Genomic DNA, 72089 nt, shown 5'->3' on the forward strand with positions numbered 1-72089 from the left:
TTCAAACAGCTGCTCCACCCTATAATAACTAGCCATCACAGGCTGTAAAAGATTTTAAGAAGGCTTCTTTTTTATTTTTTTATTTATTTAAGCCGACAGAGAGGCTTGGCTGGCAGATAGGTTTAGCATACTATTCTGCTATACCCATATGGAACATGAACATGAAGTGTTTCTGCTGTGAGGATTAATTTCTCCACAGTGCCTGCAGCTACAGAGGTCAATAACGACTTGTTTTCAATCTCATGCAATGCTTCTTAAGAATATATAAACTCTTGAATATTCAAACCACAGTTTTACTTTAAGGATAGGAATTCTTAATTAAATAAAGCTATCTATTCATAAATTAAGTCAATTCTCTCTACTTCTGCCATGGAGTTCTATATAAAGCTTATCTAAATATATTATCCAGTCGGTGTTGCCTCACCATCTCTCCTATTAGGTTTCCATTTCTTACTGTGCATCTGGCTTATACACTGCTGGGTGTGTGAAATGGAAGTTACTGTGGGATAGTTTAGTTCCACTTAACAATCCTACTAGACCAAGAGGTTACTTGGGGAGGGAGGTGGATGGGAGCTTGGTAAACCAAAAACTGTAGTTTGTTCAGAATCAATCCCCCACCTAACTGAGTTTGATAAGAAGGGCTTTCTCTAGACCCAAGAAGGCAAAGAGGATAAATCTATATCTATAAAGGTAAAATTAAAGTATACAAATGAATGTAAATATTTACCAAGAAGAAAATATTTTTGTTATGCAGCATTTTTAAAACATACTCAGCATTCTGGAATTATGCTTTAAGCATAATAATACAATTTTTTTTGAAGAATTGAAATACACCTACGGACTCATAGTTTCTTCCCTATCATGTTACCTACAGTAGGTCAATATGTGAAACTGCCTTTGGCCATGAGAAACAAAATCAAATGTACTTTACTGAATGTTTACCTTACATTTTATGAACCCCTTTCTAGTTCAACTTATATCTGTAAAGAAGGTTGTATATAAAAACTGTAAGTGTAGATCTAGGGAAGGCAATGAGATAAACAAGTTACCTATTTGAACGATTTAAAATGGAGCTCCGGTCAAACAGTTTTTTTGAAGCAAACATCAATGTTTCCCATCCAGGGAAAAAAATACAGGTTTGTTAGATACAAGATAGGTTGGCTTCTGCACTGCTGAGGGCGGATTTACACTTTTGCCATCCATTGTGGTGGATTAGCATATATTACTTTATGCATTTAAGCCCATACATAGTAGTAGTATGTTGTGCAATAAAAAAAAACATGCATTACTATTTTTAAAGCATGGTATGTGAATTATGGAGCAGGGCACTGTACTGTACAATTTGTCAAGGATTAATTCATAATGAATGGCACCACAGTACACCACACATGCAGCAGGTACTTTTTCATGGGTTGCAGGAACGCATGGTAGCATGTTCACACACAAATGTGAATTGGCCATTATATTCACTCTGCCTTCTCTCCCCTCCAATCTTCCCCCTCTAAAATCTCTGTTTAAGTTCTAGATCTGTTCTGTCTTATAGCTCCCTCAACCCCTTCCCCTGTTTGAATATACTTTGGACTGCTAATTGGCCACATGGTACCCAGCTCTACAATGTGGGAGAAAGAGAAGGAAGCCACATATTCCCTCATACCTAGAAGTGCTGAGTATGTCACAGGGCTCCAGAAGGTGAACTGAGTGGCATATAACCATGGGGGTCTTTCAGCAGAGTGAGAAGCAAATTACCCAGTACACATAATACTGGTCAATGAACAGGTTCACCCTGAATTGTGGCTAGACCAAGGAAGGGTTCTTGTTGGGGAGATTTACTTTCACTTCCTGTGAGACCTTCAGGTCAGTAAGTTTGGGGAAATGTACTTATCAAGCACATAGCAAGAGTGATGTCAATAGCCTTTGTACAGGATCGTAAGAAAGTTCCCAAAAAGATTTGGATCCTCAGCCTTCCCAGGATCTCACTGAGAGCCCTGCCCATGGCACCTAGGGGAGGATGATGTCAATATCTAAACCCTACATCTTTGGTCACACCAAATCTGACTTCGATATCACTCGACTTCGCACGATTTCAAAGCCAGATGTCAGTCCGATTTCAATTGCGACATGGAAGATGTCTGTGCGACTTCATGCACAGATATCTATGCAAGTTGCACCCGAACTTGCAAAAAGTAGTGCATGAAGTACTTTCAAAATTGGTGCAACTCCGACGGAGTTGGAGTCGCACCAATATGACCGTTTCCATTGCGGACAATAGGGTGTGACTTGTCATGCGATTTGAAACTATTGAATGGCATGTCAATTTGCACCAGTGTGACCGGGGACTAAACAAATATGGAATAAATTACAGCTAACCAGTCCTTAGGTATGATGGCGTTATCCTTTTTTAGCACTTTTTTAAGTACATTTCCTGCAAGTACAGAAAAATACTTGTTGATACTGTCAGAAATTGTGTGTTCCTTCCTAAATACTGAACTGAAGTCTCAAACAATATTAAAAAGCTTTTTCAGTTATCTTCTGTGAACTACAGGACACATCCTTAAGATGATGAGCGATGAAGGTGTTTGTAGTTTAAAGCAATACTAAAGGTTTGTTGCTGTAAAATAACAAACTTGTCTATACTTACCTGCTCTGTGTAGTGGTTTTGCACAGAGCAGCCTGGATCCTCCTCCTCTCCTGTCTCCTGCAAGCTCTCCTGGCTCTTCCTTTTGGTCAGGTGCCCCCATAGCAAGCAGCTTGCTATGGGGGCACCCGCTACTCCGTGTGTCCATTTAAACATGGAGCCACTTTGGCCCTGTCCCCTTTCTCTCCTCATTGACTGACTGGCTGTGATTGACAGCCAATGAGGAGGTAGAGACCTGGGACAGCCGAGGCTATCATGTACATCGCTGGATCTCGATGGGGTTCAATTAAGTATTGAGTGGACTAGGAGGCACTGCTGCACACAGAAAGTTTTTCACGCTTAGAATGCATGAAGGTAAAGTCCTTGAGCCTTTAGAACCGCTTTAAGCCAGACCATACATGATTCATTTCCTTTTGTCCAACCTGCTGGTTGAACAGAAGAAAATAAATTGATTCCCCCATCCACACATTTGAGGTGGATGGGGGAATCCCTCATGGAAGAAAGGAGGCTTCCCTAGCATCATAATACACTATAGGCAGTGGCACTGATTGTGCACAACTTTTCCAAGAGACTGGTTGTACAGAAGTCAATCAAAAGATCGACTTCTAAACAACCAGCCTGCCTGTAGATGGATTGAAATTTGTTTGGTCTCTGCTGAACTGGTCAAATTTTGATTTATTTGTGGCCAGCTTAAATCAGGAGAGCAGCCAAGGTAATAATTGCTCTCACATAGATACAGTATGGTGAGTGAGTGTTGTCACCCAAGAACAGGAAGCGTGTTACTGAAAGGAGCTCCAGGAGAATAACCTGAAAAAAGTAAACTAATGAAGCCGTTACATCCAAGAACTGGTAAGCTGCAATGTATTACATTTTTGTTTTTGGTTTTATATATGCTAGAAGTGGTAACATTTACATTTTCGGGTGACAATCTCACCACATCCCACCCAGATGTGTGAACTCTGCTATACAATGCAAGGTTAAAACTCCCACAATGTCATTAGCAATTTAATTGTTATTTCTCAAGCTGGGAGGTGGAGGGAAGGCAAAAAGAAAGGCTGAAACAATAAAAGCAATAGTTCATTGTTTGATGTCTGCTAGATTCCTTGCTGAAAGCCAGGTGTTTGGTGATGAACAAATACAAAACCAGAGATTATTTTAAACTCTAATTTCCTGAAAAAGTGTCTGTCATAATAAACTGACAACATTTAAAAAGCATAAAAAGCATATAGCATAACATACAACTAATTCATTTTTAAAAAAATATATAATTGATTCAGTGTACTCCTTTGTTTTAGAACACAGATGCGCTAAAAGGGTCAATCAACCTAAAACTGATATTTAATGTGAACTTGTATTTACTTTAAATCTCCTATAGCTCCAGCAGATATGTATAGCAGATATAAATGGCCTGCGTGTATGGTCATAGAACTTGTAGAGTTCCCGAGGAGCCCAGAAGCCCATTTAGCTCTAATACATAAATAAGCCTTCCACACCTCACTAATAGTCCACCCTTGCGATCAAGCACCTTCAAATGGAACTTCACTGCATAAACCACAAATGCTATTTAATTCATTTTTAATATTCAAAGCAAACTCCCCCATCCATCCATGTCTCCGTGCTTTATTTTGTTGAGAAATCACATTGAAAAACACCCCAATAGCATTTCTGGCACGGCCATCTTGAGTAAGGCAGACAATTCACATAGCATTTACTTCCTGTAATCCATCTGCCCTTAGCCATGCAGGAGGGTGTGCTTAGCTATGATAAACTCCCTCTCCCCTCTTGAAAACTCCTGGGATGTATGACATAATTTACCTAGGCATGAAAACCAGGACATAATTGAAAAAAATTTCAAAAAAAAAAATTAAACAAGTAAATATGATATGCTTTCTAATCTATTTACTAATACTAGCAGCCTAAGGCTTAAATATAGTCAATGTTGATTGAGAGAGTGCAGTTCAGCTTTAATAACCGGTGACATCACTGGTCCTATTCATTTACATGAGGAGGGTACCCCCACAATCACTAGGCTAGGGTTGTAGGGAAGAGGCCCTTGTCCTCAATAACATGCCCCTGCCCAAGTTGAGGGCATGTTGCCTGATGTGGTTCAGCAGTTTTTTTGTGTGTGCCCCCCAGCCTAAAATCCATACCAGATTCGAATTGCAAAGTTTAAAACATAAAGGAAGTTTGCAAAGAAATGTGAATTAGCAGCATTTTAAAGAACATTCTTTGTAAATATCAATTTTCCTATAGTACTTTGTCTATACGATAGCAATGCGCCACTTCACAGGCAGCTTTAGAGCCCCCCAGCAGTTTTTTTTTTTTTAAAGCATTATTGTATTTTTAATATTGTACTTTCAGCTTTATTAAATTCACTGCCCCCTGAAAAACAGTTTAGTTTTTTCTTGCATTGGTACATGTACCCTGAGGTAGTGCCCAGCCCCCATGCACGTTTTTCTCAATCCTTTGGCTATAAGCCTTAAAATTGAGAAAACTGATTTGATAGTTTCAGCTCCCATTGACTTTAATAGAGTTTGGATTCAGGATCTGAAATTGTGATGTGTTTGACCTAAGCTCCGCAAACCAAAACTACATGTGTCAAGCTCATTCCTGGTTAGGAGGGTCTGACTCATGAGAACTTACAATCTAGAAGGACAACCAGCTGATACAAAAGGTAATAACTGTAAACAATGATCTTATGGAGAAAGTAAAAGTTCACCTTTCAAAATCGGAATGCGCTAAAAATATATAAGAAAATCCATATACTGTGCAAAAAAGTCCAAAAAGTTTGGACTTTTTTGTACAGTATATGGATTTTCTTATATATTTTTAGCGCATTCCGATTTTGATTTTTGTTTTGCACCAAATTTGGGTTAGAGGTTTGCTGCTTTATAATATTGATATTATTGATTGGCGCTTTCTTTTCTTTTTTTGTAAAAGTTCACCTTTAGCTGGATGCTGCATAGGCTTTCCTAGAAAGAGATTTTTCAGGGAACGCCTAACGGTGGACAGGATAAGAGATAGCCAGACAGATGGGGTAAGAGGTTGCAGAGGATGGGAGAGGCCCTGGAGAAGTCCTGGAGTTGAACATGGAAGGAGGTGATGAGGGGACTAGAGAGCAGGAGGTCTTGGGAGGAGCAAAAAAGATGGCTGGAGTGATAATTCAAGATCAGATTGGTGATATAGCTCAAAAAACAGAGTCATGGATGGCTTTGTATGTTCTTAGCAGGGCTTTTTTTCAGCTGGAACTTGGTGGAGCTCAGTTCCACCGCCTCTGGCTCAGGCCCCCTGCTCGCTTCTCACCATTGCCACTTGTAAATACAGAGGTCCAGCTTCTGTGTATACAAGTGACAGCTTGTCTCCCAACGGCTCCCAGAGATTTGATCTCCTGAGCAGCTCCCATTGAGTGCAGGATGAGGACAAAGGAGATGCAGATGCCCGGGGTGCAGTGTGAATTTCATATTGGATGATCTCCCTGCAAGAAAGATGTTGAGCCACTTATGGTGTGTGGGGAGGTACTAGAGCCAGCTGGGTGTTTCAGCTTAATACAGCAACAAAAGTAAGACATGTGGAAGATGGTGAAGCTTGTATGGGGGGGGGGGGGGGACATGTTTGAGTTCCTGCACCTATTTTCTGAGCAAAAAAGCTCTGGTTGTTAGTATTTGAATTTTATTAGATGGGCAAGGGGAAATTCATGAAGGGATTGGCAAAGAGTGGTGGTGTGCACTTAGCGGATGGTAATACTTCTGTTATATATGTTTGATAAGTACAAAAAAAGTACCTTTTGAGCATGCCAGAAATTCAGAGCTGTCCAGTGTTCTGCTGTACACTTTCTGTGTTATCTCATCACCCTTTCCATTTCTTATCTTGGACTGCAGAACAATTACTCTCTATGTCAGTAGTTTGGCAAAAGACAACTGGGCAGGGCTGACACCTTTTCTTGTGATTTCAGTGTGTTCTCAGCGCACAACAAACTATTTCTGTACCTACAGGTCTTTTAATGGATAAACACCCAGGCAAATGTGGGTATATTGCAGAGCTGTGCTGCATTTTATTTCAATTTCTCTCTTATATACTTTAATAAGTGACTCAGCTGTTTTTTAAACATCTTATTTCATATTATTCCTTTGTTCAGTGTAAGGTAAATGGATGTTTTCCGTACACTTTCAGTACATTTTAAGCTTACTGAAAAGCCAATAAAGCCTACTAGTATATTGTGTAAAATGACAGTCAGTACTCCTACTAAACCTAAACTATACTCACCTCTAGCAATGCAATGTCCCCAAGCTCCCTTTTCTTCTCTTTGGTTAGAGTGATGTAACTCCAAAGCATCAATGTGGGAGTTAATTTATTCTGGCACCAAGGAATACCAAGAATGCACACTGATCAGCATAAAATAGTTTTATTGGCTTTCTGTATGTGTATGCAAATGCCCTGGTTCAAGTATATATTGATGACGTACTTCACCTCTAGCAGCTGCCTTTCCCTTATGTCCAGTGTGGCAATTAGTGATGGCTTTGATGACCTTGATGAACATCGGCTGTTCGTGTGTTTGGCGCTCTGACAGTGCATTGTGATTGGCCAAAGCAATGCACCTGACCATAGGTCAGGTGTAATGCTTTTGCCCATCACAGCACAATTGGGCAGAGCTAGCGGTGACATCACCGCTAGCTCCGCCCAATTGTTTGCATCTGACCAGCAAATATCAGACAGCAAGTGCTCGGAAGGTGGAAACGGGTCAGTAGGCATCAGGGTTTTTTTTTATTTTGGCGAGCATTCGTCATAATGACAATGTTGGATGCCGTGATTTATGCTGGATTACAACGACGGAACCATTTTTTTGGATTTATTTTTTTTTTTTAAATAAAGGACTTGTCAAAAACTGTTGTGTTTTTATTGAAATTTTACACTTTATTGGTGAATGGGTAGGGGTACTATGTACTCATTCACAAGGAGGGGCAGGATTTGGGGGCCCCCTTTAAAGGGGGCTTCCAGATTCCGATAAATCACCCCCTGCAGACCCCCACAACCACAACCCAGGGTTGTGGGGAAGAGGCCCTTAACCACATCGACATGGGGACAAGGTGCTTTTGGGGCATGTGTTGAAGACATGTGGCCTGGTATGGTTCAGGGGGGGGATGCTCATCTCTCCCCTTTCCTGGCTTGCCAGGCCTGTGCTAGGGTCTGGTAGGAGTTTTAGGGGGAACCCCATGCTTTTTTACCCCCATTTTTTGGGGGGTGGGATTCCCCTTAAAAGGGAACTATAGACCAATTCCAGGGATGTACCCCACAGCTGATTATGACAGGGAGGCAGCAGCGACACAGGCTGTGTAACATTTACACAGGCTGCCTAAATGTGGTCATAGATGGATCAAAATTCGGCCAGTTCAGCAGGGATCGGGCAAATTTTGACCAATATGTGACCACTGCAGTTGAACAGATGTTTTTGACACTATGTTACCAAATAAAAGATGGTCAATGCATTTCGCACAAATATATGTTAATCTATTAATATATGTTTTATGTGATGATATATGTAATTTATATATAATCTTGTATCAATAAATTATATATTTTTTACATTTTGGATATGTTTCATATGTCACTGAGTTCTGTAGCTGAACGTCCCATTAAAAAAAACATTACTTTTAATGGTAGAGGGAATAGGGCTCAAAATGCAGAACCACCTACTCACTGATTGAATCCCCTTAGGATCATGTAAACAATTCAATTAGATCCGCGGCAACAAAAGCTAAGCCGAAAGAGCAAGATCAACTTGCCACAGTAATGTCAAGGGTGAGGAGCTGTAACTACTGTGGTTCTGAGCAGCACTAATGACACCACAGGGGACCAAGCACTACCTCACTCCACTATTTAGCATACAAGACAGTTATCACTTCCAACTGCTAGAATTAATGAGAAAGATCTGTCACATTAATCCTCTTCAATTTTATTATGGCCAGGTTGAGATGTAGATATGGCTTGCTCTGGATAGAAAGGTTTGATCCTAAACTAACTCATTCTGTATATCTAAAAAAAATCAAACACGCCGAACAATTATGCACCAACAATTTATATATTTCTACAGTTTTCAGCTGCTTAACCGCTCAGTTTTTAAAAAAAGTTTCCAGCTGCGTTAATATTTGAATGTGTGCGCTACAGGGGCGGACTGACCATTTGGAAACTCAGGCACTGCCCGAGGGCCCGGGGTCAGTAGGGGGCCCCATGAGATGCCCCTCGTACCTTTTTCATAGGCTTTTTTGAGTTTCAGCAAGGACACAGGGGCCCCATGATCCTCTATTACCCGGGGGCCCCATGAGTTGTCAGTCCGCCCCTGGTGCACTATCTCTAGAAATGCAGCTATTCCTTGTTTTATTTGAAAAATTAAGTAGCATATGAAAATGTGCAATTTCATTTTTATCAAAATGTGTTCATTTGTATCAATAAATTCAGTAATAACAGCCATTATATTCCCATTCATCTAAAGCATTAGAACTATTGTTTGTATGCACAAGTTTATGTTTGGGCAGGGAAATATTCCTCAATGTACTATATTGATGAAGATACATTCAATTAGAAAGCATTTGAAGAGAAATAAGATTAAATAAGGCTTAATAATAAATTAAATAAAGTTAAATGTTAAAACTAGTAGCTACTGGGCAGTCGCCATATTGTGCCAGATATGGGTAATATCACTTGGAGGAAGAGTACAAGATAGCTGTTTCAATTGAAACATTTGTCAAAAAAGGTCATTTCCAAAGAGAGGCACACAGCTTAGTTTCTCCCCATCACATTCACAAAATGAGCTTTATGATGAGCTGAGCATTATCACTTAGGCCCCATTCACACCTGCACGTCTCACTTACGCATTTTTGTGGGTTTTTCTTGTGCATTTGTCACGTGACAGAATAAGGCATCCAATTCAAGTGACAAATGTGCCAAAGTAGCTCTTGCACTTTTTTTTGGCAGTTTTGGAGTGTCTGCTAGCCACGCTTGCAGTACCATTAATAAATAAATGCACTGCAAGTGTGATGTGTGTGGTATTGGCAAATTTTTTGATGCGTTTCCAAGAACATGCTCAAAAAAGTGAATTTCTGCATGCATTCCTGGAATGTGCCGGTGTGAATGATGTCTTAGTGTTAGAAATTATGCACAGAATTATTCAGCAACACTAGGTTAACCCAACAATAAGGAGGACCTAATTTCTAATGAGAAAGCATATCCGCTCATTGAATTATTTTATAAAGTTACAAAGAGATGGTGTGAAGAAGAGAAATTCCCTGTTTATGTCTGTAACACCCTGCTATTGTTCAGACTGCAGGATATTAAAAGAGATGCAAGGTGGTAGTGTCCTGCATCTCTGGTGAAAAGCTTTATGGATTTTGTAGGCTGAAACACAGGACTTTGATGGAAGGCAGCTAATTAGGGGACTACATTTCCCAGAGGAGATGGCGTGTGGGTGGAGGCGTATAAATGCAGAAGCCTGGGAGCGGACGAAGTGAGCTGGCAGAGATCTGGAAGGAAGGAGTGAGGAGAGGGCTGTGCGGAACGCTGGAGGACCAGCCAGGCCGCAAAGCGAGAGAGAGAGAGAGAAAGAGAGGGAGTGGAGAAAGAAGAAGGAGCAACTGACTGCTGACATTGCCCAAGCATCTGGAGAACTGTCAGCTAGTGACCCGGAGTGCTGCAGCCACTAGTTAACTCTGCAGGAGGAACCGCAGGACCGCTGGGGCTCCCATCTACAGTGAGACCACCAGTGACTGAGATGACGCCACAGATTGGACGCACGAGTCCCATTCTCCAGCCAATTGAGTTGTCACTGACATTCTATTGACTTCAGCATTGTCTATTTAGCTACTGACATTGTTCACAAGATATACAAATTGAGGCCTAGTTCACCCTGCCTATTGGCAAATAAATTTCCAGCATAATTCAGTCATCAGAGCCCACTGCAGTGTCCGCCCAATCCAGGCCAAGCCACACCACTGTTTCCTCTGCAATGGGTTTACATCCATCAAGGGACACTTGTCATTGTTGCCATTTGCTATTGCGACCTAGTGAGGAATAAACTCCTCGTCAATAAGTGCTTCTACCCAGCCTTGAAACTCTTTGCTTAAAACCTGCATCTTATCTTATCTTAAAGGGGTACTGCACAAGTAGAATACCACTGAGAGGGATAGTGCCTGTGTTTGCATAAATTCTTTTATGGGACTTCCACCTGTTGCAACCAAGGAGATCTGAATTCTTGTAGTGTACCAACTGTGCCCCAACAAGCACGCAGACGATCTTCCACTGCAGTTAAAGGGACATAAGTCTTCCTAATTAAAGAGCTCTTTCCTTATCCCAGACTTGAACTTTGGTGTCAGCTTCTGAGGGCCCAGAGTGAGCTAGCCTTACTATTTAATAGTTTTATTTTGCTCTCTAGGGACAGAAGCATCTCAGAGTTGAGGCCTTTGATTAATTGCAGGATGTCCAAAACTGACTGAGATTTTTGCTATATGCGCGCTGACCCTTGCTTAAAGTTATCAAGAGTGAAAACTGTTATTATTTGCACGACTATAAGTTTGTGCTGCTTTACTGTGCTCATACTCAACTCTAATATAAACAAAGTATCAGTTCACTTTAACTTGTCTATGAGTCTATTTCCTGATAGTATTAAGAGAGTTTACTTTGGCCAGAAGTGTACTCATTAATACCTTCACCTGAGCTGCTACATGACAAGACTTGCAAATGCTTTCCATAAGAGGACAGAGCTTGTAGATCCATCAAAAATAAATTTAATTCCTGCAACATCCCCAAACACTTCATAGTGCTACATTGGATAATAATTCTTTTAAGGTACATGCTAGTTTCTTTAATACTTTCTGGGAATGCCCTTGCTATACAGTTATTTTGGAAAGAGATCCTGGCTTGCATCACCTTGGTCACCACTCTACCCATAAAAACTTCCATTGAGGTTTGCCTCCTGAGTTTGGTAGACTTTCTAGCTCCTACAAATGCCATTCACACCCTCCTCACCCTGTTATTATTCTATGCAAGGAAGCTGATTTTCCTGTCTTGGAAAAAGACTTTAACACAATTGTTAGCTGCCTAGAAATCATTTGTGAACAAGGCTCTTCCATTCTATGAGGCCACCTATTCCAACAGGGGTGCATCTCCTAAATTTCATAAGGTTTGGGGTGGATGGGTTTCCTCTACATCAACTGCCTCTGATTAAAGTCAATCACATGCTCCTTTCATTCTAGTTATTTTATTTTAATGCCCATTAGTCTATGTAACAGCGTTAACGTTTGACCTTCATGCTGTACATGATGTTTGGTACATGTAACTCTGGTATCTAATTCCCTGTAGATGGCCTCAGATTGGCTATTTTTTCTGCTTCACCTAATTTGAATTTATATGGTTGAGGTCTTTGGTGTGCAGTAGAATCATCTGGCATTTTGATTTGTAACTTTGCATGAGGGTTGTACTGTACTAGTCATAGACGTTTGGTTTGTTGTGTGCTTTATTGTAGACCTTTCCTTTGTCTTTTTTTTCTGTACTACGTTTATTTTGTATGCACAATACTTCTCACAATACTTCTTAAATTGAAAAAAAAGAATTTGACAAAAAATATAAATTTTCATGAGGAAAGTGCTGTCTATATTGCTGAAAAGTACTACTTAGAACTAATAAGATAACAGATGAAGAGAGAAAGTATGGAAAGAAATTAATAACAAAAACAGTGTAAATGAGGTCACTGAACAAGGCAATGGAGAACACAATCATCATATTATATAAAAGATGTTACAACAGGATATGAAGGGCAACTTTATGAACAATATGAAGGGCATAATAAATGCAAAGTGGTATAGCGCTAAAAATTAAACCAAAATAAATATGTGACAATAAGTGCTCAAAAACCACATAAGGTCTGTAGGACCTAATAAGTGACCTATGAATGCAGTGAGCCCAATCCCAATAAGAGATACAAATCAAGTGACCCCTAGTACCCACAGATTGGACTTCAAAACAGTATGCAAGTGTATCCCTGTGGAGGGATAAAGACACACTAAGTGCTCAAAATGACAATGACCATATAAACAGCAATGGTGTAACACAGTCCAGCAAGTGTGAACACAACAGAGGTGCTTCAATCTTCTTGGTCATGCAAACAGCACACTGTGAATACACAACACACCAGTTGGTGTTCCCAAAAATGGCTGCAATGGACTCTCACCAACACTCAGCGACACCTAAGGGCCACAGAGCCTTGCGGACCACCCCTTAATCCTTCCTGTATGAATACTCCTGATGGTCTGATAACCTGGGCTGCAAAGGACCCTCTGATGTCCTGTAACTTCACTGGAAAACCCCTCTGGGTCAATTGGTAGGCAGGCAGATGGATACCTTCAAATGCTTATTCAATGGCCCATACAACAGAAGAAAAGCACATCCTCCATAGTGTAAAACCGCTGTATTATAGTGATAAAATAAGCCAAAAAGTAATGCACTCACATTTCAGTAGATAATACAGGCATTTCCCATGTGTTTGGGTGTATTAGGTGAAACAAGGTGTTCAAAGATGGCACCACGCCGGAAGTACGTCATGCCGGAAATACGTCACCATGCTGTGCCGTATGTCAGTATACTGTATGCTCCAGGTCCTCTCTCTACCTTACTATTTCACATGTGAGGAATAAAAGATTCAATTTTAGAGATTGAAATTTTGGTATAGCTAAATCCATATACCATTAAGTATAAATCATCAATGCGTGTGCAGCAACTCACATTTCGCATAGACTATGAACCATTTTATATCTGCTCTTACAGTAAAGAGCAGCTATGGATTGAATGAACACAATTGAGTCTACCAGATCAGGTTTTATCCATTGATGTTGCCTTTTACGTAACAAACCTGGAAATCTGAGAAAAATAATAACATAGAAATTGCATAATATGCGGGTCTACCTTCTCCTAACTCCCAGCATTCCAACAGTCCCCCTCCTCATATTTATCCTCGGCCTCATGACAGATATCTATGGAGTAGCAGTACAAAACATTCCATTGAGTTCAAATACTCATGTAGCACTACCCTCTCAGGGGCCGCTGAGTAATTTTTGGGTTCTCTGTCTTGCCTGACCCCCCTCTGAAAACCCAACCCCTATTGACCCTACTTTATACCTCACGTCAGAGGAACCCTCTGGCTGAAACAAAAAATTAGACTCACAGACAATATAGAGTGAACTGATATCTTGGCTGTATTGAGATCAAATCTAATCACTTAAAACAACAGATACGTTTGTGCATGAAACAATACATGGAGTTATTTCAAGCAAAAGTCAAACAAAGCAAAATCTCTATCAGTTATGGACATCCTGCAATTCAGAATTTATCTAGTAACCACAGCCCTGAGATTTTTTTTCCCCCAGTGAAAAGAAAAAAATTACCAAGCAGAGAGACTAGCTCACTTTGGGCTCTCAGAAGCAGGTGACAAGGTTCAATTCTAAGAGTAAGAAAAAAACTCTTGAACTAAATAGGTTACTGTCCCTCTAAACTGCAGTATAAGATCTTCTGCCCGCTCAATGGGGCCCAAGTTGTGCACTTTAGGAATTCAAATCCCTTGGGAAGAAAATGAGTCATCCCTTTAATTGGTAGATAGCCTGGACAGTACCCCTTTAACACACACAGGGCGAGATGTAAGTTTATGCAGGGATTAAAGAATGAGCAGAAGCCCCTTCTATAGGGATTCATTTCTCTTGCAACCCCAATAGCAAACTTCAGCAATGCAGGAGCTCTTTGGTGAATTTGAGCAAACTGCAATGGAAGCAACAATGTGGCTTAACTTGCAGAGGGGAAGACACAGCAGTGGGCTCTTGTGATTGGATTATGCTGAAAGTGTAGTAAGCCGGGTGAATTAGGCCTTGAAGTTGTGAACAGTGTCAGTTAAACTAGTCAGAAAGCAGCAGATTTAAATAATGTAATTTGCAACATGAATAGTTTGAGAATGGAACTCTCTCACCCGATCTGTGGCATCAATCAGGTAGCTTATGGTCTCTCTGTAGATGGGGGCTCCCATTGTTCCTGCGGTTCTTCCTTCAGTGATCACTCCGGACAGCAGCACTCTGTACCACTGGCCTACAGGACAGTTCACCAGACTCGTCAGCGGCGTCAGTGGTCAGCAATTCCTCATTTCTCCTCCACTCTTGGTTGCCTGTCCCGGCCCAGACCTCCAGTGTCCCACGTATCCTTCTCTTCACACCTACTCTCCAGCTCTCCTCCGTTCACTTCCTGTTCTTTAGTTCCTGGGCTTCTGTATTTATCTGCCCCCGCCCATTAGACAACTCTTCTGGGAAATGTAGTTTGTTAGCTCATTACTAAACAAGGAAGTCCTGCTATCAGCCTACAAGTCCAATAAAGCTTTTCTTCAACAGAGTCTGCATGACTGAGCTGCAGAACACTGCCATCTTGTGTTCATTTAACATCCTGCAGGGTATTACACTTGGAATATGGAGGGATTAGCTAGAGAAAAGGTGCAGGTAGAGGGTGCAGAAAGCAAAGTTTCCAGAACTGATTAGCAAGATCTGATTCCCACCCTAACACATGACAGCACAGCATGGACAGTTTTCTAGTTGTGCTGAGATCTCAGGGTGCTCTCTTCCAATGATTAGATCCACCCCGCCCCGCAGTGAAATTTACTGGGAAGACCAGTGTCCTGCTGTTTCACCTCCCCTAGCTCTCTAAGATCATTATGCAGCTGAGAACAGAGGGTATGTGATCATTTATAAAAAGGAGGAAAAAAGGTATTTCTAACACTTTTATATTGATACAAAAATGTTTTGCCTTTCATTTCTATTTTAAGCTGGTTGTTTTACCAAGTAAGGGTTCACATATACATTTTCAGGTGATAGCTGAGCCTATCCAGAACCTCCAACTGGGTTGCCTACTTAAACTTTTATTAAGCCCTTGCTATTGCTAACTAGCCCCCATTAACTAATTTTCTATCTGCTCCCCTGAACTATATTTTTGATAAAATAAAACTAATTATACTGTTTTTGCATTTTGTGTAATTTTGCTCATTTTGTCAGTTTTTTTTTTTTTTGAATCGGCTATTTTAGATTTCTGTTTATATGGGTAAAATGTTTGTTACCCCTTTAATATATACCTTGACCCCTTGAAGGCATTAAAGGATCTTGGTATCTGAATGTTTTGTTCATGTATTTATTTTACTGTTAAGTTTACTTTTTGGGCTACTGTGCTCCATCCCATGGCTCTGGCACTTAACTGGTTAAAGAGCAATTCCAGGAAACTAGTAAAATTAGTCAGTGACCTTCTAATGTTATCCAAGAAACTATGCAATTGTGCTAGGGTGGGACTGTCTACTCACTTTATGTAAATGTATGCCATTTTGATGGTACTGCAGCCTCTTGTTACATGTTCAGTCTCTCATTTTCTTAATGGAGTAAGCATGAGTAAGCTCAGTCAAAAGGCATTGTTGGGGGCCGTAGCTCCACATTCCCCTAGCTTATATTAAGAGTTCTTCAGTAGAAGATAGTTCAGCCAGCTATGCAGATTTAAATGGGGTGCAGTCAGGTGCAGGAAATGCAGTATATACATAGTAGACTGGAGCGCAATTTTAACACTAATTTTAGTTTAGCTTATAAATTACAGCTGAATAAAATGTTCCAGCGCAATTCCATCAGGTAAATCCTGTGATGACCTGTGAATGAAAGACAATATTATTAATACAATTATTCTGCATCCTATTTCTATGTGATGGCACCTTGCCATATATATTGGCCACATTTCTCCAGGGTCCTAAAGCGCGATAATTTATTCTCTTCAGCAGGGAGACATAAGATCTCAGCTTGAGTTGCCATTATTAACCTCTATTAGCATTATAATGATAAATACCTGTTAAATTTCTTTCTTTGATCTAGCCTGCATGTCACTCAGCAGTCTTTTAAACTTGAGATCTCCACTCTTTGACTTGACATTTACCATTGTCTCCTCATTGAATACCTCGCCTTCCATTTTCTAAAGCTAGCCAGTTACTAAGAGGCCAGATTGTAGTATCAAGTACCAGGGCTTTAGGCTTTCAGACAGCTGTCTATTTTCTGCGGGGAAAAAAATGCTATTATTGCGTTAACCACAAAATCTAATAACGAACTAAACATACTCATCATACACTAATACAGTATTTCCTAAAAGATCTGGTAATTACCGAATTCTCCTCCTTCCCGCCATCATTTTTGTAACATTCCGAGCTTCGGAGATGATGAAAAAGAGTTTGAATAGAAACAAGCACGTGACCCATTCATTATAATATCAACAAAGGAGCAGGTATTGTGTGATATTATTTTCTCTGAAGGAATGCCCATAATCTTATAAACAGTTTGGGATCATGGATAATAGATGACACAGATCCGCGAATGGAAAGGGCTGCTGAGTGGAATACCTTCTATTTTTCATTCAGGTTTAGGCTTTGAAGTACCTTTGTTCAGAGGTGCACAATGTGTATTGTTGTGAAACACATTCTAAAGTATGCTAACCTTCATCAAGGTCATATGATATTCTTTAGCCCATCACAGTGCCGTGCGATGATATTTACAAAAAAAGAAAGTAGAAGATATTATACATCTAGGGACTGCATTACACAATATAAGATTGCATTATGCTGAGTGTAAATGAATGATACTATGTGATGAAATTTGTTGTCTGTTACATACATATATTAAAGGATTATAGGATTTTTTGCCTTATTATTTATTAAAGATGAACTCCAGGTATGGTTTTTATTGCATAGTTACATTGGTCCAGGTTGGACTTGGAACGTGCGTGTGCTTGTACAGGAGTTATACAAAAAAAATGGAAACACTACATGATTAGCAGGTATAAAAGTGACAACATGCTTCAAGTTTAAAGTGGAAGTGATGTAACATTCTTTTGCTTTCGCTGTGTGATGAGACCTCTAGCTAACAGGTGGGAAATATGACTTTTGCCATTCACTCTGAGTTGTGTCAGAGCTTACAGAGCTTCGAACAGTGCAAATTGTTGGTGCCCACTTAGCTGGTGCCTCTGTGATTGAAGTTGCCAATGTATTTGCCATGTCGCGAGGTACAGTATCAAACGCTGAGGCGGCATATACAGTTTCTGGAAAAACGTCATCTGATAAGCATAAGCACGGTCAACATGGTCACCTGACCGAAAGAGACAAAAGGACATTGCACAGGATTGTGACCCAGAATAAGAATGCAACTGTCGCAAACGTGACTGCAGAGCTCAATCTCAGTCCCATGAAGACTGAGTCCTGTAAAGACTGAGATTGAGCTCTGTGACAAGCATATTATATCCATTATTTTAGCAGAAGTAGCATATTCTTTTAACCTGTATCCATGGTCAAAATTAAAAATCATACATTCATTTCCAGGCTTATTCAAACAAGGTGCAAACACACCACAATAAAGAAAGGACAAACATTTGTGCAAAGCAGCGAGGGTTGGTGAGATATGGTCCATAAAGTTCCTATAAGGGAATCGATAGTTGATGGTGCTCACAGAGATGTGATAATTAACAAGGAGACCTTCACTTTTAAACCATATAGACAGCCTTTTACCATATAGATTTGACCAACTGGAGAAAAGGATGGTCAAAAAGCAAAGGTAAACATCATCTCCAGAAATGGATCATCTCTCAACTTCACCTGCTTGCATCCAACTTCGCAGACTCAATGGTTAACCCAATCCAATGGCCAAAACTACTCTACTACTACTACTACTACTACTACTAGATATTAATCAGAGAGAGAACAAAGCCATCTCATAATTTAGTTAAGTCCAGGATAACCATTTCTTTAGCCTCTTTCCATCTGCCAATTGCATATAAATGGCGGATGGGAAGTTTTGCCAATGCGGGCTAATGTACCAGTATGTCAGCCCGCGTCGGTGACTCACAGAACGCGCAACCAGGAGTCTGGCGATCGGTATATCGCCCAGACACAGTGGATCACATTACCACTGTGGCCGGGTAACCACATGGTGTTTTACCATGTGATTGCTGTGTCCAATCACAACACTCACATTCAAACATTGTAAAGTGAAACTAAAGATCGCTTCTTTCTGCTCTCAGTGTGAGAACAGAGAGAAGAGATACTGAAGCCTGTGATGTACAGCAGTCTGTCAGGCTGCTTGTACACTCACAAACTGTTGTGCCAGCCATCCAGTGTCCCAGTTTAGAGCCCCAGTGTCCTCAATCAGTGCCCCAGTATATTCATAATAAACAATGTCACCTGTCCCAGTGCACACAAAAACACCCCCATACACCATACCAATGACCTGATCACTACCATACCACTGTCCTGATCACCACCATACCCCAAACCTGCCCTGATCACTGCCATACCCCATAACAACACCCTGATCACTACCAACTTCCATACCAGCACCCTGATCCGCACCATACACCTTACCAGTGCCCTGATCACCACCATACCCCATACCAGCATCCTGATAACTGCCATACCCCATACCAGTCTCCTGATCACTGCCATACCCCATACCAGTCTCCTGATCACCGCCACAACTCTGTGACAAGCATATTATATCCATTATTTTAGCAGAAGTAACATATTCTTTTAACCTGTATCCATGGTCAAAATTAAAAATCATACATTCATTTCCAGGCTTATTCAAACAAGGTGCAAACACACCACAATAAACAACAATAACAACACCCTGATCACTAACAACTTCCATACCAGCACCCTGATCCGCACCATACACCTTACCAGTACCCTGATCACCACCATACCCCATACCAGCATCCTGATAACTGCCATACCCCATACCAGTCTCCTGATCACCGCCACAACCCATACCAGCATACAGATCACCACAATGCCCAATATCAGCACCCTGATCTCCACCATACCCTATACCATCGTTCTGATTACCACCATACCAGCGTTCTGATCACCGCCATAGCCCATACTAGCATTCTGATTACCCCCATACACTATACCAGTGTCCTGACTACTGCTATACCAGTGTCCTGATCTCCGCCATACCTCATGCTAACGTCCTGATCACCGCCATACCCCATACCAGTGTCCTGATCACTGCCTTATGCCATACCATTGACGAGCATTTCATGGTCTCCACTGATCAATTTTCAAATATACTGTATATCCCATAGTTTGTAGACACTATAGCTTTCACATAGATTAAATAATATTCACTGTTTTGGGTTATGTTTAATTCAAAAATGTAGCAGAATACATTTTAGCCTAAATTTATATAGAAAATTATTTATTTGCAAAATTTTACAACAAAAACTAAGCAAAACATGATTTTTTTTCAAAATGTTCTGTATTTTTTCATTTATATAGCAAAAAACTAAGCAATTGTCACTCAAAGGGGAAGGGGGTGAAAGTGTCCAGACTTGAAGTAGTTAAGAGTAATATAATACAATCACATTCAAAAACATAAAAATCAGCATTTCAGTATTTCCGTGTAAAGTTTAAACCACCAAAATGACTGCTGCTTCACGTTGCGTGATGATGTCACATGTCACAACTCAACCCTATGCTTTTCCTCATCAGTGACATTGTCATTATTTCTAGCCTATTCCTAATAACCTGAATAATCCTGAAGTTTGTAAACTTACTTTGTGAAGACTCCCACACATTTTATTTCCTTGAATATTGTGACACATAGTCACTATGCCCTGTGAGCAGGCACTGCTGTGTAACACAATTCACAGAGCCTGCCTTCTGAACTATAGAGATGCTGAGAGGAGGAGTTTCAGGAGGAGGAATCAGTACAGCAATCACTGTTTGCAGGCAGCAAGGTACCATGGGATATATAGTCCTTAGGAATTAAAAGTAAAGAGCAGAGGAGACACAGCAAAGCATGCTGGCAATCCAGGAAGTTGTGGAATGAGATGACCAGGAGACAGGCAGAATTTACAACATAAAAGGAGATTTTTTAAATTCTTATACGGTATTGTCAATTATAACTATTTGTTTTGTTATTACAATGCTGATGTTATAAAATGAAAGCATATTGTAATGGACCGCCTGACAGCACCTCTATCAGTCCCCCCGGTAGAGCCTCCCCAGAGTGCGAAGTCTAAGCACCGGAGCACTTGTTCACCAGGGCCCCTGATGGTGGGGATGGACTTGGAGCGCTCCGGTACCAGGTCGCAACTACCAGGTATCTCCAACAGGGGTAGAGGAGTCTGACAGGGGCTCCAGAGAGCTAGGAGTCTGATGTAAGGGAGCCTAGTGATCCCTGCAGGGTGGATGGATGGATGAGCTAAATCAGAGCCATGCAGGCCGGGTCGGTAACTAGCGGATCGGTAAGGTACAAAACGGTAGGCAAAGGATAGTCGGGTCACACGCAGGGTCAATACCAGGAGGTCAGATCTAAACGGGAACATCCAGGAGCAGAGCCAGGCAAGCCAAGGGGTCAGGACGGGAGAAGGCAACAAGGTCAAAACAATCCAGATCAGAAGTACTCACACACAGGTAACAGGATACAAAGACCATTCGGCAACAAGTGTCGGTGCAGAGCTAGTTTAAATAACCCGCCCTGCACCTGACAGGCGTAGCCTGGGTCCCAGTGCCTGCCTAGTACCGTCCAGATGACCGGTGCGCCTGGGTCCTAGTGCCCTGCCACCTATACGTCTCAGCAGACACCTACGCATGTGTAGACCCATGTGTCGCAATGGTCCCGACACATATGATGTTATCATAGATATACTTTAACCTCTTCCCGCCTTGCCCATGTCGACAAATGGCCTGACGGGAGCGCTGCCGATGCATCCATTGCCTGTGCACGCTCCCTTGGAAAACAGATCGCTGTACAGGACCTCTGTGTGAGGTCCCGATTCATGTGATCACTGATTGTCCAGTCAGTGATCACATGAATAGTAGTAAACAAGATGTCACTTCCTGACATCATTGCTTACTACTTGTGAAATCTGTGAAAGATCTTAGAGGTCACATGGTACAAGGCTATTCACAACAGCCTTGTACCATGTGACGAGCTGTGACCAATGACAGCTCGCACAGTATTTCTCAATGGCTGTAGGAATGCAGCCAGAAAGAAGGAGAAATTATTGCTTTTACAGCCTTTATGGGTGTAAAAGCAATCAGTGTAAAAAAAAAAAAAATCTTCATCACCCCCCACAAGTAGTACAGTGTCACTATGTTGACACTGTACTGCTAGGGTGACAGTATGTTAAAATAATAATAATAATAATATATAAAAATAAAATAAAAATGTAAAAAAAAGTTTGAAAAATTTAAATTTTTAGTTTTAAACTAATTTGCGTTATTTGTTTTTTTTACTAAAAAGATAGCTGAATACATTTTGGCCAAGATTTATGAAGAAAGATTATTTATTTGCAAAATTTTATAAGAAGAACACATTGTTTCAAAATTTTTGGACTTTTTCATTTATATTGAAAAAAAATAAAAATCCCAGTGGTGAATAAATACCACCAAAATAAAGTTTTATCTGTCTCAAAGAATTGCTAAAAAATTCATATGGGTACAGTGTTACATGAATTGTCATTCAAAGTGTGATAGCACTGAAAGGTAAAAGTGTCCGGACTTGAAGTGGTTAAGTAAGGAGCAACGCTGACTTGTTTTTTTAGTTTTTCATTAACCCTAAAGAAACGATAACTAGTTTTACTATCACTGTACTGACAGGTGGTAACAGGCCTTTCCGGCCAATTTTTTGATTTTCGCTCTCAGAACATGTTGAAGAACTGTCTGCTCTCTATGAGAAAATACCAAATGAGTTCTCATGTGTTAGCGAGTTAGAAAAAATCCAAACAGTCACCTGTGTCTAATACAGTATTTATTTAGCCAACTACAACATTCTTCGCAGTGAACCATAGACAGCTGCCATCTCCTGGAGCTCTTCTTCCCAGTGTTAGAAAACTCTTTTGAAAGTAAAAAGTAGACACACCTAAAGACAAATGATCTTGTCAAATGGCTGTGATGATGAAGGTAATCCACTTGTATCCTCATACACAAAGATAGACAAATGGTATTTTATTGCTTCCTTTCATGCAATATGCTGGTAGAAACAAATACTTTACTGTGAAAATATGCTGTTGCATTATCGCATTTTGCCTTGTCTTACATTACATTTTAAAATACTCTACTGTTTGGGAGCCTGTCCATCCAAAACATTTCACCTTTTGGTCAATGCTGGGAAGTTATAGTAAATCTAAACTCAATCTTTAAAGCGGAACTTCACTGCATCTGGGCACCACAAACCAAAAAAGGCTGTTTAATTAATTTTTAATATTCAAAGCAAACTCACCCATCCACCCATGTCTCCAGCCTTTATTTTGCTAAGAAATCACATTGATAAGCATCCCCTAGCATTTCTGGCTGTGACCATCATGAGTAAAGGCATGATTCATTTAGCATTTACTTCCTGGAATTCATCTGCCCTTAGCTCATGCATGCAGGCAAGACAGTGTGCTTAGCTAATAAAACTCCTGCTCCACTCCTGAAGACTCCTGGGATGTATGACATCATTTGCCTAGACATAGAAACCAACAAGTAACTGAAAAAATATTAAAAAAATGTTTAAAACAATTATAATAAACTTTCCTATGTTTTTGGCAATACTAGCAGCATAAGGATGAAAAATGTTGATTGAGAGAGAGAAGTTCAACTCTAAAGTGTTACTAAACCCACAACAGTAAAATCAGTCTGTATATGCAGTAAACAGGGGCGGACTGACCATTCAGGCTCTCGGGCACTGCCCGAGGGCCCAGGGTCAGTAGGGGGCCCCATGAGATGCCCCTGGTACCTTTCACAGGCTTTTTGGGTGTGGTTTGAGTGTGGGTGAGGATACAGGGGCCCAATGATCACCTATTGCCTGGGGGCCCCAGGAGTTGTCAGTCCACCCCTGGCAGTAAAGAATGCTTGTTATACTCACTGTGGAACCTAAGGGGTTAATCCTCTTTACTGTGTAAAAATACAGTTTGATCTCGACTTCTGTGATCCTCCCCTTCTTCCAGTGTCCCCCTGTTATCTTCTGATAAGACACATCGTGTGGAATCACTCTGCACATGCTCAGTTTGGTGTGTATTGCTAGAGAGGTTTATTTTCTTAGGAGAGTGCATGTGATCAGCACAGTGCCAATCAGCACTGTCCAGACAGAGGTCAGGGTTCTACATCCTCCTAGAGCAGAATGAAAACTCCTCCTACAAGCTTTAACCAGTGCTCAGCAGGATGCTGTTAGAAGTCACAAGACTGCTCTAACTGCTGATGAGAAAAGGTATTTAGCAGTTTATATTTACTAAAATAATTGCATTTCCATGTTCTGTGTACTGTGGGAGACCAGATATACTGAATGTAGGGTCCTGGGTTTAGTAATACTTTAAGGGTCTAGTCACATATCAATGGATAGCTGCCGCACAGAAAACCATCCGTTACAGCTGCAGTGAGTCGGCAATAAGGGGTAGTGCGGTGCGCATTTCAATGCATCACACAGTTTCCTTTATCTTTCCTTACTTTATTTAAAGTGCATAGAAGTAACACTTTATTTATGTCACCGTACAGCAGTGCGATCCTGTCCAAGTGCGCTACGATAAAATGCAGCATGTCAATGTGAAAAAACACCAGTCACAGCACTATATGGGAATTGGCCGTAAAATCTCATATCAGCTTTAACCACTTTATTTTACTTGACCAGGCCATTTTTTGTGATACAGCACTGTGTTACTTTAACTGACAATTGCGCGGTCATGCAACGCTGTACATAAATTAAATTTATGTAACTTTTTCCTCCACAAATAGAGCTTTCTTTTGGTGGCGTTTGGTCTGCAATTTCTGCGTTTTTTTACTTGTTACATTATAAACAAATATAAAAAAAATATCCAATGAAAAATTTAAAAAATCTAATTTCTTCATAAATTTGGGCCAAAATGTATTCTTCTACATATTTTTGGTAAATCAAATCCCAATAAGCTTATATTGATTAGTTTGTACAAAGGTTAAAGCGTCTACAAACTATGGGACATAAACTGAATTTTTTAAATTATTATTTTTTAAATACCAGTAATGGCAGTGATCAGAGAATTATAGCAGGACTGCGATAATGCGGCGGACATTTTTACACTAACTGACACTTTGTGGGAACAAGTGACACTAATACAGTGATCAGTGCTAAAAATATGCACTGACACTGTACTATGACATTGGCTAGGAAGGGGTTAAATATCTAAGGTGATCGAAGGGTTAAGGGTGTGCCTAGCTATGGGATTTGTGTACACTAGGTGGGGCTTTTACCAGGTGAAGTGAAGGATCATGTTTCCAGCTTTGTAGGGGCACACGATCTTTCACTCCTCCACCTGTCAGAACAGAGTTCTTCCTCGTTTACATAGGCAGAGCTCTGTTCTGTGTCCTACCCGACGATTGGCACCGGTGGACATCCGTTTACTGGCACTTGCAGACTGGCTTCTGGTGTGAGTGTTCACAGCAGAAGCAATTCACTGGTGGCATGTTCATGCCGCCTATGACAGAAGTGCAAAATCACGTATATATACATGATTTTTGCACAGGAGGTACGCCCTGTAGCAGTAAAACTGCAATAGGGCAGACCTTAAGCTACAGTCACACAGGCAGAAAAAATGACAATTTCAGAAACATTTTTTTTTTACACGCACAGCTCAGTATTAGCCAAAATTTAATATTTTAGAGCAGCATTTAGAGGCATAAAAAATGCCCCAAAGCTGTGTTCAGAGAGAAGCTAGTTGGCATAATTTATGCATATGTTCACATAAATGCACATATAGATGCAGAAATGCTTGCATTTGCATGCCATTTCAGCCTGGTGGCTAGAACAAATTATTATTGTAGTCAATAGAATGAAATTATGGGCATAAGGCTTATACATACAAACACTTGTATAAGTTCAAACATTTTGGACGCTGGAGTTTTGTGCCGGCTCTTAGCAGAAAGATAGAGCATAAAGGGGCATATTCCAATACGCATGTGTGCATATAGCCTTAAAGGTTTTTTTTTTAGTTTTGAATAGAGTGGAAAAGAATTAGAACACCTGTCAGGTTTTTATTCCTGTCTGTTCCCTCATTCAGGTGATTCACCCTCTATACTTATCTTGGTGACCATTGTTACTGAAAATTAACATTTGAGAGGTCACCAGAAGAGAAAAGAGGGGAAATCTTCCAAAAGGGACACTAGTTCTAGTGATTTCCTCTGACTTCCTGCTGAGGCTATGTGACAAGAACCAAAGAAAAATCCCCCCCAATGGAACAGAGATTGCATAACAAACTGATGAGGGTTATAACCCTCCGTTATGCTTCTCAAAGTGAAAAAAAAAGGTTTTGCCTTCAGTTCTTCTATAGCACAATGTAATATCCAAGGTTTTCTAAATCTCTTTAAATCTACAGCTTCCATTAACCACTTCCCATCCGGCCCATGTACATAAACGGCCGGACGGGAGCAGTGCAGGAGTGGGTGGCCGTTTATAAACGTCCTCCGCATTCCCTGCCTGTGTGTGCTCCCTGGGAACGCGCAGCACCATGATCCGGTGCCCGCTGTGTCGCTGTACGGAACCTCTGTGTGACGTCCTGTTCATGTGATCACTGATTGGCCAATCAGTGATCACATGAATAGTAGTAAGCAAGATTTCACTTCTGACATCATTGCTTACTACTAGTGAAATCTGTGAATGATCACAGAGGTCACATGGTACAAGGCTATTCATAACAGCCTTGTACCATGTGACAAGCTGTGACCAATCACAGCTCTCACAGTATTTCTCAATGGCTGCAGGAATGCAGCCAGAGAGAAGCAAAAACGATTGCTTTTACAGACTTTATAAGTGTAAAAGCAATCAGTGGTAAAAAAAAAAAAAATCTTCATCACCCCCCACAAGTAGTACAGTGTCACTATGGTGACACTGTACTGCTAGGGTAACAGTATGTTAAAAAAAAAAAATAAATAATAATATAAAAAATTTAATAAAAATGTAAAAAAAAATAAATAAAAATGTAAAAAGTTTTTTAAAAATTATAATTTTTGGTTAGAAACTAATTTTGGTTATTTTTTTTGCTAGCTGAATACATTTTGGCCAAGATTTATGAAGAAAGATTATTTATTTGCAAAATTGTATTATTATTATTATACAGGATTTATTTAGCGCCAACGGTTTGCTCAGCGCTTTACATTATAGTGGGAGACAATACAGCAACGATACAGTTCAATACAAAAGGGATTAGAGGGCCCTGCTCCTTGGAGCTTACAATCTAGGAGGGCGGGGTGAGTGGTACAGTAGGTAGTCACTGTGGGGGATGGAGTGGTTGGAAGAGTAGAGGATACCAGAATTAGCAGAGGGCAGGATAGGCTTCCCTGAAGAGAAAAATTTTCAGTGAACGCCGAAAGGCAAGTAGAGTAGGTGATAATCTAATTGGGGTAGGGAGTTCCAAAGGATGGGTGACGCCCTGGAGAAGTCTTGGAGACGAGCATGGGAGGAGGAGATAAGGGAGCTAGAGAGTAAGAGGTCTTGTGAGGAGTGGAGTGTACGTTTAGGGTGATATTTAGAGATAAGATCGGTTATATAAATTGGGGCAGTGTTGTGGATGGCTTTAAATGTTATTGTTAGAGTTTTGAATTGTATCCGTTGGGCAACTGGGAGCCAGTGGAGGGATTGGCAGAGAGGGGTGGCAGATATGGAACGGTTAGTGAGGTGAATGGGTCTGGCAGCAGCGTTCATGAGAGACTGAAGGGGGGATAGTTTACGATGAGGTAGGCCAATGTGGAGGGAGTTACAGTAGTCGAGGCGTGATATTATATAAGAAAAAACACTTTTTTTCAAAATGTTTGGACTTTTTCATTTATATAGCAAAAAAATAAAAATCCCAGTGGTGAATAAATACCACCAAAATAAAGTTTTATTTGTCTCAAAAAAATGCTAAAAAATTCATATGGGTACAGTGTTGCATGACCGCGCAATTGTCATTCAAAGTGTGATAGCACTGAAAGCTGAAAATTGGCCTGGACTGGAAGGGGGTGAAAGTGTCCAGACTTGAAGTGGTTAAAATAATAATAGCTAGTAATTCTGCCACAAAAGTCCTTGTTCAGGCACTTCCTAATATGGGGTGACAACTGTCACTCCTGTGCTATCAGCCCATCACATTCGCCCCTTGCTGAGACTATCATCAACAACACCTACACATATTGCACAGGAGTGGTCCATTAGCGTCAGAATGCCAGTCCAGGGAAATTACCGTATGTGTGGGATGCGGGATATCAGCAGCACTGAGATGTAAGGGATTTACAAAAAAAGAAGAAAACAGCATTTTATGGGAAAAAAAGTATGGTCAGTGTGTAGGACATACAGCCCTTTAGCAGACCAAATGTCATCCAGGTAGGGTTGACATATATTTTACTCCAGCTACTGATTCTTCTGTGTCTTAGTGAGATCGCCCATAACACTTGAGCTCCAGTGTCTGCTGTTGTCGGTGAGGTGGGAGCTCAGGCGATTGTAGATTAAGCGTTCTAGGAGTTTAGAGGTAAATGGAAGCAGGGAGATGGGTCTTACGTTGTTCAGGTTGGTGGGGTCCAGGGAGGGCTTTTTAAGTATGGGAGTGATGTGCACATGCTTTAGAGGGGAGGGGAAGGCTCCAGTAGAGAGGGAGAGATTGAAGATGTGAGTGAGGGAGCATAGGATGGAAGAAGAGGGTGACCGTAGTGGTTGTGAGGGGACAAGATCCAGGGGGCAGGCTTCTGAGAAAACCTTAGTGACCTCTTCAGTAGTGGCAAGGTCAAAAGAGGAAAGTGTTGAGGGAGGTTTAGTATAAGGTATGCTAAGTGGGATGGATGTCTGTGCAGTGGCGATGCCCCTATGAATTGCATCAATCTTGTTTTTGAAATTTGCAATCTCGTGAGCAGTGAGTGAGGTACTGGGTGGGGGTGGAGGTGGAGAAAGTAGAGAGTTAAAAGTAGAGAAGAGATGGCGAGGACTGGACGACAAGGTATTAATAAGAGTGACAAAGTAGGCTTGATTGGCAGCATGAAGGGAGGACTTGTATGTTAAGAGAGCAGATTTATACAGGGTGAATGCTTGTTGAGATTTGGTTTTACGCCACAATCACTCCAGTGCACGACCGTTTAAGATTTCTGGTGTTATCAGTCTGCCAAGGTTGTAACGGTCGTGGCTTGATGCTTTGTGTTGTTAGAGGAGCAAGTGAGTCTAATGTGGATGAAAGCGAACTGTTATAGACAGCAGTGGCCAGGTGAGGGCAGGACAGAGGAGAGATTCTGTCATAGAGTTGGTCAGTTGCAGAGTGGAAAGGAGCAGGGTTCAAGTTGTGAAGGTTTCTGCTGGTAATTGTTTGTTGCTTGGAGGGATAGGTGTTTGAAGACCAGGAGACTGTGAAGGTGATGAGATTGTGATCAGAGAGAGGAAAGGGGGTGTTTGTGAGATTGTAGGGAGTGCAAAGACGGGAGAAAACAAGGTCTAATGTATTCCCATCAGAGTGATTGGAGGACTGTATACACTGTGCTAATGCAAAAGATGAGGTTAGGTTGAAGAGTTGGGATGTAGCGGGGTTGTTGACATTAATGGGGATGTTAAAATCTCCCAGAATGATAGTGGGTAGTTCAGAGGAGAGAAAGTAGGGTAGCCAGGCAGAGAAATCATCAAGAAAGCGGGACACCGGTCCAGGAGGCCGATAGATCACTCAAATCCTCAGAGAAATGAGAGAAAACAGCCGGATGCAGTGAGTCTTGAAAGAAGAGAAGGATAGAGAGGGAGGGTTATGGAGGACTTGAAAGGTGCTCAGTGGGGATAGAAGCAAACCAACTCCACCCCCTTTGCGACTACTTGGTCTTGGTGAGTGGGTCCAGAGGAGGCCTCCATAGGAAAGTGCTGCGGGAGAAGCAGAATCTGCTGCTTGAAGCCAGGTTTCTGTAGGTTAAGGGAGCAGGAGACAAAAAGGTCATGGACAGAGGTGAGCATATTACAGACAGAGCGGGCATTCCAGAGCGCACATGAAAAAGGGAGTGTGGTTTTTGGGAGCAAATTACATTAAATGGCAATGCACCACAACACACATCTACAGTGCATTGCTGTGTATGTACAGTGGAATGCACTGCATAATGCAAACAAGAATAAATCAATTCTCTGCATTAGCCCTAGGGAAGAACACCATATATAAGTACACTACCTGTATATAGCACCTTGGCACGATATTACTCTGATGTAGGTCTAGGTGTGGTGGATTTAAACTACATTAAAGTCTTTCATTCCTTTGATCATCTGATAGTATTGTTTCAAATATGATCACAAAGCAATGATACAATCTTTAAGCAGCTTACATGTTATTTTTTGAATAGTGACTGATGTTGGATTATAATTTTACATTAATTAAAGTAGCTAAACTACATTTGGCCGATGCGCTCTACTAGTTTATGTAAGGAATTATTTTATTGATATGCGTGCATATTCATGTAATGTCTTCTTGAGACAAGCCTTGTGCTGTGTCAAGTGTACTCTGTATTGACACATGCTCACATGCTTGTTTTGGTTCAGTTGAAAAAAAAGCAAACTTAAAGTCATTGCAAAGACTTAATCTTTATTCTAAAATAATAAACATACTTACCTGCTCTGTGCAATGGTATTGCACAGAGTGGCTCTGAACCTCCTCTTCTGGGGTCAAAGTTTCCCTTCTTCTGTGAGTGCCCCCATAGCACTGTGGACTTGCTTCCAAGCCAGGCTGTGTGCATCTACAGGCACACACAGAGTATGTGTCTATAAATGTGTTTCCCCAACTCCATCATCACAAAATTTGATTGACAGCAGCAGGAACTAATGGCTCTAACTGCTGCTCTTGTGTCGTATAAGGAGAGGAAAACAGACCAGCGCCGCTGCAGACAGGCACAGCACTGGATCGAGATAGTGACCCAAGTAAGTATATTGGAAAGTGAGGGGGCGATACTGCTACTGGGACTTTTTTTACTTTAATGCAGGGAAAAGTAAAAAAATGTCTTGCCTTTGGAACCCGCCCCTGTCAGTCCGCCCCTGGTGAGTATGTATCTCAATTCAATAAATTCACCCTTTATTTTCTGAGGTAATGCGTAAGGTTGGTCCACTTTGAAATATATGTGAACCTTTACCTTGCATACAACCCATTCAGTTTAAAAGGCAAGGCAAATGTGTGTGGGCAGCACAGTGGCTAAATGGTTAGCACTTCCGCCTGGCAGTACTAGGGTCGTTGGTTCGAATCCCAACCAAGGTACCACCTGCCTGGAGTTTGCATGTTCTGCCTGTGTGGGTTTCCTCCGGGTACTCCAGTTTCCTCCCACACTCCAAAGACATGCTGGTAGGTTAATTGGATCCTGTATGTGTATGTAAGAATGTGAGTTAGGGACCCTAGATTGTACACCCCTTGAGGGTTAGGGACTGATGTGAATGTACAATATATGTATGTAAAGCGCTGCGTAAACTGACAGCGCTATATAAGTACCTGAAATAAATAAATAAATATATATATACACAGTGCATCCAGAAAGTATTCACAGCACTTAACTTTTGCACATTTTGTTATGTTACAGCCTTATTCCAAAATGGATTAAAATATTTTTTTTCCTCAACATTCTACAAACAATACCTCATAATGATAACGTGAATTAAGTTTGTTTTGAAATCTTTGCAATTTATTAAAAAAAACTAATAAAAAACACATATACATAAGTATTTACAGCCTTTGACATGACACTCAAAATTGAGCCCTGGTGCATCCTGTTCCCACTGATCATCCTATTGAATGGCTGTGCAGGGAGCATGTCAGCACAAGTCTGCCCACTGGAGTACAGGCAGGCTGTGCCCCCAAGTAGAATGCAAAGAAGCAAACTAAGACTGTGAGGGATGTGCTTTCATGATAGCATGGTCAGTTTGAAATAGGAAAGCAGGGGGACTATTAGGATCACCAGGTATTTCACACAAAGGAAGCAATGCAAAGAGAATAGGATACTTGGAAGTACATAGAAGCACAGACATATCAGGAATATGGAATGATAAGGTAACATACACTTTAACTCTCAACCCCTATCTGTGTTGAACAGTTTTTCCAATTCAAACTGACAAAAACTCTCTTTCTAAGTAGTAAATAAATTCAAGATTTTTGCCCACAACCATGTCAACCAGCAAGTCTGTAGTTGTGATTGCTACAAATGTTTATCCTTCCTCTAAGCACTGCCTAATGTTTCATTTAGTGAAATGCATTCTATGACCTAAAGCAGGGGAGGACTAAAAACTCATGGGGCCCCCGGGCAATAGGGGATCATGGGGCCCCTGTGTCCTTGCCCAAACTCAAAAAGCCTATGAAAAAGGTACCAGGGGCATCTCATGGGGCCCCCTACTGACCCCGGACCCTCGGGCAGTGCCCAAGTTTCCAAATGGTCAGTCCGCCCCTAACCTAAAGTGTTATTAACTCCAGAACAAAATGTAATATATTGCAGCTTATCAGTCCCTTGATATGGTTGATGCATTAATTTTCTTCAAGTTTTTTTCCCTTTATTTTCACCTGTTGATCCTGCCAGTAGCACACATCCTGCCCTAAGGTGGAACTCACTATACTGTGAATGAGGAGGAACAGCACTGTCACCCTAGGAAAGGTCCTCATAACATCCCCTCTCCTCTTAACTATAACATGGGGAAATGTGTTCTGTAGTCCACCAAGATAGCTTGGTTCCAAAGATTGGAAACAATGCTGACTGATAAAAATCAACAGAGGCAGAAAGCAGATAAAAATATCAGTTCATAAAACACCTAACAGGATCCATTTTTTTAAATAACATTTTTGCACTTATCTAACAGATATGACAAAAAATCTTCAGTGCTATATTTAACAGCTCAAAAGTGAAGTTCATTCTTAGGGGTTATAAACATTTTAAACTGATTACACACGTGTAGCGGTACCCCGATAGGGGCCATTGGTAAGAGATGGATCTTCCCAATTAGTACAGAGGCTGCCTGTCCCCACAAGCACCAGTCCATGGCCACCGGCTCCAATAACTCAGTCTAGGGAATTTCTTTTTAATATTTTATTGCTTAGATAACTTTAAACATGAGAAGAGTTTAAGCATGGTATACTCCAAAATGCTTGCACAGTAACAACAAGACATGTTTTTCTAAATTTGCCTAGTCTCCTATGCTAGGACGATACTACCTGAGTTACAATCTCATCATATAAGGGACATTCTGACTACACAGATTTTGTCAAGTAGGTCCCCAATATACATAGACTTAACAAATCTATTTTAAAAATCTATAAATATAAAAAAAATACAAAAACATGAAATATTTCCTTTAAAAAAAAGATGTAACACAACTTCATTGGGACATTTTAACATCTGAGGACCGTAAAATTTTGGAACGCCAAAAGAATCAATTTTTTTGTTTTCAAAGTTCGTACACTTCAGTTGCTGTAACTAAGCCATTTCATGAAATAATTGGCAAAAAGCTAGATCCATTTGTTGTTTGTTGATAAGAACTAATATTTTGACTCAAACCAAGAAAAAAAAAAAAGAGTTTTAAGTTCTTAATCGGATGATACACGCAATTAAAAACATGGGACAAATACGTCCCTTGGTCCTCAAAGGGTTAACAGTTAAATTCTAGAGCACATGTGTCAAGCACAAACCCCTTGGGCCGAATCCAGCCCACCAGGCCACTTCATGTGGCCCTTGCACCTCTCCCCTTCAGCTGCAGCACCCTGTTCGTCTTCACTTCCATCTTGTCTCAGCATTTGACAGCAGAGGGGAGTACAGAACTCCTACAGATACTGCACCACTCTGTGCAGCTGCAGCACCCCCTGGTCTCAGCATTCAGCAAACTCCAGCTCTCCTCTGCAGCTGACTCCATCTCTCCTCTGGTTCTCCTCCAGACCCTTCACTTTCTGCTTTCCAGCACTGTCCAGAGTTTCTTCCTGGCAGCAGCATAAGGTAAGAGGGATGCACTGTGATATAAGGGAGGGTGGGAAACTCTTGACTTTTGATGGTGGGGGGTGCTCTTGACATCTGATGTAAGGATGGGTGGGGTGCTCTGGACATGTCATCTTACAGATACAATGGGCCCTATGAGGGCAACCATAAAGCTGATGTGGCCCACAATGAAACTGAGTTTGACACCCCTGTTCTAGAGGGCGTCAGGCTGCATTAAGTTTAGCTCCTAAAACGACTATGTGTTTATATGGAGCCTACCAATGTTTACTAATTTGAAAATGTCCACAGCTACAGTGTTATGGCTTGTGCCTAATATCTACACAAAGTCAATATGAATCTGCAATAAGATGTCCAGTAATAATGGTTCCATGTTTTACAATGTGAAATTGCTACAAACAGCCAGAATATGAACGTTCAATGTACAGTGTGTACAATAACGCCAATCGAGTCAATTGGCCCAAGTTTGCAAATTTCCCACTTGGACCAGGTCCAGGTTGGCAACTCCAGTAAAACCTAATAGTCCAGTTTTGTGTTGTTGCAGGCAAATTAATTTGTTTTATCATTTATTATTTATTTCTTAATGTGTCTTCTGAATTTTCAAACTTCTCTGAGACTCCAGAGTTCTGATTTAACCATCATAATACTCATGTTCCAACTGCTGCAGCAACAAGCAATGTTACAAAGGCAAATGATGATGTTGTATTTCCCTCAATCTATTCTGTGTAATGGAAACAAATAAACTAAAAACCATTTTTGATCAGAATGGTCCTTTAATATAAATAATTTCAGGAATGCATCAGGAATCAGAATGCATTTTTCCAATCAAATGCAATGCCCATTAGACAAAACAATCCAGCCAACAAACTCAAATGTCCAAATTGCATATTATTTCTATGGGAAGTTAGCCAACTGTCCTTTTTTGTCACCTGATGCATGTATCTTCCTGTACTGTCACAATATTATCACAGTATAAATGACAGTGTATAGCGTTGTTGTTTCAGTTTAATTGTTATACTATGAGTTGTCATAGGACTTGAGGCAAAGTCTTAATATGATGCTATTTATTTTGTAAATATTTCCAAGTTTAGTCATACTGTAGACACATGACCGGCACTTATCCACTTTCACATGACATTTGTTCACTGAGAAGTTCAAGTGAGACATTTTTATCTGTACAGATAGCAATTATAGCTGTTTATGTAATTACAACAGTTTCTCCAAGTTCTTATCCCTTTTATGATCAAGTTAGATAACGTTGTATCCTACTAATCAACAATAGAGAATTTCGAATATAACATGTATAAAATCCAGGTATTTTCCAGAAACTTTTTGATTGTGATACTGGAATCATTGGATTATACCCATTGCAGAAGTGCCCCTGGTCTTTTCTTTTCTGCAATCATAGCCTGAAGATAATGATAATATATTGTTTAACATGTTCACATATGTTATTGAACTGTTTCACCTTTATTAGAAGAATGACTCAAGATCTTTAGTTGCAAAACACCAACCTGGGAACTCAGTAAACTGTTGTTATCATTTTAGAAACTGATTAAAGGCTAAACCCAGCTTTTACATAAACTAACTCATTTATAACATTTGTAAAAATATGGTTTCATGCAAACTCTATACCTTCTGTCCTTTTCTGTCACCCATGAAGTATGGACAAAATTCTCCCAATGCTTATACTCCTGTGTCCTGGCTTATTTACAGGATGTGGCAGTTTCTGGATGCTTGCCCCCATCATCACAGGAGCGGGTGCGATTCTGAACACAAAAATACGCATGCATAGTGCATTCCTTCCCGTCACAGCAAAGACTCTCCAGTCACACATCCCCACCAGGATTTTCACACTGTTGTAGTCCCTTTGCATTTCATACTCTTGGTTACAATAAAATGGCTGCCAAAGATATTTCTTTGAGAACAATTAAATAAATTATCACTTTAGCTGTCTTCAAAGAAGGAGGCTCAGCGGTTACCCTGGAAAGGGTAAAATGTATTTCGGTCAGGCTTCATGAATGCCAAACAGCCTACTGGTATGACATTTGCATTGCAAAATATTTTTACATAGTGTATTTTAAACTGTTGGGGCCCTTTGTCTGCATGGACCACTTTATCTGAGTGGTGAACATAGCCTTTAACAATACCCAGTATGTTTAGTAACACACAGGTTTACAGGATTTTATATTGCTGTTAAAAATGTACATTTCCAGGTTGGACATTTCCAGGGCAGCAAAAATTAGGAGTTTTGCAGTTGGTTCTGACCTATGCCAATCAACTACTGAATAATGGGTGAAGTCACATGTGTCCAGCGGCAGAATGGACACCCAAACATTGTCTGCAGTATTTGATCTGCAGCTACATATATGACCCGTGGCCCCTTCCCCCCTCCAGCAAATTTCTACCAGAAGAGAAATATGACAACTACCCCAACAACACAGGCCCTAGATGCTATTCTGCTACTCTATAAACTCTATCCTTAGAGTTTAAAGAGTTTAAAAGGATTTTTTTTTATAAAACACAGAACAGGCAAAGAAATGTAGCCCCCTCCTGGATAGCTGCTAGGTGTAGATCACAGGTGTCAAACTGGCGGCCCTCCAGCTGTTGCCAAACTACAAGTCCCATGAGGCATTGCAGGGCTGACAGTTACAAGCATGACTCCCAAAGGCAGGGGCATGATGGGACTTGTAGTTTTACAACAGCTGGAGGGCGCCAGTTTGACATCCCTGGTGTAGATAGTTACATCTAGTTTGTACACTGTAATCAGTGTTGTTGTGTTCTGCTAGTTAGGTTTGCTCAGTTTGCTCAGCTGCTGCCAGCCTGATAGCTCCCTCTGTGTTCAGAAAGCTTGAGAGGTTTCTGGATAATAGGTGCGGAGCGATGCAGATAGCAGCATAAATATTGACACAGGCCCAGCCTATCCAAAAGAGTCTGGCTCTGAAGGCAAGCTGGATAACTGTATATATTCAGTTCTGGGTCTTTCTTGTAAAGGATTGTTCCAGCCTGGAGGAGGGCACGTTGCCCTCCTAGGCAACTACTGCTGTGCGATCTCAGGTGGGTGACCTGAATGGAAGGGCCTGAATGCTGAGACCCAGGTTCTACTAAAGCTGACTGAGTGGCCATCTACTGAAGATCTGGTTTGGTATCACGTTCATCTGCTCTTCAGCCTTGTGAGTACAGACACCCCTAAAGAATCTTAGAGACTGTGTGCTACTAAATCCCCTCTGGTGCTAGGAAGTCAGCTGTGGGTCTGGGCTAAAGGGGGCAATGACTGGTGTTCTGAAGAGCTTTGTCCATTTAACCTCTTGTTGCAAGGGACTCTGCTAAAGCTTGCTACGACATTTACTACTGATGCCTTAAAGCTTACGTCTACTGTTTGCTTCAACGGGCTGCGTCATAGCTTTTCCAAGAGGTTACTTAAAGTCCTCAATTGTTACAAAGTTCTTACTTCTAGAGTATCCCGCCTAATTCCTCATCCCTATCCAAGTTCTCCAAAAATAAAAACAACAAAATCAATACCCCTAGATTGGTTATTAGAGAAACTTGTGAATGAGCCTATGTGCTTGGCTGCAGGGAAAAGTACTTTGGGGAAGACCTGGATAGTATTCCTGCGGCTCCTACAGGAGAAGCGCTACACGAATCATCTCAAAAGAAACAACTAACATTTTCAGTATTCATACAGATCATCTACAGAACAACAGCTCTTGTCAGAGAGAAGTGACCTTCTGAAAGAAAACCTGACTCTCCGAACACATGCCAGGTACAAAAAGTATATATTTATATACCTTTTGTGTGTTCTCATATAACGTTTATGCAGAAGTTTAAGTCACCTCCTTGTAAATAGAAATTTGACTCTCTTATTCTTTCTTTATGTAGCATCCTCATACATAGGTGCTAGGTTAGGTAAACATAGTTACTGGCTCACTGTAATCATTTGAGCTGCATGTGATTATTTTGGTCTGTTTTGTGTTTCATTGACTACAGGGTTGACCGCTTTCTCCGTCTGTCTGGAAAGGTTCTGAAAGATAATGAGCTGAGAGAGTAAAATCAGGAGCTGGATATTTATGCAGCCATGGACAATTGCTGGGGAGAGGTGCCCAGATGGGGGCTGGGAGAGAGCATAAATAGCCTTGTGTTTGGAACAGAAGGGTCTTGTCCCAGGAGGAGGAGATCACAGCCTGGAGGGCTGCTGCCCTTCTGGGAAGGCTTGTCATTGAAGTCCCAGCTAGGGCGGCTGGGGGGCGTATTCTGCTGAAAGTTTGCTGGAGCTGACTGAGGGACTTTCATCTGGGGATCAGGTCTGGTATCACTGGAGATGTGTCTGTAATATATACAGGCTGGTGGGAGAGATCCCTGTGACTGTGTGCTGCTGCCATCCCTCTTGTGCTAAAGTCAGCGTTGCTCAAAGGGGACATTGTTTTATGGTGTCCTGCTATAGCACAGCCCTAACATTTGCTACTGCAAAGGACTATGCTAAGATCTTTAGGAGGAAGATTAGTTGCTGGTAAAGTTACTAGAGTATCCCACAGTTACACCAACCCTTTCCAATTTTAAGTTCTACCATAAAGCATCAGAAAAGCGTATCTCTAGACTGTTCATTAAGCCAAAGGACTGTGACTATGTGCCTGCCTGCAGGTGCAAATACAGGAAAAGACCCTAGGGACCTAAACAACGGGCTCCTGTGGAAGTGAACGCTACATATAATATATATATGTAGCTTAGATATTTTTGTGTAGAATTCATATTTATTCTGAATGTGTCATGCATGTACATATGTGCAATTTTTTTATCCTGCTTTGTAGTTCTGCACAATGACTGTGCTTTGCTTATGGTCTCTTAGAGCAAGTCTATAGGTTAGGTCTGACCTGGCTGAAAACAATAAACTAATAGTCTAACTGACATTACCTCAGTAATCAAGGGTGTCTATGATTTTTTTTAAGTATGTGTTTTTTAATTGTTATTAAATTAAAAAAAAACATATATATATTAGTTATTCGTATGATGTATAACTGAAATACTACCTTGTTCTATTGCTCTTTGTCTTTAAATACTTACAAGGTAAACATTACAAAAAGAGAAGATGGGCAAGAGTAGCAGCTGATAATTCTACAGACATTAAATTATTTCTATGGGCCAGTTATCTGATTCAGTCAAAGTGCATACAGTGGTATCCTCAGAAATGACTTCTATTCACAGTTCTATTTTTAACAGCTTGTTAGAAATGTTCCAACTAGATGTTATTCCTGATTTTGGGATAACATGCTCTCCATCTGTAGTTTTGCTTTCCAGCATACACTGTTCCCATTATACACTGACCTGGTTTATTAAGCACGTGTTTTGCATTTATAATAACATATTCTCCTTATTATACAGGAACTGTCCCTTACCATATTAACTTCAAACACAGAACTCAATTCATTACATAATTTGAATGTCTTCTTATTTATAATTACTATTTTTAATGTGCACACCATATTACAAATTTGGAGTGCTGCCATATTATTCTGGATCCATTTGTAAATTATTGTCTGCAATATCCTTACATATGTTTAGCTTCAAAGATTGTAGTATTTTTTCTTTCCGTGCTAACTATTTAATTTGTGTGGGGTAATTAAAGTCTGTGTATGGTAATGATGACATGATGAAAGCTGGCAAATGTTTCAATATGCAGGAGATCTCACTAGTAGGAGCTCCTAATCCTCTTGTACTGAAATGTATTATAACTGTACTGTCTCCCTTTGTTTTGTAAAACCCTGTACAAACTGTTGGAACTATATAATTTTTGCATAATAATAATAATAAAAAACATAATAATTGTAAAAATAATAATTCCACCCAATGTTTTGCTAAGAAATATTGAATAGACCAAATAAAATGCTATTCTTGTGACTTTTCCCTATATTAATATGCAAGAACAGAATCAGATATTGCAAAATCATTTATTAGGACAGGGGTGCTCAACCTTCTGAAGAGCAAGGACCACTTGAATGATTTAGTAACCGGTCACTGGCCACAATGAAATGAAATGGTTCAGAATTTTGAATTTGTTTATTTTGAATAGCATAATGAATGAATGAAGCCAGCTTTCAATGGTTGCAGAGGGAAATGGAGAGGATCGGTCCCTGTATGTGCCACGCCTGCCACCCCTTCTAACCAAGTGTAAAACAGAATGTGACAGGGAGGCCGCATGGGACCCTGGAGCATGAGCATTACCATAGCAATACTTGGCGCTACGCCAGTGTTTGGAGGAGGGGGGGTGGCAAATATACGTCTCAGCGATGTAAGCAAGCCCTTACCGTCCTGAGCCCCCTATAAGGCTGCTTTCACACTGATGTACTGTAAACTGCACCAGACCCACAGGATATAATAGAAGTCTATGGCTCAGTGCAGCTAACCCGCAGGAAAGTTGAAAGTGCACTGTGCTGCACCTGCCGTGTGGGTAAACCGCATTAGATCAATGTGAAAGCAGCCTTTTAGTTGTTAACCCTTTTATAGGTGCTAGTTTGTCCATTGCAAAAGTGTAGTTCATGTGTTGTTTAATATACCTATGTTCTTTATCTCTTCCAGCTTTTGCTGGCATCGCTCCTTGTCTCCAGGCTGCTAGAAATGTCCCAGGTACACTTGGTATCATTCCACCTGGGACAAAAGCTACAGAGGATGCTTATGTGGCTCCTGTTCCCTCCATGGTCACCTGTCTCCTCTGCTGCTGGCACCGGATTGATGCATGCTGATGCTCTGGGATGGCGGGTCGGCAAACCCAGATCATAATCCATGGATTTCCAACCCTGGGCATGCACTTTCCTGGTTTGAGGTCGAGAGTCACATCAGGAGGGCTCTAACTAAAAGGGGCCTAGCACTGATGACACTGTTTGCTGTAACCAGACACTATTTTGGTACAGAGACAACCAGTGGCAAAGTAGCTAACTGCATCTGCCTACATACGTGGTGGGTACTCTTCCATTTTGGCCACTAACAATTTGCTTTTCCCCTTTTTTAACAATTTTTAAAAATGAATCATAACATGCAGTAGACAGATGTTTATTAAAGCAGACCTTCACCCTAAAGGACATGTAATTTTGCTGCATCTGCCTACATACGTGGTGGGTACTCTTCCATTTTGGCCACTAACAATTTGCTTTTCCCCTTTTTTAACAATTTTTAAAAATGAATCATAACATGCAGTAGACAGATGTTTATTAAAGCAGACCTTCACCCTAAAGGACATGTAATTTTGCCCTGCCTCCTCATCCCTCTCTCACAATTGCACATTTTTAAAAAATGTTATTCTTATCTAATGTCACTTATTTGTACTGTAACAGCACCGCTTACTCGGTTCTCATTTAGATGAGAATTAGATTTCCTTCTCCCTGCCCCTTGCATATGCACAGATATACCACAGGGCTTTGGGTCCCCAGTGAGTACTGTGTTACAGCTGTGCATGTGCTGGTTTCCCCCAGCATATGTTAATGCATAGAGTTTCCCACCCATGTACAAAGACAGCTATTGGGGAAGCCCAAAACCTTTCCCATCTTTGCGCATGCACAGAAATTGACTTGCCCATTCAAAGATGTGCTGAAGGGCTCTGCCCAGCCTTCAGGTCCACTGTTCTCTGTTAAGGAAAAAAAGCAGGCCACTGCAACTGGATTGGGGGAAGAGAGAACTTTTACAAAACTCCCCATGAAGATCATGGGCATCTGGCACCAGACCAAGGAAGGAAACGTGTTGGGACAGAGTGCTGAGTCTGTTAGCTCCTTTCTGTCAGCTTGGCCTTTTCTCAGCTGTTCCAGAGACACAGAACGGAATTGCTAGTTTATCCACAGCTGTACCAGAAACACAGAAATGGATTGCCAGTATGCCCAGCTGTTTCAGAACAGGAGTCGACAGTAAATAAAGCTGAAGAGCAGAAATTGGTAAGAGGATTGTTAACTCATTCCTTTCACTGTACAGCAGACACTGACACTCCAGCTCATCATTGCCTTCATTTACCACCCTAAGGGTCATCCAGCATACCCAGACCATTCTCAAGGCTATTGTCTTAACACTCATTTTTAGATGTTTATAAAATAAATGGCTGAGCTCATCCAATAGACCTCCTAAACAAATTATAGTGCAAGTCTCAGTAGTAATATATTCATCATTGTGCATACAATCGACATTTAAATGTTGTTTAAAGTGTGTATGAAAATCCAAAAAAGTACCAGTGCAATGCGAAGTTCTGTGTTAAAGTACAAACATGTGTGCCATAAATCTTCTTAAAAATAAAATGGTTTGTGCTCTGTGCAATTGTACTCCACTCCTCCATACTTTGCGCAGTCACCTGTGTCCTCCGCAGGCACTGAACAAACCACTCCTCCATACTTTGTGCAGTCACCTGTGTCCTCCGCAGGCACTGAACAAACCAGAGGTTGTTGACCCCCTAGGTATAGGGTTTTACCGTTTAATAAAACTCAACTCCGACACTCTCTTCTACTGGAATGTTGCTAGAAAAGAATGATAGGGTTGAGTTTTATTAAATGGTAAAACCCTATGAAGTTTGTCTCTGGCTTCCTTTCTATATATGGGCTATCTGGTGAATAAAATTATACACAGTGGGACTGTGTGAATGCACATATTGACCTTCCCTAGTGTATACTTGGGGGGGGTAGACAACCTCTTGTGAGTTCAGTCCCTGTGGGGGACACGAGTGACTGCACAAAGTTTGGAGGAGTGGAGTTCAATTAAAGGACATTTACATTTTGATTGTATGCATGATGCTAAATATATTGTTATTGAGACTTGCACTATAATTTATTTAGGAGGTCTATAGGGTGAGTGCAGTCTTTTATTTTAAAAATATCTAGTATATGGTACATGGGGAACATATACCATTAGGACAGCAGCTACTTTATAGTACACTGCTCAAACAAATTAAAGGAACACTTTTAATCAGAGTATAGCATCAAGTCAGTTAAACTCCTGGGATATTGATCTCATCAGTTAAGTAACAGAGGGGGTTGTTAATCAGTTTTAGCTGCTTTGGTGTTAATGAAATTAACAACAAATGCTCTAGATGGGCAACAATGAGACGACCCCCAAAACAGGAACGGTTTTACAGGTGGAGGCCACTGACATTTTTTTCCCTACTCATCATTTCTGAATGTTTTTCATTAGTTTTGCATTTGGCTAGGGTCAGTGTCACTACTGGTAGTATGAGGCAATACCCGGACCCTACAGAGGTTGCACAGGTGGTTTAACTCCTTCAGGATGACACATCAATATGTGACATTGCCAGAAGGTTTGCTGTGTCTCCTAGCACAGTCTCAAGAGCATGGAGGAAATTCCAGGAGACAGGCAGTTACTTTAGGAGAGCTGGACAGGGCCGTAGAAGGTCCTTAACCCAACAGCAGGACCGGTATCTGCTCCTTTGTGCAAGGAGGAACAGGATGAGCACTGCCACCCCTACAAAATTACCTCCAGCAGGTCACTGCTGTGAATGTCTCTGAAACAGACTTCATGAGGGTGTCCTCTACTGGGCCCTGCACCATAGAGCTCGACTGGCATTTACTATTGAACACCAGAATTAGCAGGTCCATTACTGGCGCCCTGTACTTTTCACAGATGAGAGCAGTTTCACCCTGAGCACATGTGACAGATGTGAAAGAGACTGGAGAAGCCGTGGAAAATGTTATGTAGCCTGTAACATCGTTCAGCATGACCGTTTTGGTGGTGGGACAGTGATGGTCTGGGGAGGCATATCCATGGAGGGGCGCACAGACCTCTACAGGCTAGACAATGGCAGCCTGACTGCCATTAAGTATCAGGATGAAATCCTTGGACCCATTGTCAGACCCTACGCTGGTGCAGTGAGTCGTGGGCTCCTACTGGTGCACGACAATGCCTGGTCTCACGTGGCGAGAGTATGCAGGCAGTTCCTGGAAGGTGAAGGAATTGATACCATTGAATGGCCCCCAAGCTCTCCTGATCTAAATCCAATAGAACATCTCTGGAATATCATGTTTTGGTCCATCTGACGCCGCCAGGTTGCACCTCAGACTGTCCAGGAGCTCAGTGATGCCCTAGTCCAGATCTGGGAAGAAATATCCCAGGACACCATCCGTCATCTCATTAGGAGCATGCCCCGATGTCAGGCATGCATACAAGCATGTGGTGGCCATACAATCTACTTGAGTTTCTGTAATAAAATTTCAGTAAAAGGGACTAGCCTGCTACATCATTTTCTCACTTTCATTTTCGGGGTGTCTTTGAAGTCAGTTGTCTGTAGGTTGATCATTTTCATTTCCATCAAACGATGGATCCTTATGTTCCTAACACATTACCCAGTCCATATCAGTATAGATATCCAGCATGATATTTTTCCCCATTGAGATCTGATGTGTTTTTAAAATGTTCCTTTAATTTTTTTGAGCAGTGTGTATTTGCACACATTTGCTTTTATTGTGATTATTTGCACTTTAACCATTGTGCAGGTAACTTTAAAATGTATCTTTCTCAGTACTACCTAATTGATAATTCCCCCACCCACCCTGAACTTACTGTAGCTCTGTGACTGATTTTAGTTTGTTTTCCCTCCAGTTACCTTTGCTACAATTGTCTTACTGACTTTAAGCAGGTGAAGACTAGAGATGAGCGAATCGAACCAGGCGAACCGGAATTCGATACGAATTTCAGGAAATATTCGATTCGCGTCGAATCCGAAATTTTGCCTACTTCGGGTGCGCGAATCGAATATTTCCCGATCAGCCGGCAAAAGTGTCCCTGCAGTGAGCTCCGCTATTTCTGACAGTTCTCTGACAGAAGGAACACATGTAAAGCGGTTGAAACATTGTATCTATTAGTTTCCATTTAGGATACAGATGTTTCAACCGCTGTACATGTGAAGAAGCTGTCAGAGAACTGTCAGAAATAGAGGAACTCTGCACATACACTTTTTGCCGGTTTGGAATTCTTATTTTCATCCTACTTCTTCTTCTTCTTCTACTTCTTCATCCTCATCCTCATCCTCAGAAGAAGAAGAAGAGGATGAGGATGAGGATGAAGAAGAAGAAGAAGAAGAAGTAGGATGAAAATAAGAATAATTCCAAGCCGGCAAAAAGTGTATGTGCAGAGTTCCTCTATTCTGCAGATACACTTAGAGGAGCTCTGCAGATACACTTAGAGGAGCTCTGCACATACACTTTTTGCCGGCTTGGAATTAATCTTATTTTCATCCTACTTCTTCTTCTTCTTCTTCATCCTCATCCTCATCCTCAGAAGAAGAAGAAGAGGATGAGGATGAAGAAGAAGAAGAAGAAGTAGGATGAAAATAAGAATAATTCCAAGCCGGCAAAAAGTGTATGTGCAGAGCTCCTCTATTCTGCAGATACACTTAGAGGAGCTCTGCAGATACACTTAGAGGAGCTCTGCACATACACTTTTTGCCGGCTTGGAATTAATCTTATTTTCATCCTACTTCTTCTTCTTCTTCTTCTTCTTCTTCATCCTCATCCTCATCCTCAGAAGAAGAAGAAGAGGACGAGGATGAAGAAGAAGAAGAAGTAGGATGAAAATAAGAATAATTCCAAGCCGGCAAAAAGTGTATGTGCAGAGTTCCTCTATTCTGCAGATACACTTAGAGGAGCTCTGCAGATACACTTAGAGGAGCTCTGCACATACACTTTTTGCCGGCTTGGAATTAATCTTATTTTCATCCTACTTCTTCTTCTTCTTCTTCATCCTCATCCTCAGAAGAAAAAGAAGAGGACGAGGATGAGGATGAAGAAGAAGAAGAAGAAGAAGTAGGATGAAAATAAGAATAATTCCAAGCCGGCAAAAAGTGTATGTGCAGAGTTCCTCTATTCTGCAGATACACTTAGAGGAGCTCTGCAGATACACTTAGAGGAGCTCTGCACATACACTTTTTGCCGGCTTGGAATTAATCTTATTTTCATCCTACTTCTTCTTCTTCTTCTTCATCCTCATCCTCATCCTCAGAAGAAGAAGAAGAAGAGGACGAGGATGAGGATGAAGAAGAAGAAGAAGAAGAAGAAGGATGAAACCGCTGTTGAAACCGCTGTATGGAGTGAATGTCCCAGAACTGTCAGAAATAATCTATTTCTGACAGTTCTGGGACACTCACTCCATACAGCGGTTGAAACATTGTATCTATTTGTTTCCATAAATGGATCCATTTATGGAAACAAATAGATACAATGTTTCAACCGCTGTATGGAGTGAATGTCCCAGAACTGTCAGAAATAGACAGAAACTGTCACAGAACTGTCCTTCTTCTCATCCTTCTCCTTCTTCTCATCCTTCTTCTCATCCTTCTTCTCATCCTTCTTCTCATCCTTCTCATCCTTCTCCTTCTTCTCATCCTTCTTCTCATCCTTCTCCTTCTTCTCATCCTTCTCCTTCTTCTCATCCTTCTCCTTCTCCTTCTTCTCATCCTTCTCCTTCTTCTCATCCTTCTCCTTCTCCTTCTTCTCATCCTTCTTCTCATCCTTCTCCTTCTCCATCTTCTCATCCTTCTCCTTCTTCTCATCCTTCTCCTTCTTCTCATCCTTCTCCTTCTCCTTCTTCTCATCCTTCTCCTTCTCCTTCTTCTCATCCTTCTCCTTCTGCTTCTCCTTCTCCTTCTTCTCATCCTTCTCCTTCTTCTCATCCTTCTCCTTCTTCTCATCCTTCTCCTTCTTCTCATCCTTCTCCTTCTTCTCATCCTTCTTCTCATCCTTCTTCTCATCCTTCTTCTCATCCTTCTCCTTCTTCTCATCCTTCTCCTTCTTCTCATCCTTCTCCTTCTTCTCATCCTTCTCCTTCTCCTTCTTCTCATCCTTCTCCTTCTTCTCATCCTTCTCCTTCTCCTTCTTCTCATCCTTCTCCTTCTCCTTCTTCTCATCCTTCTCCTTCTCCATCTTCTCATCCTTCTCCTTCTCCTTCTTCTCATCCTTCTCCTTCTCCTTCTTCTCATCCTTCTCCTTCTTCTCATCCTTCTCCTTCTTCTCATCCTTCTCCTTCTCCTTCTTCTCATCCTTCTCCTTCCTCATCTCCAAGGGCATTTAAATTAAAGGTACAGTGTTCTGCACTAATTTAAAGGCTCTCTGAAGCCTAGAAACCCTTTTTATAAGTCATCTTCGTAGCGAATAAATTCGCATCGAATCGAATTTCTTCCTGAAATTCGCCGAATCGAATTTTTGAATACTTCGCTCATCTCTAGTGAAGACCATTGAGCTCCATCAATTGTGCACCACCGTAAGGGCCCCAACTAAGCCAGTAAAAACTAAACTCTTTTCTTCCTCATTCTTGGGGAGAGCTATTTATATATATATCAATCAAATGCTAATTATTACTAATATGGTGAATTTCTATAAATAGGTGAAATACAAAAATTATAAATAAAATATAAAATTCATAAATGTGTCTTGAATCAAAACTAATAAAAATTAAATCACCTTATTATGAATGCACAAATAGGTTCGCAAACACATCACACCAACTCATAAATAGTGTCAGAATCTATGTAAAAACAAATAACTGTGCTGCGCTCCTATATTGATGTAAATAAACTATAAAAAACAGTGTAAGTCCTTACCATATATAGTCCAAACAGTACACAAAATTACTTAAATGATCCCTTTAGGATATAGAGAAATATTAGTGTAATAACATTATTATGTGTCCAATATCAAAAATAAAGTAAAATCCTCCTTTTCTGAGAGATGGGTACAAATAGGTGAATTCACTCCAACATATAGATGATTGCGGTATATATGAAGCTCAATTATGCGCTCCCCTCCATTTTTAGCCCAAAAACACAGGCTAAACAAGCTGTTTATCCTAAAAAGATAAAATGTGCACTGATTTTCACCACCTTCTTTGAATGTGTTCACAGCGTGATTTCCTGATTATCCACCTGGTGCCTCTCCTCTCATTACTATCCTATGCAGATCTGTGGATGTATGGATGGATGGATATTTCCTTCTTCTCACCTCCAAGGGGAATATTCCTCCTAGATCCACTCCAGAAGTCTCCACACATAATGCCAAAGAAAGAACAAAAGATAGTGCTTTACCCTTATAAAACACTTTATTGCATAGCCATTATATTGCACTCACATTTTCATAATTAAAACAAGCCTTAATGCATAACTCCTTGTGTGCACCGCACACTAGCAGTACTCGCCGTATGAAAGCCAACTGGGCGTGGTGACGTCAGAGCCCCTCCCCTATGCGTTACGCCACCAGTCACGTGGCTTCATTAGGGGGAATTGATATACTGTTTGTATATATACTTATATTCACCTCCACAGACTTTACTATTCAAGCCTTATTCTTTTATTGAAGGGTTGATTAATGTGTATACAGTGAAGTCCTGCAGGTAGACTTGAATATAACCGGGTCACTATAGGGGGGTTGATGGTGGAGTAGTCTATAGAGGCTTTGCTTCCTGCACTTCTTGCTGCCATCACTACACCTCTTGTGTCCTTGTTACAATTTACCAAACTAGCCTCAGAGGGCTTATTCACTAGAGCGGCTTCTTCAGGAGTGCGCTACACATGTACTACAATTTCCTGTTATGTCTTTATATGATGTTTACTTTCTTAAATGTATGAAACTTGAAAAGCTAGCTTTTTTGAAGTGCTGCCTATTATTTATTTAGAATGTATTATTCCTGGATGTTTCTTGAGGAAACCCAATTCATGGTATCATCATCTTTATTTATGTAATAAACCCTTTATGTGCTGATGTTTTGATTTGCATCTTACTTTTTGTCAAAGGCCCGCACCCCTGTTTAGCAATGGTTGTTCCACTTTGAGGTAGACAACAAGATGAAGAGCTGAAAGAGGCCATCTACTGTAAATCAGATTCAAATAACTATCCTTAAACAGGTGCGGGAACTTTTGATACCATCTCTTACCAATATATAATGCTGTTTTAACATCTCTGCCAGGTGATTTCTCAACAATTCACATTTTCAGTCATGTAATTTGAATGATTAACAACTGTTTCAGACTTATTAGCTCTAGGGTGACTGGATTATGTAATGAGAAAAGAAAAGCTTCACAAATTTTCACACCTCCCATTATGTTCATCAGTTAACATCTGCTGTGAATTCCATGGTGATTGTCTTAAAGTGGAACTGAACTCAAAAAGTGAACTGGGGACATCTAGTGAATACTGGGAATATCTAGTGTATTGTGCCTAAGCGGTACCCTAAAAAATGTTTCTTTTGTCTTGACTTCCTCCTGAAAATTAGCAGCAAACTTCCGGGTATGCAGGGGTGCCTAGGCACTCCTGTGCTACAGAAATGACTTGAGCAACAAGCTTGATAGGAAAATAAATTGGCAGGGATAATGGGTGTTGAAATAACAAGGGTGAAACAAGGGCTGTATTTAAGCATCAGGCTACCCTAGGCAAGTCTACATGTAGATATCTTTTTCGAAAGCTCCACCTCTTATGCCATGTAATTATTTTAGTAGAGAATGAATGTTAGTATATACTTTTAAAGGTAGCCTGCCATCTGCCATATGGCAAATATGGCCCTAGGCAGAGGTACTTTGTACCCTACTTTTGTTCTTTTTTGTAATAAGTTTTCTTAGGCTCTGGGTGTATGAATTCACATGATTTACAACTCTAACTTTAATATAAAAAATGCCCTGCAGGATGTAAAGCAAAACAAAAAACAGCTCCTGTTACAATACTCACCTCTTTGGTACTGTCCCCCACAGCCTAATTTATCTATGATTTGGTCCTCCTCCATGTTGAATGATACCAAGCATCATACAACTCATTTGCTCATAAGGACCCACCCCCTGAGGGTGTGTTATCAAACCACTCTGGTCTCACAGGGGAATGCCACAGGTAATGGTGTTACATCATTGTGTGGTGATGTGCCCTGCAACATTTAGGATCTATGCAAAATTGAAGACAAAAGAAGGGGAAGAAGACCCATAATATCATACAATCGGCTAAAACTATAGGCATAAACAAACATTTATAGTTAGTATCAAGTGAAAGGAAATATGTCCAGATGTCTTCCATATGCAGAAATTTACAAATAACCAGACAAAGCACCTAGGTGAACATCTTTCAAAAGGGTCAGTCCTTGTAGTTTGTGACAGACCCAACTGGGAGAGGGACTTATGGAGAGGACTATGGGCTAGCCTTCTACCCATTGATTATAGTCCATGGAGGAGAGCCAATGTGGAGAGATTTTGTCTGCTTCTCCCGGTCAGAGCATGGAGGAGAGCCGGGTCCTGAAATTCTTTTACTGACCAGGAATATCTACCAGGATAATGCTGCCAGGAAGTCCCCATAACAGTGGTGCATCTGCGGGAACATTGTGTCAGAAGCACCTTCACCAGCCTGGGATATAGAACTCTCCTTGGGCATATTTCTTATCTTGCCCTGGCTGGTCCCTGAGTGATGCATAATGCAGCACTTGCCCATTTTGCCATGGCTACTACCAATTTTATATTATTAGCTTTTTATACTATTTCCGCTGAAAATGTGCCACTTGGTAACCTAGATTCGAGCTGGATCTGGGGTGGGACATTTACAAACGAGTGGTGTAATGTACTTTACGTATCTGGAGCTGTAGAACTGTTTCTGGGCATCCTGGTGGGCACACCCTGACTAATCAAGACTTATTGTGGATATATTTTCTAGCACATAGACAAGGGAGGCAGGATGGGGAATTCCTGTGACTACTAGCCATACTGATCAGACTTGTCTAGGTGCCCAGCTATTATATAAATGAATGTTTAAAGGTTGAATTGTCATGCTTTTACTGGTTGTACATCTTATCCTATCTATGCTAATATCCCCAGGAGGGGAATGCCCTCCTAGGGGTATAAAGTATGTGTCTGGGTTTTAATAAACAGTTATTCCTTTGGTTTTACCTCAATATCTTGTCTGCGTATGATGCTTGGGTAAAGAGCTGATATTAACCAGTTCTGCTGGAAGGGTTTGGAGGGCAAGAGGCACTGTTTGGTGGAGGCACCAGGTGGTCTGTCACATAGTTCATTTGGTCCATTTCATGTTATGGGTAGAGATGGTGAGCTAAAGCACTTTAGATCTCTTGGGTACTTCAGCTCTGTTATGGAGTCTCTTTTCTCCTGTTGCAAGTGAAAAATCCAATAAGATGAATAATACTTTCTCACAATCACTATACTAGGTGGGTTGACTTAGGATCTCAATTGTCAAAATCTTAAGAGAAGTCTTTAATAAATATAAGAGACTGGTTATTGATTTAATCCACCTATACCATCAAAGTGCTAAAATATTAGATGGAGCTAGACTAAACTTTTACTGGTTTATTAAAGCAACCTGTGAGGTCCAGAAAAAACTGCCCACAGGTTTCAATAGTGGTTTTGAAGAACTATTTCCCAAATAGAATTCTTATAAACTTATTTTATTCTGTTGCTAATGTCAAACTAAAGGATGCAATATCTTCTTGGCATCTTGAAGAAATCCATTACAGAGGTTACATTCCAAACCACGTAGCTGTTGCATGAAACTCCTGTCTTTGAGGCAAAGGGACCACCTTAAGTGAGCTTTGCTCAGTAATCTACCCGAAATCATTTGGGTCTGCACAGTAACACAATATACTATGAAATGTCAAATAAAATAACAAAACAGAACACAACACTATTTACTACATGACATGGCCATTCTTTGTAATGCTGCAAATGCTGATTTACAAGGTTATCATATATCAGCAATTGACCAGAATATACTTGATACTCTGCATTTAACCACAACTGAAGAAAAAGAAAGGTTACTGTCTACTGTGTACAAAGAACTCCATCCAAACAATATTGTCAGCCAGAGCCTGGAAACACTTCTAGGTAAGATGCATGTAATGATTCACTGTCAGCAAGAGAAGATAATAATGTGTATTTGTAATTTATGTTCCCATCTGCAAGCGATTTATAGTGAAGTAAAAAACATAATACTAGCTAAATGCTGCCCAGGTGCCAGCTTCTTCTTGCATAGTTTGGACTTAACCTGGAGTTGGGCTTTAAAACCTTCTATAATGGCAGCTGGGCAAACTCAGAAATGTACAGCGATTTTGGTACTGGACTCCACTTAAGACATATATTTGCTTCCTGAGGTTTCAGATTCAGTAGCCATGTTTTCTTTCACTCCAGTAAAGCATAAACTAAAGATTACCTAAATATTTTGAGGGGCTGAGAGCAGTCTGTGGACACATTTGTCCCTCCTGCAGAAGAATCTTGTTCACCAAGTTCAAACAAGATAATTTCATTAGAGTCAAACCTTATACATACTAGAAAATATTTGGTTATTAAGACACTTTGTGAATTTTACTAATGCACAGAAAACTGTGCTAAATACAATGAACAAAACCAGCAGGAAATCCATCTTTTTTGAGGGACCACAAATGCAAAGTATTAGGGTCCCTTCAAACGGTATGGTTGCTGGCAAGCTGAATCATATATTAGATTCCTATGTTGTTTTAGCAAAAGACAACATTTTCAATTCTACCCAATGTCGTGGACATTACATAAAGCAAAAATATAGTGTTTTTTCCTCCAAAATATGTCGACACTATTATAATGGTTTTGTAGGTGGGGTTTGGAGATACAAATTCAGCACAACAACTTGTCAAGACTTCCTGCTTGAATTTCTTTCATTCTTGCCAAATCCCATCTCCTAATTTCTATTTGTTCTATTGACACGCCATGTTTCAAGCAGGAGTCACCATCTGTTATAAACCTAAATTGTAGAGTATAATTATGGAGCCAATTTGTATGCTTTCCATGATGTATTGAAGCCTAATGGAATAAAAGAAGAAAGAGCATTGCTGAAAAATTCCCCTATGCCACTCCCTATTGTTATTAAGTATTTAGCACGGTATGGATTATACCACAAAACACTGCTAAAAGGATATGTGTGATCACTCCATATGCGATGTTTACTCCATGCTTTGATCATATAAGGAGTTTCAGATGGTTAAACTTTGTTGCTCTAAACAAAACACAAGATTTGAAATGGTTTTGGCAGTTTATAATACCATCTACTGGCAATCATTATAGGTAATTTAACATCTTCTTCAATATAAATCTCTCAGTTTACCCTTTTTCCAAGATAAGAAAACACAGGCACAAATTACTGGAAAAATATCACCAATGGAGAGATATAATAAACTGCAGGCTGCTGTGAGTCAACTAACTGGTACTCAGCTAGAACTGAAATATTGATTTGGCACAGTTGGCCTTGAATACTGTTTTAAAGCTTTGCAAAAGTCTTTATATAATCCATTTCTAAAACCAATAAAAACTACAGATTAAGTGTTGGCTTGGATTTACTGTATTATATTATTGCACTAAAAGTACTAGAGGTTTATCATTTTCTTCAAATTAACTGAGTTAAAAATAAAAAGAAACTTTATTTTTTATTTTTCCATTTCTTCTAAGGCTGATTGGCTGTTTCAGGACACAGATTCAATGCTGTGTCAGACAACTCGCTTGTTTTCTTTTAACACTGTGACTCCCATCAAAATCTAAAATTTCCATCAGCCCTTAAAAATTTAGCAGTATACTTTCCTTTTCAGACACTAAATATATCATTTTCAGAAATCTATTTCAGTCAATGTATTTCTTATCGTATATTTGTTCTCCGCTTTGCCAACAAATCTTCCCGGCAATTCTGAGTTGTAAAGGGGATTTTTCAGTGTTGAGATTGGCTTAGAAAACTTAGCAATTTAAAGTAGCGGTTACAATGGTCTGCCTTTTGAAATACTTCATTGGCCACACAGGATTTGCTGTTCAATGTTTCCATCTAATTTACCCTTTAACTCCATCATAACTTTATTTAAATCACAAATATTTGTTAATAGGTGTGTATGGATAATTTGAAGCCCAATTCCATCCACAACTACGTTTGAGCAGTCATTTACAGGTTTAATAAATAGCTGGATTCTTTTATAACTTAAGAGTCTGAAGAAAATGTATTTTAATCATAATTTCCAGTTGTGCATATCAGTTGCAGTAAAGCCAAATAATATTTCTGAAATTATCTTGCTGGATTTGTTTTTTTGTACAAGAAATGAATAAATACAGATTACAGCTAAAAGAAATTCTAACTGCATCAAAATGCCTTCTGGAGCATGAGGTTGCTAATAGAGTCCCTGAGTCATACATAAAAATCTGAGACCATGAACTAAGCAACCAAAGACAGCTGATCGCTCAGTTCCTGGATCTGCTCTGAGCACAACTGTCAGTCACTGGCTCTGTGCTCTGCCCCTCGAGCACTCACTGGGGCATGGGGCTGTGGACGGGGCAGAAGTTGTGGGCTCAGGCTCTCAGTAGCATGCTGAGAGGCTGAGCCACCTACCAATCAGACATCTGGGCGGACCCCAACAATACATTTGGACCTAGACCGGCTTTGTGATGTCAGCCAACAGTAGGCTTTAACCAACTGTCAGCTGAAAATGGGCCACAGGAGTGCAGAATGATGTGCACTCCTGTGATCCTTAAGAGGAGTAGGGCCAAAAGAGCTTTTGGTTCTGCTTCTCCTTTAAGGAGACATTCTCACCCATTCAGAGCAAAGTCACAGTGTCTTTGCAAAGATCCCCTCTGAAACCATGATACTCACCTTGTCAGCACATCCCTACCAAGCCTTCTTCTATCACAGCCATCCAGAATCCCAAGTGCCCAACAATAACTCAAATAGCCACTTGTTATAACCAAGGTATGAAGAATACCATCTCTGAATGCACAATATGTCAAACCTTGAAAAAGATGGGCTACAGCAGCAAAAGACCACACCGGGTGCCACTCCTGTTAGCTAAGAATAGGAAACAGAGGCTACAATTTGCAAAGGATCACCAAAATTGGACAATAGAAGATTGGATAAATGTTGCCTGGTCTGATGAGTATAGATTTCAGTTGCTACATTCAGATGGTAGGGTCCAATTTGGCATAAACAACATGAAAACATCCATGCTGCCTTGTATCAAAGGTTCAGGCTGGTGGTGTAATGGTGTGAGGGATATTTTCTTGGCACACTTTGGGCCCCTTAGTACCAATTGAGCATTGTTTAAATGCATGGCCTACAGACTACTGTTGCTGACCATGTGCATCCCTTTTTGACTAAAGTGTACCTATCTTCTCATGGCTACTTCTAGCAGAATAGTTCACCATGTCACAAAGCTCAAATCATCTCAAACTGTTTTCTTGAACATGACAATGAGTTCACTGTACTCCAATGGCCTCCACATTCACCAGAACTCAATCCAATAGAGCACCTTTGGGATGTGGTGAAATAGGAGAATCCCATCATGGATGTGCAGCCGACAAATCTGCAGCAATTACGTTATGCTAGAATGTCAATATGGACCAAAATCTCTGAGGAATGTTTCCAACACCTTGTTGAATCTATGACACAAAGAATTAGGGCAGTTCTGAATGTAAAAAGGGGTCCAACCCAGTAAAAGCAAGGTGTACCTAATAAAGTGGCTGGTGAATATATTTTAGATGGGCATCTTATTGAACACAATATACAAGGATATAGAAAGTAGTAAAGGTATAAATACACACACAGGTTGAACTAGATGCACTAGTGTCTTTATTTAACCTTACCAACTATGTAACTATGTAACAAGGTGATCATTAGTTGGGCAAAGTGACAGCGTCTCTTGTTGCCCCAGTTCACATATATGCAAATTGGATGCATTTTGAACTGTATCCAATTCACATGACATGTGAACCAAGCCATCTTTCTATGGAGCCGGTTCATATATGTGCAGGGCAGCCGCAGTGCAATTTTAAAAAAGGTCAGGTATGATTTTCAGTCTGGTTCAGGTATGATTTCAAGTGTCATACAATTTAACAATTTGCACCTGAATTGCACCTGAACTGCTGAACAAAACTGCACCAGTCTCCTTTTATAAATCGCACTGAAAGAAGCACATACGTGAAAACGGTCTAAAGCAGAATTACACTCAACTGTTAATATAAAGCTTTGTTAATGGTTTACAACTTCTGAACTGCTTCAGGCTAAAACTTCTGACAGTGATTTTATTATTGTGTATGCCTTCCTAGTCAGTGAACAACCATTCCCCTGTTTCCTATACAGGAGTTACGGTAACAGGAAATAAAAAAATATTCTCAATGGGGGAAATAAAAACCTGACCAAATTTTTTAAGTGGTATTAAACCCCAAACGAAAAATGTAATATATTGCAGCTTACCAATCCTTAAATGCTATGGCTGCATTAGTTGTCTTTTTTAAGCTTTTTTTCTCTGTTTTCACCTGGTGATCCCAGTAATACATTTCTTGGATTAGCGTTCCTACACTCTGGATGAAGGAAACACCTCTGGCCACCAGTGCTGGCAATCTTGGGGGGGAGAGGGTAGTGTTAGATATGTTAGCATATTGAGACACACTAAGCAAATTGAAGGTGAATTCCAGCAAACACTTTATAGGCAGTTACAGCGACAATCATTTTTCTATTGGTATAAAGGTTTTACATATATAGCACTAACCTTCTGAGAGCCACCGGTTTTTGGTTCCCCTATTCTCCTGCACAGCCAGGCAACATGCATTTTCTACTCATGCATCCAAAGTCAGTAAACAGTCCATGAGCTTGATTTTGTTGTTTTATTAGGGGTTAAACAACTAGGGGTATATGCAGGGGCGGACTGACAACTAATGGGGCAATAGGGGATCATGGGGCCCCGGTGTCCTTGCCCAAACTCAAAAAAGCCTATGAAAAAGGTACCAGGGGCATCTCATAGGGCTTCACAGCCAGGTACTCACTGAGCATGTGTGAGTAGCGCTGCGCTTCATGAATGGTCCTGTAGTCTGATCGCCTAGGCCGGAAGTGGGAGCGGGTACCTGTCAAATTCGGGTACCCGGTCCCCCCTGCCCCCCAAAGATGCCAATCATTAATGGGGAGCGGAGGAGCAGTCCTTAAAGTGGAACTTCCCCTGTTGGGTGGAGCTCCGCTTTAAATGAACCTTCTCCAGACCCCAGATGAAAATCTCCTCATCCACCTGGCTGTCATGAAGAGTATCCCAGGGCTGGTAGCAGCAGCCATTCCGCAAGCAGTACAAGAGAGGATCTGAGTGAGTACATCTGCACCCCCTGGGTGGATAGGGGAAGGAGCACTCTGGTGGGAAACCAGATTAGCCCCCTGCTAGTGCCTGTGCACTTCACTTTAGGGAACAGGAGCCAGATTCCCTGCTCAGGAAGAAAATCTTCAGATTGCTGGGTGAAGAGAAGTCCATCTAGAATCTGGGGTAGTACAACTGGATCTGCTGGCTAGCACTCCAACAGAGACTGCATCAGAGAAGAGAAGCTGTGAATAGTTCAGGAAGCTGTCCTCAGATTTCAGTTCCCTTGGGCATCCTATACACCCCTCTACCCTATCTAAGTTTAATCCCCTCAATAAAGCAACAAAACCAACGCTTGAGGCCTGATTACTGTCTATGGATGGAAGCTGTATGGAAAGTGACTGGCTGTGCAGGACTATAGGGGGACCCAAATTCATCAGCTATCGCTAACGGGGTATTGCTACAATTCTATACATGAAGGTAAAAAACCTTCAGTGTGCAGCTCCCCCTTAGCTCCTCTCCCCCAAATATTCACCTGAGACGTATCCTGATCCAGGGATGTGTGTGAGAGCAGAAGCTCTTCTGGGTCTCTGCTTCTTCATCGGCTGAGACACAGCAGTGGGAGGCTGCTGCTATCAATCACAGACAGTGAGTAGGGAGCTGAGGGGGGCAGACGGCTCAGGAGTGAGCATGCATGAGTACCCCCAGAGCAAGCAGCTTTCTCTGGGGCATTAAGCAGGGGGAGAAGACACCAGGGGATCCGAGAAGTGGAGGATTGGGGCTGCTATGTGCAAAACCATTGCACAGATCAGATAAGTATAACATGTTTGTTATTTAAAAAAAAAATATGAACCTTTACAATCACTTTAATTTATAGCAGACATATCAGCGAAAAATAACATCTGAGTGGTTACTGCATACTTTATTACTATATCCACTGCTTTGTGCAATAAAAATAAGTACAGCAAAATTGAAAGGAAACCTGTAGAGAGAGAAAGACAGAGGCTGCAATGCTGAATGCTTTCTGAAAATGCAAGTAACCTGGCTATTTCTGATTTCAATACTTTCTGAGTCACTAACCAGAAACAAGAATGCAGCAAGTAAAGCCAGTATGAAGTTAGGACTCCTAATATGAAGAGTTGTCCCAGATGACTGACCCAGAAATTCTAAAGCCATTGGAAAACCAAGACTGCCATGCAACTAGTTTTTTTTTTAACCACTTCTCTGCCACCCTATAGTAAAACTACTGCAACAGGGCAGTTTCCGGCTAGGGGATGCATACGTGAGCCGCCCTACCCACGCCGCCATTGGTAGCTACAGATGTCAATCACCGGGTGCCAGCCGGAGATTCCCCTCCTGAACTTAACGATTGCCGAGTAACACTGATAGGGGAAAGACCTGTGTATAAACAACACAGATCTCTCTCCTGCCAGCAAGAACATGCTGCTTTGTATTTTTCTGCTGTGCATGTTTCCCTAGTAAAACACAGCACAGCACACAGTTAACCCTTTGATTGCCCCCGATATTAGCCCCTTCCTACCCAGTGTCATTAGTACAGTGTCAGTGCTTTTTATTACAGTAGCACTGATCACTGTATTAGTGTCATTGGGATGTCAGGGGCAATTGTTCCCTAAAGTAAAGTGCACAGTCACTAGCAGGGGGCTAATCTGGTTTCCCACCAGAGTGCTCCTTCCCCTATCCACCCAGGGGGTGCAGATGTACTCACTCAGATCCTCTCTTGTACTGCTTGCGGAATGGCTGCTGCTACTAGCCCTGGGATACTCTTCATGACAGCTAGGTGGATGAGGAGATTTTCATCTGGGGTCTGGAGAAGGTTCATTTAAAGTGGAGCTCTACCCAAAAGGGGAAGTTCCACTTTAAGGACTGCTCCTCCGCTCACCATTAAGGATTGGCACCTTTGGGGGGTAAGGGGGGGGAGCAGGCACCAGAATTAGACAGGTACCCGCTCCCACTTCCGGCCCGATCGCCTGGGCGATCAGTAACGGAAGGTATCCTTCCTCCCTCCCTGTAGTCTTTTGGGTCACGAGACAGGTCCCAGAAGACTACAGGAAAAAAATCCCAATACATGTAATTTAATTGGTTTATGTGAAAGTTATAGCATCTACAAATGGCGGTATATATATTGTAATAATAATAACTAACTAGTCAGCTTTCACCCAGTGTCAGAATGCCCGATGCAGTCCCGCAGTCCCGCTATAAGTCGCTGATCGGTGCCATTACTAGTATATAAAAAATAAAAATGAAAATTCCAATATATATACCGCCATTTGTAGATGCTATAACTTTCACATAAACCAATAAATTTACATGTATTTGGATTTTATTTTAGCAAAGCCATGTAGCAGAATGCATTTTGGACTAAGTTTATGATGAAATTTGATTTTTAAATTTTTTTTTTACTGGATATGTTTTATAGCAAAAATATTGTTTTTTTTAAAAAAATTGTCAGGGTTTTTTTTTTTTTCGTTTATATGCAAAAAATCAAAAAACGCACAGGTGATCCAATACCACTGAAAGAAAGCTCTATTTGTGGGAAAAAAGGGACATAAACTTATTTTATGTACAGCATTGCATGAGCGCGCAATTGTCAGTTAAAGTAACACAGCGCCGTATCGCAAAAAATGTTCAGGAAGGGGGGTAAATCCTCTGGAGGGTAAGTGGTTATTGAGAAGCAATGGCATCTTCTAGGTTTCTTTAAGGCTAGAGTCACTCTGATGTAGTGCGAATCTGATATGATTTCACAGTGAGATTTCTGTTGTGACAGGTGTGATTCTAATGCAAATTAATGCAATTTCTGGGGGAATTTACTTAGTTGGAGTTAAAATTCGCACCAAACCAGCACTAAGTTTGCACAGGACCCTTTTTTGAACCAGATCAGAATCACGCCTCATAGATGGCTTTCATAGCAAGCAATGCTTTTTCAGATGACATGTGAATCTATTCCTTTTGGATCAGATCTAATCTGCATAGAATTCGCATCAGTGTGAACCAGGAACTAATCTATAAAGATTTCTGTAGAGGTTTCCAGCTGTGTGTGTTCTGAATCCTGATACTCTGCAGTGATTTTCCTTACAAGCAATGAAATGCATTCACCCATCCCTATTCAGACCGATTAAAACATGTTTCTTTTGTGCATTGTGACCTATATTATGTTTAATGACTGAATTAAGACAGAGACTTACTCGGAACAGCATTATTTTGGACAAATATTTTGGCAGTCCCGATTGGGTGTGCCTGCATCAGGGTGAGGCTGATATTTGATCCAAAAAAATATAACAACACGTGAGACATGTAGGCTTTCCATCCATTTGGTATATAGTTCCTATTTCTCTAAAAAAACACATAATAGAATTTACAGTACAGTATTAACCCTGTCCCTTCAAAATAGATCACAATTACATGATGTTACATGATGAATTACATAAAGTTGCAGCACATGTCAATCAAGTCCAATCAAAAGACAAAAATAAATACATTAAAAACCTACATCTTCAGAACCCTAAACATGTGATCAGTAGAATGCTTCCTGGATCCACTGTACATATCCTTCAGTAGTCTTCTATAGTGACTTTCAGATATTGGCTTCCAATAAAAAAAAAAATCTTTTTTGAAGTCAGTTTTTCATTTCAGAACTTTGCTTGTATGACAAACAAGCTGATAGACCAGTGAGAGGCAGGAGGAAAGAAGGATTGGGTTTAAGTTGTATGTCTCCAAAGCCCAATTTAATAGGTACACTTTTCTGGCCATAGATCTTTGGGGTCAACATGTAGGAAGGTTCTTAGGCTGCCCATAAACCTACAGTAGATGACAAATATGCACGTGGGATCCAACTGGCCCCAAGTACCAGCACTACACTATTTACCTACCAGCAGTAGTTCCAAACTGGTAGGTAAATAGTGTAGATGTAAGTAAAACGATTCATTAAAGGCCTTGTGCATTAGGATGAGTTTTGATACTGAGCATTAATATTGTAAAAATGATTGATGTGCAGTTTAACAGTTGCTAATTGGATAAGCAGAGTAATCATGCCACAATTAATATGTAGGCAGATTGTCTACTATAACTAGTGTAGTTATGGCTACCCATGCTGTGGGGGGGTTCATGTATTTGCTAATTTGTTTGGGTCCAACCCACTGGTCCTGTATTATTATAAAAGAGACAGGAGGCTGGATCCTGGAGAGAGCTTGCTTGGGGCTTGAGTTTGTAGTCTTGGGGATGAACTGCACACCATGTAGAAGTATTGCTGGGACCTGATGACACCGATTCATTGGGACTTTGTCAGCATGGACTATCACCATCCTGGACTTTGCCAATAATGGACTCCTCCTGAGCAGATAAGCGGGGGCAGCCACAACTGAAGTTAAGTATAGTTAGGGGAAAGACTTACTGCTTTATTGTAACTGTTAATGCTGAGTTTTAACAGTAAATATTTGATACGTTCTTCTCGCCTTATCTGAAGTTATTCAGTGGGTGTATTAAAGTAACTGGTGCTCCACACATCATCTGCAGCTTGGGCCAGTTAAAGCACAATGGAGTATGAAGAAAGCTCTTCAAGAGTTAACATGGTACAGAGTTAAAGCAAGTAGCTGCCAAGGGTAACGAAGGGCTAGGAACCTGCACAAGCAGCCTGTCATGAGGCGTCGTACCTGTGCTAGTCTACCTGTGCTAGCAGATCAGCATCATCGAGGCCCTCAACTTAGCCGCTAGGTACAGGAGAGTAAGAAGACAAAGTTCATGCATGAGCTCACTAGGTGTATGACGAGACCCCATTCTGTCACTGGGAGTGAGGTAGCAGAGGCACACTGCACAGGTGGAGTGGGCATAGGTTCAGTGTGTCCCTCCTAAATGCAAACAGACTCAGTGAAGGTGTACAATGGCAAGGGACCAGAGAGTTAACTGGAGTCCACTTAGTGTACATGGTTTATGACTATCTCTAAGTGGGAGGACCGCCTTAAGGTTGACTTAAATGTACAGATTTCTGTGTCACCCTGATTCTACCAAAGTGGAAACTCATACTTTAGTTCATTGAGTGACAACTATAACTTTGTTTTGAAGTTCAGTAATGTAATGAGCGTGGTGTTAAGCAGTGAAACTCCATATTATAGTTTCTGGACATCATGCTGCAGACTCAGCCATCTGTGGCTTCCTGGGTCCAGACAGCTCTGAAGGCCAATATACACCTCCCCCCACACTTGTGCAAGTGGGGGTCCCCCTTCACTATGAGGAGGATTTCTTCTTACATAAATGGGACATAGGTTTTGCTTCGAGCCTGAGGTTTGCTGCTTAGAAAAGGAACTCTTCCTGGATTCTGACTGCATTACCGGTTTCTAACCTATCACCTTCTTATTTAGGGGTAAAAACATTCATTTACCCACAGTCACCTTCTGGTCATCCAAGGATGGGTTAAACAAGCATTCATCCTCAAACGACAGCCTCTCGATTTGCTTTTTACAGAGATGTTCTGTCAATCAACAGTTGAGCTATAGGATCCTTCTCATTTGAAGAGGCATGTCTTATTAGAACACACAAAAAACTACTGTATGAAATCTTCCAAGGCATCTAATGAGAAACTCAAGGCTCTCAGAAAATATTTCAGTAACTGGTATGACAGGATCAATAAAAGAAATGCAGCGCTCATAAAACGTGAGTAAATAATATTAAGGCACAGTCCGGTGAAAACAGTGCTCCTTGATTCCCAGTGCAAATGGTAGAATTTCACACTAACCAGAACGCGCATGGGTAATGCGCATGTGTATATATATATCCTGACGATCCCCTCTCCACTCAGGTCTGGTCAAGTGTGTAGCTGGGAAAGATGGAGATCCTACGCCCTCATGTGGTGAGAAAATGATCCGGCAGGTCAGAGCAGTATCAATCTGGAAAAGCCTCCAAAGGAACTGGCACAGGAATCCCCAGGGCTACAAGGATGGAAGAAGCTCCTCACAGGAGACATAGGGAAGCACTCATAGTGTAGTAGGCAAAACTTTTATTCAAAACAACACAAGTGCATAATTGAGAGTTGAATAGCCAAGTATGAGCAAACACACTGACCCTTTAAGAAGTCAAGATGGCCGCCGGGCCTCCTCGTGGCACCGGCGGCTTAGTGTCAACGGCGTCCTGGGTCCCACCTGACGCGTTTCGTGCGCACGCACTTCTTCAGAGGTGGAACATAGGACTGCCGTGACCATCTGATCGTACATAAATACCGTATTTCGCGCATGCGCACTAATGCGGCGCCATCTTGCCGGAGTCCGGGCGTCCGCAATAACCAAGTGCGCATGCGCGGGTGCCATTTCACCATGGGTCAGAAGAGAACACGGAACACTGAGGAACGGCTCCATATGAGTGGAGCCCAGGCGTCCGTATTGCGCTCAAAGCGCATGCGCGGATGCTGTTTTCTTGTGTATACATAGTCCGGTCTCACTGGCGCATAGAGAAATAAATCTCTGGTAATGAGCAGCGTTAATGCTAAAAGGTGTTGGGAAATTAATCAGTGCTGTATTAAAAACCCATCAAAGGTCAAAGGGCGTCCCATACAATGTAATGCACAGGGGAGGGAACAATAAAAATAATTAAAGCGGGATAAGTGATTAAATTGTTAATCAATTATGATACCATGCCACAACCACAGGAATTATACCTATGTTTGGGGCTAAAAATACCATGGCGAAATGGCAGCATAATAAAATTTCTAAAATAACCCCTGGGAATTGATCAAAAGAAATTCAATCAAACCCATATGTAACAGTTAAAACCATACATGCAGAATACAAAATTAAACGTATATACCAAAATAGTATAAAATTAGTAAAAATTTAATTAAAAGGCAAAGTGGTATATAATAAAATTAAAGAACAGGTGCAGTTGGCACTAGCACAGTGGAAATAAGCAGGTCTATTAGAGATCAAAATTGATGTCATATAGACGCATGTGGGGAATGGCGAAATTGATAAATAGTATTGTTCCAATACACAATAAGAGCCTGGAAACATGGTTTAAATCGGTCCACTTAACCGGCCTAAATTCGGAGGCATGATAGATTGATGATAAAGGGAGGAGGTAGGTAACAATGGGTCCAATGTCCCAGAGATAATTCATGATAATAAAGATGTATCACAACCAATTGGTTAAATTTCATAGGGTCAGTTTAAGTAGCAATGGGTCTAGTAACCTGGGGATAGTTAATGTGATAAAGATATTCATAGTCTATTGGCCAAATATTACAGGGTTAACTATTGTCAATGTAACAATTGACATCCAATTCAATATTCAAACCTGCAGGATATAAGGTGTCCAATTCAAAAATATGTTTAGTCTCTAGTTGTGAGACGGCCCTAGTTTTACAGGTTCCTCTCCAGTGTGGAGTAACAATATCAATGCCCACAAATCTCAGGCTGGTAGGGTCTCTATGATGGTATTTCCTATAGTGGAGGGACAGTGAATGTTCCTTATATCCCTTCTTTATGTTATTAACATGTTCCCGAAGGCGATCCCTAAGTCGCCTAGTTGTCCTACCAATGTATTGCTTGAGACAGGGGCATTCTAGTAAATAAACGACGTATCTGCTATTACAACAAATAAACTTATCGATATTGTAAGATCTCTTAGTTTGGTTAGAGGTATAAGTATCTATCCTTCTTTTCCTCACACCATTACACTTGCAGGCGATACATTTGTTGCATGGATAAAAACCCGTGTAGTCAAACAAAGTAGAAGGTGATTTGGGCATGGTGACAACATTAGGGGCTATTTTGTCCCGCAAGGTAGATGATTTACGGAAGATAACCTCAGGTTTCTCCGGAAGTATCTTAGCAAGGGTGGCATCAGCCTTCAAGATCCCCCAGTTTTTAGTAATAATGTGTTTTATAGATCTATGTTGGGTAGAAAAAGTCATGATAAATGGACATACCAAATTTTTTGATGGTTTCGTCTGGGTGCTTAATAAATCTTGTCTATCCATGTTGGCTATTAGTTTCATAGTGTCATTCAAAACCTCCCCATCATATCCTTTCTCAAGGAATCGTTCTTTAAGGATATTAGCCTGTGTATGGTACGTATCAATATTGGTGCAGTTTCTTCTCAGTCTGAAGAATTGTCCCTTCGGTATACCTGCCAACCAGCTAGGGTGGTGACAGCTCCCTAGTGGGATGAAACTATTTCGATCAGTAGATTTGAAGAAGGATTTGGTGGTAATATGTCCATCAATATTAATTAAGGTGAGATCTAAAAAAATCTATTTTGATATTGCTAAACTTGTATGACAATTTAATGTTCACAGTGTTATTGTTAAGAGTCGTGAAAAAATTGGTGAGGGACTGTTCCGTGCCGTTCCAAAATAAGAGCACGTCGTCAATGTACCGTTTATAATAAAGCAATTCAGGCCAGTCCATAGCATAAATGTTATCCTCCTCCCAATAGGACATGAACAAGTTAGCCAGGCTGGGGGCAAACCTTGCCCCCATAGCAACTCCCTTGACTTGCAGATAATAATTGCTGTCAAACCACATATAATTCTTTGACATGGCAAAATTCAGAAGTTCCAATATGAAATCAATATGCGGAGGGAGTAATGAGCTCTCATGTGTGAGGTAATGTTTAGCGACTGTCATCCCATCACTATGATCAATGTTGCTGTACAACGCCTCAACATCCGCTGTTACCAAAAAAGCGGATGGGGGAATAGAGATATCTTTAATGGAATTAAGGACATGCTTTGTGTCCCTTAAATAGGATGGGGTATGCAGTACTAGTGGTTGGAGATGCTGGTCGATATAAGCACCTATTCTAGAACAAAGTGAATCGATCCCACTTATTGTCGGTCTGCGCGGAGGTTTTAGTGGATTTTTATGTACTTTAGGCAATATATACAAGACCGGTAAATGAGGGGCCTTAGGACACAAGAATTCCTTCTCTTTTTTGTTAACAATTGATTTGTCATATCCACTTTTTATAATATTCTTAAGAGTGCGTTTATAATCCGATAGGGGGTCTTTGTGAAGCAGTTGGTACGTTGATGTATCCCCAAGAATATTATGTACTTCTGCTATGTAATCACTCTTATTTAAAATGACTACCCCTCCCCCCTTATACGCAGGTCTCACTACGAGATCTTTCTTCTCCAGAAGGGATTTGATCGCTGTGTCTATTCTGGGATCTTTATATATTTTCTTGGTAGGAAGATTTTTTAGATCTTTCAATACTTGGTCTTTAAATAAACCAACAGCTGAATTACTTTGTGGTGGGGGATTGAAAGTGGAAGCGTTAGAAAGAGAAGTGTATTGACAAGAAGGATGTTTAGTGATAGGGTTATTCAGAAAGTACCTTTTGATCGATAACTTCCTTGCAAATTTCTGAATATCGATAAAGGCCTGGAATTTATTCATAGGCTTAGCTGGGGCAAATTTTAACCCTTTATCCAACAGATTTAATTCATTATCAGACAGGGAGGTTGCACTGAGATTGAAAATGCCCTTCCCTATCATGTTCTCCTTCGTTTTGTTGGGTCTATTGATTCTCCTCCCTCCCCTCTTGCCTCTATATTGTCGCTTCTTTTTCGTACCCTGCCCCTCTCTAAAAAATGGTGACTGTTATTAGGGCGGATGTCCGGGGTTCTGGGAGTGGGAGGTGCATAATAGTCATCATATGGTGGTCTCCAGTATTGGTTTTGATAGTCAATTGGGTAGTGATCTCTATAATACCCTTGTTGTGGAGGGTTGTGGTGTTAACAGTCACCATTTTTTAGAGAGCGGCAGGGTACGAAAAAGAAGCGACAATATAGAGGCAAGAGGGGAGGGAGGAGAATCAATAGACCCAACAAAACGAAGGAGAACATGATAGGGAAGGGCATTTTCAATCTCAGTGCAACCTCCCTGTCTGATAATGAATTAAATCTGTTAGATAAAGGGTTAAAATTTGTCCCAGCTAGGCCTATGAATAAATTCCAGGCCTTTATCGATATTCAGAAATTTGCAAGGAAGTTATCGATCAAAAGGTACTTTCTGAATAACCCTATCACTAAACATCCTTCTTGTCAATACACTTCTCTTTCTAACGCTTCCACTTTCAATCCCCCACCACAAAGTAATTCAGCTGTTGGTTTATTTAAAGACCAAGTATTGAAAGATCTAAAAAATCTTCCTACCAAGAAAATATATAAAGATCCCAGAATAGACACAGCGATCAAATCCCTTCTGGAGAAGAAAGATCTCATAGTGAGACCTGCGGATAAGGGGGGAGGGGTAGTCATTTTAAATAAGAGTGATTACATAGCAGAAGTACATAATATTCTTGGGGATACATCAACATACCAACTGCTTCACAAAGACCCCCTATCGGATTATAAACGCACTCTTAAGAATATTATAAAAAGTGGATATGACAAATCAATTGTTAACAAAAAAGAGAAGGAATTCTTGTGTCCTAAGGCCCCTCGTTTACCGGTCTTGTATATATTGCCTAAAGTACATAAAAATCCACTAAAACCTCCGTGCAGACCGACAATAAGTGGGATCGATTCACTTTGTTCTAGAATAGGTGCTTATATCGACCAGCATCTCCAACCACTAGTACTGCATACCCCATCCTATTTAAGGGACACGAAGCATGTCCTTAATTCCATTAAAGATATCTCTATTCCCCCATCCGCTTTTTTGGTAACAGCGGATGTTGAGGCGTTGTACAGCAACATTGATCATAGTGATGGGATGACAGTCGCTAAACATTACCTTACACATGAGAGCTCATTACTCCCTCCGCATATTGATTTCATATTGGAACTTCTGAATTTTGCCATGTCAAAGAATTATCCCGCTTTAATTATTTTTATTGTTCCCTCTCCTGTGCATTACATTGTATGGGACGCCCTTTGACCTTTGATGGGTTTTTAATACAGCACTGATTAATTTCCCAACACCTTTTAGCATTAACGCTGCTCATTACCAGAGATTTATTTCTCTATGCGCCAGTGAGACCGGACTATGTATACACAAGAAAACAGCATCCGCGCATGCGCTTTGAGCGCAATACGGACGCCTGGGCTCCACTCATATGGAGCCGTTCCTCAGTGTTCCGTGTTCTCTTCTGACCCATGGTGAAATGGCACCCGCGCATGCGCACTTGGTTATTGCGGACGCCCGGACTCCGGCAAGATGGTGCCGCATTAGTGCGCATGCGCGAAATACGGTATTTATGTACGATCAGATGGTCACGGCAGTCCTATGTTCCACCTCTGAAGAAGTGCGTGCGCACGAAACGCGTCAGAGGGGACCCAGGACGCCGTTGACACTAAGCCGCCGGTGCCACGAGGAGGCCCGGCGGCCATCTTGACTTCTTAAAGGGTCAGTGTGTTTGCTCATACTTGGCTATTCAACTCTCAATTATGCACTTGTGTTGTTTTGAATAAAAGTTTTGCCTACTACACTATGAGTGCTTCCCTATGTCTCCTGTGAGGAGCTTCTTCCATCCTTGTAGCCCTGGGGATTCCTGTGCCAGTTCCTTTGGAGGCTTTTCCAGATTGATACTGCTCTGACCTGCCGGATCATTTTCTCACCACATGAGGGCGTAGGATCTCCATCTTTCCCAGCTACACACTTGACCAGACCTGAGTGGAGAGGGGATCGTCAGGATATATATATACACATGCGCATTACCCATGCGCGTTCTGGTTAGTGTGAAATTCTACCATTTGCACTGGGAATCAAGGAGCACTGTTTTCACCGGACTGTGTCTTAATATTATTTACTCACGTTTTATGAGCGCTGCATTTCTTTTATTTATGTGTTTTGGGACTTTTATGTGTTTTCCTATGATGTTCAGCTGCTCTGCATTGTAGACGAGCGCTTACTATACATTATTATTCTCTTATTTGGTATGACAGGATCCACCAGGTCTGATTTTCTGAAATAGAGCAAATGCTTCATCTAGACTTTAAGAGCTTGGCAACCTCCAATAACAACTATCTCATTCTGCAGAGCTGCTCCTACCAGAGAGAAAGATGCTGTGAAGAGAGCCTCTATCCTCTTATTCATGGTGTCTTCAATGACTGGGACCTCATCCACTGGAACTGTCAGGTTCTTATTTAAGTAGAAAATGGCTGGATCAACAGCACATTTCTTGTAGAATTCCTCATTCATGAAGTACTGTTGAGTAAAATGCTTTGATGGTGAAAACATCTCCGGGTGAGCCCAATCAACATACATCACTTCCTGCAAATGTGAATGCAGTGGAAAGGAATTTTTTGGTAACCAGTGACATTAGTGGAAGAAGATTTTGGCAGCGGTAACTGCATGGTTGTAAGTACTACTACTACTTCTTCCAGGAAGCCCACCATGATCTTCTGTGTCTGAAAGAGCCTGGGACCCTGAGATTCTTTCATAGAAAACTCGTCTAGAAGAGATATTTGATCCTAGACAGCTTTTACATTTTCCTCATCTTGGGAATTTTTCTCCAACATCGTATGCTCCTGCAAAAGGGAAAGAAGGGAAGGCCACACTTGCATTCCAGGGGTTCCAAAACCAGGGAGAACTCCTGAAAGTTTATTATGCAACCCAGAAATGGCTGTGAAAAATTCCTGCCTTGGCCTCAAAAGAAGTGAAGAATTATGTCCCTGAAACACTGGAAATAACAGATAAGGGAAGGTATTCAGAACTAATCTGGTCCTTTGGGAAGCCATGGCAGAGCAAAATGTGTAATGGGTCCTCCCTACCTGAGGGTTTAGGGAGCCCACCCCATCATCCTTTCCTCCACCTCTCTGAGTACATGGCTTGCTGAGAGGCCTGTGAAACCCAGTAAGTGAGCAGCCATCAAGCTGAGAGAAGTATCGGCCCAATCCAGAACTCTAGGAAGCAAGTCACCCAAAGATATAAAAGTGTCCCAATGCTTGCTGGGCCTGATGTCTAACAAAGGGGCTGCTGCAGCTGTGCGGTTCTCTGGCAGTATGCTGCTGAATTTCTGGAGAAATTCTGTATTGTGGTGCAAACTTTTGCAAAGGGCACATTTCCTTACCTGGTAATTTAGCACCTGCTGTGTAGATGCTCGCAACAACATAATCGTGCATGCACACTGCACCCCTATTGAGCTCCACCACTGCTATGTGTTGCTCTGCACAGAAAAACAACCTATATCAGCCCTCTTAGGGAACACTGACAGCTGAAAGATTGCCACAGAAAAGACAATTCCCACTCTTGCATGAGGGGTCCAGGTACAGTTCCCCTTGGCCATCAGACTGTATTGACCAGTCCAGATAAAGCTCTTCTCTACTTAGTAGGGGTGTTAGATATAGGCCAGTAAATCAGAAAATAGGCCCTGGAAAAAAGATTTTTTGATAGACAGCTGTAAGCACAGCTATCACACTGGCTAAAAACTGAGGCTTAGCAGAGCTAGAAGGAGCCCCTGTTCATTCAGCGGGCAGCATAGCCCAATTAGTCATGAATATGATGTGCTCTGTGTCCTGTAATGTTAAATTAAGAAGCATTAATTTGTTATGATTTAACAGTACAGGAAGAGCAGCAACCCAGCCCCATCTTCAAGGGGGCTTGTGCGGCCCCCTGTATATTGGGATAGGAGGGGCAGCATGTAGAAGAACCAATGCTCTCCACTTTAAATGCCTGCTTCTCCTCTCCCTGCTGCAGGCATTCAGTGGCTGCAGGAAGAAAGTGGAGAGCATCGGTTCTTCTATATGCCTTCCCCACACCCCTCCTATTCAGGTCCTGCTGCCAGGTCTGGCAATATCCAGCTTGTTGTACCCACGCTTTAGGAACTCCTGCACCACCTCCCCGCTCTGCTCCGCATTCATCTGCCGACCGAACCTCACAGTGCCCAGCACTGTGGGAAGTAGACCTGGAGGGAGTGGGGCGGGGGTGGAGAGTGGGGCATGATGGTCTGATACTACAGGAGAGAAGCCGAAAGTAGCCACAGGGCCACCTAGGACAGTGACAGCATGGCGGGGTCATGTTAATATTAACCCTGCCCCACTCCTGAGCCTGTCCTGCCCTCCTGTCCCTGAGCCATATATGGTCAGTGAGAGGAGGGAAAAGAGGGGGTGTCATGGGGAGGGGATTAGATACTTGTAACCCCACCCCCTATTACTCTGCCCTCCTGTCTCCGAGCCTTACACCTGTCAAAGGGAGTGGTAAAGAGGACCTGTCATAGGGGAGGAGATTAAAAATTGGTAACCCTGCCCCCTGTCACTGAGCCCACCCCACCCTCCTGTTCCTAAACCATACACCAGTCAGTTGGGGGGAAAGAGGACCTGTCATGTGGAGGGGATTAGAGATTGGTATCCCCATGCTCTTGTCACTGAGCCCACCCTCCTGTTCCTGAGCCATACACCAGTCAGTGTAAGGGGGAAAGAGGGCCTGTCATGAAGGGGGATCCAGAGAAGGCTAAACTACAGGCCCAGAAGAGGAAGGGAGGGGCAGAGGAGCCCATGGGGGGCAACAAAGTTTTAATTACACCTGACCAACAACTATAACTGACCTCTGGGGGTGGGGGGATGAGGAACAGTGTATTATATAAATATATTATATGACCCCCCCAATCTATGACTGACCCTGGGGTTGTATTAATACCCCATAATACTCTGTACATTACCCCCCCCCATAGAACAATGCAGTTTATATGTAACCAGGGGCGTAACTACAGTGGTCACATTTGCGGCACAGCCCAAGCTCCAGGTAGCCTATGCAGGGCACCTGTACACTTTGATAGGAGGGGTGGTGGGGGCGGAATATAGAGGACCCGATGCCCTCCACTTTATAATATTACTCCCCCAATCTATGATTGACCCTGGGGGTGTATTAATACCCCATAATGCTCTGTACATTACCCCCTCCATATAACAATATACTTTATATGTGACCAGGGCCATAACTACAGTGGTCACAGTGCACCTGTACACCTGGATAGGAGGGGAGGTGGGGGCGACATATAGAGAACCCCATGCCCTCCACTTTATAATATTACTCCCCCAATCTGTGATTGACCCTGGGGGTGTATTATTACCCCATATTACTCTGTATGCTACCCCCTATATAACAATACACTTTATGTGTGACCGGGGGCGTAACTACAGTGGTCACAAGTGCGGCCCAGCCCATGCTCCAGGTAGCCTTTGTAGTGCTCCTGTACACCTGGATAGGAGAGACGTTACGGGCTCTTGGCTTCTTGCACCAGGGCCCTGAAGATTCCTGGGGGTGTATTAATACCCCATAATACTCTGTACGTTACCCCCCCATATAACAATACACTTTTTATGTGACCGGGGGCGTAATTACAGCGGTCACAATTGCAGCTCAGCCCATGCTCCAGGTAGCCTATGTAGTGCTCCTGTACACCTGGATAGGAGAGACGTTGGGGGCTCTTGTCTTCTTCTTGCACCAGGGCTCTGAAGGTTCCTGGGGGTATATT

The sequence above is a fragment of the Staurois parvus genome, unplaced genomic scaffold, assembly GCF_062004578.1.
Source record: "Staurois parvus isolate SC_StPar_1 unplaced genomic scaffold, SC_StPar_1.0 ptg000516l, whole genome shotgun sequence".
NCBI lineage: Eukaryota > Metazoa > Chordata > Amphibia > Anura > Ranidae > Staurois > Staurois parvus.